At 44.0% G+C, this 72,089-nt stretch overlaps 1 long non-coding RNA gene across 1 annotated transcript; it reads left to right on the top strand.

Moving 5' to 3' along the window:
• Positions 1–40,860: 40,860 nt before the first annotated feature.
• On the top strand, positions 40,861–71,882 carry LOC144683363 (uncharacterized). Its single transcript, XR_013577241.1, has 2 exons — positions 40,861–40,957; positions 71,746–71,882. It is a non-coding gene; the product is annotated as an uncharacterized LOC144683363 (long non-coding RNA).
• Positions 71,883–72,089: the final 207 nt, after the last annotated feature.

Genomic DNA, 72,089 nt, shown 5'->3' with positions numbered 1-72,089 from the left:
TTGGTATTCTTGCAAATGGTCCTGATGAGTGAAAGATGAAAAGCTTTGACAAAAAATGTCTCCTTTTTCAGCAGTACTCGAGTTCTGTACTATCGAATAACTAAGGGAATTGGATTGCTATCTGAAAAGAGAGAATGTGCAAGGTTACGGGGACTAGGTAGAATGTTCTTTCAGAAAGCCGATTTAATGGGCTGAATGGCCTCCTTCTGCACTGAAAAGATTCTGTGATCCTGTGACTAGTTGAAAATGTCTAGAGCTAAGTAACACAGATACAAGGTGAGATGTAAGAAATGTACAGCAGAGAGCAAGAGAAGCTCCTGTACACAGGGAGTTGTGAGGATATGGCAGTCAGCTCCAGGATTAGTGGTTCAGGCAGAAAACTATGTCAACATCAGGAATGAGAGAATTCAGCTACATGGAGAAACTGGAGAAGCTAGGGTTGTTCCCCTTTGAGCAAAGAAAATTAAGAGATTAAGAGATGGAGGTGTTCAAAATCATGAATATTGTTGAGAGAGTAAACAGGGGAAGACAATGGCGTAGTGGTGTGGTCACTGAACTAGTAATCAAGAGACCCAGGGTAATGCTTTGGGGACCTGGGTCCGAATCCCGCCATGTCAATAAAAATCTGGAACTAAAAGTCTAATGATGGCCATAAAACCATCATCAATTGTTGTAAAAATCGACTTGGTTCACTAATGTCCTTTAGAGAAGCAAATCTGCCATCCTTACCTGGTCTGGCCTACTTGTGACTCTAGATCCACAGCAATATGGTTGACTCTTAAATGGCCTAGCAAGCCACTCAGTTGTATTAAACTGCTACAAAGTCTCAAAAAAGGAACGAAACCAGATGGACCACCCAGCATCGATCTAGGCACCGGAAAAGACAGTGGCAAACTCAGTCCTATCGACCCTTCAATGTCCTCCTTACTAACATCAAGGGGCTAGTGCCAAAATTGGGAGAGCTGTCTCACAGGCTAGTCAAGCAACAGCTTGACATAGTCATCCTCTCGGAATCTTATCTTACAGATAATGTCCCAGACATCACCATCACCATCCCTGGGGGATGTTCTGTCCGACTGGTAGGACACACCCTGCAGAGGTGGCGGCACAGTTGTATACAGTCGGGGGGAGTTGCCCTGGGAGTCCTCAACATCAACTGTGGATGCTGATTACCACATACCGCCCTCCCCGAGCTGATGAATCAGTGCTACTCCATGTTGAACACCACTTGGAAAAAGCACTGAGGGTGGCAAGGGTGCAGAATATACTCTGGGTGGGGGACTTCAGTGTCCATCACCTAGACTGGCTTGGTAGCACCACAACTGACCGAGCTGGCCGAGCCCTAAAGGACATAACTGCTAGACTGGGTCTGTGGCAGGTGGTGAGGGAACCAACAAGAGAGAAAAACATACTTGACCTCATCCTCACCAACCTGCCTGCCACAGATACATCTGTCCGTGACAGTATCGGTAGGAGTGACCACCACACAGTTGTTGTAGAGACGATGTCCCGCCTTCACATTGAGGATATCCTCCATCATGCTGTGTGGCACTACCACCGTGCTAAATGGGATAGATTTTGAGCAGATCTAGCAATGTAAGACTGGACATCCATGAGGCGCTGTGGGCCATCAGCAGCAGCAACAGAATTGTATTCAAACACAATCTGCAAAATCATGGCCCGGCATATCCCCCACTCCACCATTACCATCAAGCCAGGGTATCAACCCTGGTTCAATGAAGAATGAATGAGCAGCACCAGGCATACCTAAAAATAAGGTGTTAACCTGGTGAAGCTATAACACAGGACTGTTTGCATGCCAAACAGCATAAGCAGCAAGTGATAGACAGGGCTAAGTGATCCCATAACCAATGGATCAGATCTAAGCTCCGCAGTCCTGCCACATCCAGTTGCGAATCGTGGAGATGGCTCCACAAATATCCCCATCCTTAATGATGGAGGAGCCCAGCACATCAGTGCAGTAGAGAAGGCTGAAGCATTTGTTACAATCTTCAGCCAGAAGTGCCAAGCGGATGATTCATCTCGGCCTCCTCCGGAGGTCCCCAGCATGACAGATGCCAGTTTTCAGCCAATCTGATTCACTCCACGTGATATCAAGAAACGGCTGAAGGGACTGGACACTGCAAAGGCTATGGGCCCTGACAATATTCCGGTAATAGTACTGAAGAATTGTGTGTCAGAACTTGTCATGCCCCTAGCCAAGCTGTTCCAGTACAGCTACAACACTGGCATCCACCCGGCTTTGTGAAAAATTGCCCAAGTATGTCCTGTACACAAAAAACAGGACAAATCCAAACCAACCAATTACAACCCCATCAGTCTACTCTCGATCATCATCACTGACGCCCAGTTTGGGTTCCGCCAGGGCCACTCAGCTTGTGACCTCATTACAGCCTTGGTTCAAACATGGACAAAAGATCTGAACTCCCGAGATGAGGTGAGAGTAACTGCCCTTGACATCAAGGCTGCGTTTGACTAAGTGTGGCTTCAAGGAGCCCTAGCAAAACTGGAGTCAATGGGAATTGGGGGAAAATACTCCACTGGTGGGAGTCATACCTAGCATAAAGGAAGATGGTTGTGGTTGTTGGTGGTCAGTCATCTCAGCTCCAAGACATAACTGCAGGAGTTCCTCAGGGTAGTGTCCTTGGCCCAACCATCTTCAGCTGCTTCATCAATGACCTTCCTTCCGTCATAATGTCAGAAGTGGGGATATTCACTGATGATTGCATAATGTTCAGCACCATTCACGACTCCTCAGATCCTGAACCAGTCCATGTCCAAATGCAGAAAGACCTGAATAATATCCAGGCTTGAGCTGACAAGTGACAAGTAATATTCGCGCTACACAAGTGCCTGGCAATGACCATCTCCAACAAGAGAGAATCTAACCATTGCCCATTGACATTCAATGGCATTACCATCACTGAATCCCCCACTATCAATATCCTGGGGGGTTACCATTGACCAGAAACTGAACTGGACTAGCCATATAAATACTGTGGCTACAAGTGCAGGTCAGAGGCTAGGAATCCTGCGATGAGTAACTCACCTCCTGACTCCACCATCTACAAGGCACAAGTCAGGAGTGTGATGGAATACCCCCCACTTGCCTAATGAGCAGCTCCAACAACACTCAAGAGGCTCGACGCCTTCCAGGACAAAGCAGCCTGCTTGATTGGCACCACATCCATAAACATTTACTCCCTCCACCACCAATGCACAGTAGCAGCTGTGTGTACCATCTACAAGATGAACTGCAGGAATTCGCCAAGGCTCCTTAGACAGCACCTTCCACACCTATGACCACTACCATCTAGAAGGACAAAGGCAGCAGATAGATGAGAACACCAACTGGAAGCTCCCTTCTGTTGTAGGGTGGCCGAGTTGTGCTATTAATGATAGAGTTGATCTGCAGCCACTTCTTAGATGGAATAATTAAGTTTATTTACAATATACTCAGCAGCAACTACACGTGTGCTTTCAACTTCAACTCTATCTCCACATTGACGCCTGCGGTAGCCCATGCCACTCTCCTAGTGGTTACTACAGATCATGTGATCTTCCTTAACAAGTATTATTCTTAAAGGTATATTGTACACTAAATAAAACCATAATTACTACACCCTCCAAGTTACTCACCATCCTGACTTGGAAATATATCGCCGTTCCTTCACTGTAGATGGGTTAAAATCCTGGAACTCTCTCCCTAACAGCACTGTGGGTGTACCTACACCACATGGACTGCAGCGGTTCAAGAAGGCAGCTCACCACTACCTTCTCAAGGGCAACTAGGGATGGGCAATAAATGCTGGCCCATGAATGAATGTTTTAAAAAAGGAGAAACTGAATCAGTGGAAAGATGGATCGATAACCAGACGACAGAGATTAAAGGTGATTGTCAAAAGAATCAGTCGTGACATAACAATTTTTTTTTAACACTGCAAGTGGATGGAAAGCACTGAAAGGGCGGCGGAAGCGGATTCAACAGGAACACTGAGTGATTGAAGGGAAAATATTTACAGGGCTTTGGGGAAAGAACAGAGAAGTGGGATTAATTGATAGTTCTAACAAAGACTCGACACAGGCACAGTGGGCTGAATGGCTGAATGCAATTAGAACTATTTAATTGTGTAGAAGGTAAATGTGAACAGGCACTAGTTGGGCTGAGTGGCCAGTTCCACATTGTAATTGCTACATATTTATTGTATTTCTATGGAAATTGTGCAACTGTTTTTATCTGCACAGCGTCAGCAGAAATCACTAGAGCAAACTTAACTTAAGGAACACAGCCCGTGTTAACCATGTATCTAGCACACGGGCACATTCCTTCAATGCTCCTTTTCACCAGGTGACTGTGCTTCAGGTGCAAAAGGACAAAACTGTGCTTCTTTTCTTTTGACAGTAGCTTCAGCTACAGGCCTATATTGCAGACATCATGATGGAAGGAAGTTACGATAGAGGCTAAAACTGTCAGTATACAAGTTGTGGCACAAGATAAATAGATCAAAAACCTGAAGGATTGAAGAAAACATTGGTATCAATTTATTTTAATTGAACTGATCATTGTCAAATGCAATGAGTTCTCATTACAATGATTGCCATAGAGTTAAATAACATCTAAAACACAGAAACAGGCCATTCAGCCCAACTGGCCTATGCCAACATTTAGGCTCTGCACAAGACTCTTATTCCGATTCATCTAATCCTATCAGCATACACGTCTATTCCTTCCTTTCTCATGTGTTTATCTAGCTTCCTCTTAAATGCATCTATGCTATTAGCCTCATCTACTCCTTGTAGTAGGACATTCTACATCATGACCACTCTTTGGATAAAGTTTCTCCTGAATTCCCAAAGGGAATTTATTAACAACTAAGTCCTATTTTTAGGGACTCAATTTTTGGACTTCCCCAGCAAGTTGAAACATTTCCTTTCTTTCCCTGGTCAGGCGAGTGTACACTGTGCGATGTATGTAGTCCAAAGGATATTTTAAATACTGCAGGGATAGGAGGTGGAAATTCAGCCCCTCGAGCCTGTTCTGCCACTGAATTAGATCAGGGCTAATGCATAGCTCAAGTCCGCTTATCCGCCTCTATTCCATATCCCTTAAAAAAGAATTAATGATTTCAGTCTTGAAGTTCCAATTGACTCAGAATTGTCAGCATTTTAGGGAAGCGAATTTCCATTATTCTTTGCGTGAAAAAATGCTTCCTGATTTCACTCTTGACTGGTCCAACTCTAATTTGATTGTACCCTGTTGTTCCATATTCCCCCACCTGATGAATTTGTTTCTCTGGGAGCTAAGTTTGATTGCACCTGAAAACAGGCATAGGGATTGCAATGTGCGATTAACCTGCACCATTGATTGCAATACAGGCAGCGCAGCAACTTCTTGTTACCTGCTCCTTTCAATGGTTCCAGCACTAACCGTGTTATTGATTGGTTGGGAGCATCTGCTAGGGGCCAATATCTTGAGCAGCTAGCACCAGTTAAAGCTAAGCCTGCGCTGCTTAAAGAAGATGGGCATCGTCGCTGCAGCAGGTGCGTGCAGTCATGCAGGAAGTGAAGAATGGCAGACATGGGAGACAGCGGGCTTTTGTAAACTGCACTGAGCGCCTAGATGAAGGAAGTGGAAAGGAGGAAAGTGCCGTTCAACTGCAGCTGCCAGGGGCCCCTCCAAAGACATGCCTAGAAGGCAATAGGAGGAGTTGCTGTGGAGGTCAAAGCCAGGACTCAAGCCACGAGAACATGGATGCCATGTCACAAGAGGTTCAGTGATCTCACATGAGTGGTCAAGGTCAGTGAATGCATCTTCAAGTGCCATGTCCTACCAACTGTACCACTAGCCTCAGGCTCTGCTCAATTCACCACATCCCCATCACTCACCTACCAATAATCTCTATCAATCAATACTAACACCTGCCATTCATAGGCTTCACCACACCCTTAATCACTTAGCACGATTGCAAGCCTCACACCCACAACTCACAGCCTGCACACACGGCCAGCTATTAAATCATGAAAGCCACATCACCCAAACAGTTGACATGACACTTACTGACACACTATCCTCTCTCTTGCAGGACAATGTAGTGCACAACCGAAGACAACAGGAGCTACCTGGAGGGGGGCGGTGCACAAATATGTAGTAAGCTCCAAGGATGAGACAGCACTGGCTATTATTGGGATTGGAAGACCCATTGCTGAGGCTGTTTCTAGCACTAGGGTGGAAAACATCAATGATGGCGGTATCCTCATACATAATTCTCCTTCTCACAATCCATCTCACCCTCATCATACACTCTGCTCTGATTTATAAGCTATAGATGATGTAAGTATACGGCCATGACCTTTTTCCTACACCCTGCCCAACCCCACTCTCAGCCTCCCTCACCACAAGCCTCCTTTGTGCCTTTCTCCTTTCGGATACCCAAGAAAGTGTAACCTGGCCAGGCAGTGGAGGAACAGCAAGAAGACATTGATGATGAAGCCGCCCTATCAATCGATTTCACGTTTGATACTGACACTGCGCATAATTAAGAGGATAACATAGAGCAGGGATCTACACATGATGAAACGCCAGCATGAATGGGCTACAGCCTTAAGGGGCAAGGATAGCGCAGGTGCCAGCTTGCTGGAGGGTGAGCCTGCGCATTTGTTCAGCTACAGAGGACTCAAGTGAGGACTTTGATGGAGCAGGCTATAGAAGAAGGCTGATGGATGCACCCAATGAAATGTTTGTTGCATTGGCAGGCCTGCCAGAAAGCCTGCAGTCAACGTCAAGGGGCATGCAGGAGTCTGGCACTAACTTGGCACAGGGCTTTGCACAGAGCTTGGAGACCATCCTTTCCAGAGTGTGGCCCAACTCCATTCGCACATTTGTGAGCTCACACATGATGCAACTTCTGAAGACCAGTACTGCAAGTTCCATTGCAGTACAACAGTAGCCACCCAATGTCTGGGTGCTGCAATGGAAGTTCAGACTGCTGACATTGCAAGATCAGGCTGCTGGCATCATGGCTGTGGTTACAGTGGCAGTCCAGCAATCTGTCCTCCGACAGATTACTAAGATTGCTGAGACACCACCCCTGTGCCGGTGGCTCTCTAGAACACAGGCCTGCTGTCCTCTTTCGGGAAGAGAACATTCATCCTCCCACCACTGCAACTTCACGAGTGCCAAAATGCCACTACCCATACGGGATAGTGAAGTAGGCAGCCTGGCCTTACAGGCCCAGAGCAGCTTGAGGCCATCCTCCAAGGCCATCTGCAGTGTCCTCCATTGAAAGCCAGCAGCCCTATGCCAGTTATGCTGCAGCCACTGGGTTAACACTGCATAGAAGCAATAGGACAGGCAAAGGCACACAGAAGACAGGCACTAAGTGAGTGCACAAGTGTGAATAGTTGACTATTGTAAGCAACATGGAATTATTTAATTTATAAATTTGATTTGGAATGTTTATTTTATGGTGGCTTTTATTTTTCATTGTGACCAACTGAAGGTCAGTGACAAGGGGAAGGTGAGTTGCCAGACTGTTGGTGAATGGGAATTGGGGTTGCGGTTACTGGTATCGCACTGCGATGGGTTCTTCATGCTCTGCCCAGCCAGAAAAGGGCTGTCTAGGTTGCCATCTCCCTTCTGCTTCCTGCTCTTCTGTCTCCTTCTCCTTGCTCCTCCTCTTCGTGCTCCTGCTCTGAGCCACTTGCTGTATAGTTGGTGGTAAGGGAGGTGTCCTCCTGAGAGTATGGCCACTGGCACAGGGGTAGTGCCTCAGCATGTGCACTGTTAAGTAGTGCAGGGTTTTCCAGAGCAGTCTAGGCAGTGGAAACAATGATTCAGCACATCGATCTGCTCTACCGCATTTTACATGGCAGCAGGGCTTTCAGTGTTTGCATACTACACATGGATTGCACATCGGAGTCATTAACCATGTGGCCAACAGATACCCTTGTCATTCAATAGCCACCCTTTGGCCCACTGTGGTGGCTCAGTGGACTGCAGCTGGCATGGCAGACTGCCCCAGGAAGAAGGCATCATGTTCACTGCCAGGATACCAGACATTGACTTGCATGATTTACTGCCTATGGTCACACACCAGTGGAAGCCTTATTGATTCTGGCATAGGGCAAGCGATGCCTGGAAAATGATGTGCTTGCAGTCAATGGTATTGCGCACCATTGGAAAGCCTGCAATCTTAGTGAAGCCACGTGCTCACTCCAACTGCTGCTATCCAGCAAGAGGAAATGAAATACGGTATCTCTCATCAAGGTGAGAGGCTAAAGACTTCTCTTATTCAACAGTGGATTGTAAATTGCAAGATGTTTCAACCACCTTCAGCTCAAGCCTGGATCTGTACCAGAACATCGCCATGGTCACCTTCACAGTCACTGGTAAGGTTATCCTGTGCTTGTTCTGAGCCTATAGTCATGGCTGCTGCAGCTGGCAGATTTCCTTACTGAAGCACAAACATCTCGCACAGTGTTCCTCGCTAAGGTTCAGATAGGAGAATTGCTCCTTGAACGCCCTTGGGAGAACCCTTCACTCCTCCTCCCTCTCCCAGCAGCTTGTTGTGCTCTGTGCGCCCTCTGTGCATTCTCCAAATGATGCTGAATTCCAAGGAAAATGCTTACCAGTGCACCCACGAGCAACTCGTTTGTGCAGAATCCTTGAGGTTATCAAAAAGCTCTCAGCTCCTGTCACACCATTTTCTCTAGACCTTTGCAACTTGAAACAACCATAGAAAGCATCAAACATTTGTAGAATCAAATCAATAGCCAAGAGAAATCAACCTTCCTGGTTGATTTCTTAACTGTGAGTAGTGGATGATCCCTTTAATTGGGGCTGGTGGGGAGTGGTCCTTCCTGGTGCCTGAGTTTCAGCTTAAAAAAGGGTGTTAGCTAAAGCATTGAGCTTCAAACTGGCATCACTGGCATCATGTTATGAACTGCCTGCTTGGCATATTTCTGACAGTCATTCACTGTGCGAGCGTGGTATAACGCCCTCACCAATATAGTAGGGTTTTACGTTAAGTTTGCAAGTGATGTAGTTTATTCTGAAACTAGGGTGTTAAATCTGAACAAAGGAAATTATGAAGGGATGAGGGGCAAGTTAGCTGTGGTGGATTGGGAAAACACATGAAAAGATTTGATGGTAGTCAGGCAATGGCTAATATTTAAATAGCATTACATGGTCTGCAACACATGTACATGCCTCTGAGACACAAAAACCAACAGAAAGCTGAATCAACTGTGGTGAACAAAAGAAGTTAAAGATTGCATTAAATCAAAGGAAGTGGCTTGAAAGGTGGTCAGAAAAAGCGGTGAGCCCGAGGACTGGGAGCAATTCTGAATCCAGCAAAGGACGACCAAGAAACCGATAAAGAAAAGGAGCAGAGAATATGAATGCAAGCTCGTGACCAACATAAAGGCCGACTGTAAAAGCTTTTTCAGGTATGTGAAAAGGGAAAGATTAGCGAGGACAAATGTGGGTCCATTACAGGCAGGCACAGGAGAATTTATACTGGACAAGACAGAAATGGCAGGGAAACTGAACAATTACTTTGTGTTTGTCTTCGCGGAGGAAGATACAGAAAATCTCCCAGAAATACGAGGGAACCAAGGGACTAGTGAAAATGAGGAACTGAAAGAAATTAGTATTAATAAAGAGTTAGTAATAAAAAAATTAATTGGGATGAGGGTTGATAAATCCCCTGGATCAGGTGAGCTACATCGCAGAGTGTTGAAGGAAGAGAGACAGTGGATATCCATCCATTGGTAGTTATCTTTCAAAATTCTGTAGATTCTGAAAAGGTTCCTGCAGACTGGAAAGTAGTAAATGTAGCCCCGCTATTTAAGGAGGGAGGGAGAGAGAAAACTGAGAACTGCAGACCTGTTAGTTTGACATCAGTAGTAGGGAAAATGTTAGGATTTATTATAAAGTATGTGATAACTGGACACTTGGGAAATAATGATCTGATTGGGCAGAGTCAACATGGATTTGTGAAAGGGAAATCATGTTTGATAAAACTGTTGGAGTTTTTTGAGGATCTTATTTGTATCATAGATAAAGGAGAACCTGTGGATGTTGTGTATTTGGATTTTCAGAAGGCTTTTGATAAGGTCCCATGCAGGAGGTTAGTAAACAAAATTAGGGCACATGAGATTGGGGGTAATAAACTGCTATGGATTGAGAATTCATTAACAGACAGAAAACAGAGGGTAGGAACAAATGGATAAATGGGTCATTCTCGGGATGGCAGGCTGTTACTAGTTGGGTACCACAAGGATCAGTGCTGGGGCCACAGCTGTTCACAATCTATATAATTGATTTGGATGCGGGGACCAAATGTAATATTTCCAAATTTGATGACACAAAACTAGGTGGGAATGTGAGTTGTGAGGAGGATGCAAGGAGGCTTCAAGAGGATTTGGACAGGCTAAGTGAATGGCCAAGAAGATGACAGATGGAATATAACGTGACTAAGTGTGAGGTTATCCATTTTGGTCGAAAAAACAGAAAGGCAGAATATTTCTTAAATGGTGAGAGGTTGGGAAGTGTTGATGTCCAAAGGGACCTGGGTGTCCTTGTTCATGAGCCATTGAAAACTAGCATGCAGGCACAGCAAGCAATTAGGAAGGCAAATGGTATGTTGGCCTTCATCGCAAAGGGATTTGAGTACAGGAGAAAAGATGTCTTTCTGCAATTGTATAAAGCCTTGGTGAGACCTTATCTGGACTATTGTGTACAGTTTTGATGATCTTATTTAAGGAAGGATATACTTGCCACTGAGGGAGTGCAACGGATGTTCACCAGACAAATTCCTGGAATGGCGGGATTGTCTTATGAGGAGAGATCAAGGAAACTGGGCCTGTATTCTCTAGAGTTTCGAAGAACGAGAGGTGATCGCATTGAAACTTACAAAATTCTCACAGGGTGTGACAGGGTAGATGTAGATAGGATGTTTCCCCTGGCTGGTGAGTCTAGAACCAGGGGACACACAGCCTCAGAATAAGGTGCAGGCCATTTAAGATGGAGATGAGGAGGAACGTTTTCACTCAGAGGGCGGTGAGCCTTTGAAATTCTCTACCCCAGAAGGTTGTGGAAGATCAATCTTTGAACATGTTCAAGATAGAAATCGAAAGATTTTTGGTTATGCACAACATCAATGGATATGGAGATAGAGGGGAAAAATGGCATAAGAGGTAGATAATCAGCCATGATCTGTTCGAATGGCAGAGCAGGTTGATGGGCCAAATGGCCTACTCCTGATCCTATTTTCTATGTTCCCATATAATGTCTGGCGTGATTCACTTCAAAAGTGTGCGCAGGTGCCACAGATGCCAATTTAAGCCCTAAGGACACTTGGAGCAGCCAAAAATATCAGCACAATCAATCCCAATTTCTCGCTGTTTGTATCTACTCTTTCAAACTCCCTTTATTATTGTAAACACCTAGATGAGATCATCCTTCTACCTTCTTAACTCAACGGAATACAAACCAAGTTTATGTTATTATTCTGGTGCTTCTGCATTCCACACCCGATATCCCTTTTCTACAGATCCGATTAACAGCCAGTCAGCATGAAGCGGGCGCTGAAAAGCTCAGCACTGCCGGGCTGGGGGCGGGAGGAGGGTGGGTGATGGCGTCAATGCGGGCGCGGGCGAACGCTGACAGAAAGCTCCCTGAAGGCAGAGAGCTGTATCAGGGAGCTGAAGCCTCGAAACCCAGAAAATAAAGTTTTTATAATCAGGAAAACAATGTCCAAGCATCACAATCAGGCAGCTGAACATATAGATTATGCTATCCACAGGTTTCTATTTTTACTTTATTTAATAATGGAAACTTCAACCCGCCCTTGGATGAGGTTTCATGAAAAATGTAAAAGGCCACCTGGCCAATTGGCCCGTCTGCCAACCGTAAGATTGGACGGGCTACGTGAAATGACAGACATTCGTGCCGTTAATGGGCTTAATTGCCCTCTTAATTGTCAGCGGGTGCACTTCTGGCTTTTGTGCACGCCTGCCGACCGAAATATCGCGCGAGCGCGGGATGACATCGGGACGCTCGCCCGACGTCATCTTGCACGATTAAAATTCAGCCCCTAATGAGGGGCAGGAGGTTTGGGGGGGATGTGAGGAAAAACATTTTTACCCAGAGGGTGGTGACGGTCTGGAATGCGCTGCCTGGGAGGGTGGTGGAGGCGAGTTGCCTCACATCCTTTAAAAAATACCTGGATGAGCACTTGGCACGTCATAACGTTCAAGGCTATGGGCCAAGTGCTGGTAAATGGGATTAGGCAGGTAGGTCAGGTGCTTCTCACGTGTCGGTGCAGACTCGATGGGCCGAAGGGCCTCTTCTGCACTGTGAGATTCTGTGATTCTGTGAATGTTGCAATATTGGACATTGGAGGTCTGCCATTACTGTTTCCAGCTGGTTACTGGTGTGGTTTCTATGATACATCAGTGACCCCAGTGCAAAGTGTCACTTTGCTGAAACAACACCCTTGTTTGCAGTGAAATTAACATTAACATTCATGGAATAAGAGGTTAAATCTGCTCGGCAAGCGGCAAAAGCATGAGTACATTGCACCAAGTTGACAGGAATGAAACCACAGCTATACGTTACACTACCATTCTGTTGGTGCCAGTATATGAAGAGAAACGGATTGTGATTAATACCTAAATGACTGCTGTTTGCCGATGTGTTGTTTGATGGTGGAGGCAGTTACTCCAGACTGCAAAGGAACCACATGTGGCCTTAAAGCCACATCTGCAGCTGAATCATTGTCGTTGTTGAACTAACACTGCAGCCTGGCCACGTACATCAAACAATTCCAACAAAATTCAACTTGAGTGACTGACTAACTGCCGGGCCACAGTTTTTGTTGGAAACTTTCCAGTGCAATAACTACCTGTGCAGCTGACGCACAGGTGCCATTTTTCTGTATGTGTGTATTTACATCTTTAACTGTGGCAAGCATATAAGTTCCATTTGTTTTTGCTCAGTCTTTATTCTAACTCATTAAAGAGGAAGCATTTGTACTTTCTTCCTCCATGCTATCCCCTCCTCTCCTGAAAAGCAGCAACCTGTGCAGGGCTTGGGCTACACGGTCATCACCATCTGGTGTCTCAATCAGTGGCCACGTGAGCCTTAAGACAGTGAGGACTGCACCCTCCTCTGCAGTCCCACCTACAATTGGTCAGAGTGGCAGAGAAGTGAATCATTGAGGCCTATTGCTCTGCCCCAATCTTGAGTTGCCTCGTCCTGCCCTATCAGAATCACCGCCGGCAAGGATAGAACACAAAATAAGAGCATTTGAGCATGACTAGACTAACTGGCCCCTCGAGCCTGCTCCACCATTCAGTAGGATCATGGCTGATCTGATTGTACAGTATCCTTAACTCCACCATTCCTGCCTGCAGCATCCCCCCACACCCACCCCATAACTCTTGACTTTCTGACTAACTCAGCCTTGAATGATGTATATAAAATGCCACAGCCTCCACTGCTGACTGGGGCAGATAATTCTGAAGATTAATGACCTTCTGAGAGAAGAACTTCTACTTCATCTCCATCTTAAATGGGAGACCTCTTATTTTTAAAGTGTGTCTCCCTAGTTCTAGGTTCGCCCACGAGGGGAAATATTCAGCATCTAACCTGTCAAGGCCTCAGAATCTAATATGTTCCATTAAGATCATCCCTCACTCTTCTAAACTCCAATGTATATGAGGGGGTGAAGCCTGGATTGCCATTATATTGCCTTTCTGACTGTCCAAGAAATTGCTGGTCCCTTGGATCACCTGGTAGGAGGCTGTAGGCCCAGGGTAACAGTGGGAAGGCCGCAAAACTCTTTAAGTATAGGGAAAAGGCTGCATAGAAGGCTTTTCATAGTCATAGAGTAAATACGACATAGAAAGATGCCATTCAGCCTATCAAATCCATGCAGGCTCTCTCTCGAGCAATCCCGTTAGTCCCATTTCCCAGCTCTGACCCATAGTCCACAAGTTTATTTCCCTCAAGTTCATTTCTCATGAACCATCCCTCAGGTGCTCATCCAATTTCCCTCTGAAATCATTGATCCTTTCCACTTCCACCACACTCCTAGATAGCCAGTTCCATGTCATTACCACTTGCTGCATAAAAAAGTTCTTCTTCACAGTCACCTTGTATCTCTTGCCCAAAACCTGTGTCCCCTAATCCTTGTACAATCAACTAAGGGGTACAGTTTCTCCCCTTTTTTTTTGCAGAAGCCTACCTCTTGGCCAAAGACTCAAAAGTGATATGCCAATTTGTCTTTGGGGAGCCTTTGTTTCTTGAGGACCCTTCACCTCCTTGGGTGCTGCAGCAGATCATAGGAAAAGGAGCAGGTCTTTCAGCCACTTAAGCTCATCTGTTCTGCCCCAAAGTGGACGGCCATGTTAATTCCCTGAAAAGGCTGTTTCAGCCAACCCCAATCCTGTTTTCACTCTTTTTAGCTTGGCTCCCCTATACATACATTAGCAGGAAACCTGGCTGGTTTATATGCCCACACCCCATCACCCTTCATCCCAATTGTAATGCCCTTACCAATCCACCAGCTAAAGCAACAAATGAGAACAGGCCTGAGCTAGAACTTGAGATCTCCTTCCTCCTGCTCCATACTAAACCGAACCAAAACATTTACCACCCAAGGAGATCAATGCTACCATGTTCTTGAAGAAATGGCAAATCTTTTTCACATATTTTCAAGCATGAAATATGCTAAAACTCAATGTGCACAATTTATTTTCCTTTAGAGCTCAAATGTTCTGTGGCACAGATTATTAGGACAATGGTTATTCTTTGCAATTCCCAGTAAGGTTGGCTGTTTGAATCCCAATCCCTGTATCAAGCCAACACAGAGCAAAGGTTAGGTGTCTTGCTGAAAGAAGGGAAATCAGAAGGCAAGTCATGAGTAGTAGCTAAGGAGCCCGAGGAGCAACGTACCTGGCTGAACACTTGACTGCTCCTCCTCTTCCTTCAGGTGCCATGTCCTAAGAGGGCATTAGCCACCATGGACTTACAGTGGGATTAGTCCATGATTATGTTTGGTGAAGTACTGTACTGGTTTGCCATTGCCTTCTGCAGTATGGCTGACCAAGAAGCTCTCCCACCTTTACCACCTGCCATCAGATGTGTTGGAAGGATTTACAGGCTGATAATGAACCTTTTTGGCCACGTTTTGAATGAACCTTCCATGGCCATCAAGGTCTGACGTGGGACTTGAAGCCAGAGCTTCTGCCCCAGAGGTAGGGACACTGCCCACTGCACCACATGACCTCCCCTGGAACTCTTGACTACACCTCAAAATGAGCTCATTAGCAGTGATGTCCCGAGATGAGGAAGGTACTGTATAGATGCAAGTTCTTTCTTTCTGGGTCTGTCTGGTTCATTATTCCATCAGAGGGTGTGGTTTGGCAGGTGGATGGTGGGAGCAGTTCAGCTTACGCATTAAAGCATTGGCATTGCTTTTACCTACTACGCCATTGTACATGTCTTTCTTTTACCCTTTGACAAACCTTGATCATACGCGTTACAACAAAAATTGCACTTATGACATGGAGCAGACTCATGGAGGGAGCGAGAGTAGGTATTGAGGAACTGAGCTTGAGTGCAAAAACCTCCCAAGTCACAACAGACCATGTGAGGCAGTAACGTGAGAACATAGTGTGCTGTGCAAAATAGACCTTTGTGTAAGGTTGATACTCATATACATCCTATGTAGACCACCAAATGAGATGCTGTCTCCTTAATTGTTATCAAGGTTTTGCAATCACAGATAGATGTAGAAAAATATGAACCTCAGCATCAATTATCAGAAGCTCAGTGGAATACCGTTTTGACAGTTTTGCCACTGCGTTAAAATTGGGTGAATGTGCATCTGAATAGGAACCAAGAGGGATATTTTCTCTTATTCATTTTTGGGACGTTGCTGGCAAGGCCAACATTATTGACCATCCCTAGTTGCCCCAGGAATCTGATGATGGGATTGCTTTTTGAACCACTGTAGATTCTTTGTTCCGGTTTGATACAATTGAATTTTGCCAAATCAGGTTGGTGGAAAGTCCCAGTATGAGTACTAATTGTTCATCTATTTCCAAATGTTGCAGAAAATAAACCAGAAATGTATATCTGACATAAAAGCTGCAATGTTCTGCAGAGTCAACATGGACTCAATAGGCTGCCTGGCCTGCTCCTGTGCTCTATTGACTCTATTGCTCTATGACATTGGGCCCTGTCACTAATCTCTTGCATCCCAGCGAAAGTTCCTGCAATTGCATATTTGAGTACTTCACATGCCTCTATCAATGTTTTCTTATGTTCCCAAGCAGGTTCTGCCAAGGTCCATGCCTGTGCCCATTAACCAACAGGAGGTGCCACGAGTGAGACAATACAAGCCTCTTTATCCAGAGGTGGACTTTACCACTGAAAGTACATCCTATCTTCAGGTGGGAAATTGGCAAGGAGAGCATTCCAACTTCTAAATCACACCGGACATTATTTTTTATTTTCTGTATAGGCATTGCTGGCAAGACTAAAATTTAACTAGCCCAGAGATTATGGTGGTCATGTATATTTTTGAATAACAACTGAATAGTTTGTTAGACCATTTCAGAGCGCAGTTAAGAATCAAACACATTTCTGTGGGTCTCAATTCACGTATAGACCAGGCTGGGTAAGGGTGGCAGATTTCCCTCTCTAAAGGGCGTTGGTAAACCAGATTGGTTTTTTCATCGTCATATTGCTCATTGAAGTTGATAAATGGGAGGCTCTTACAAGAAACTGAAGAGGAAAAAGCACAGGATTAGCAAATCATGGAGAAAGAAGCAGAGACCTTCCCTTTGGCAGATCACCAAAACGCACCATGGTTCTGAGGGCGCTTGACAAGATTCATGCTGGGAGATTGGTCATGGTGGAATCTAAAACTAGGGGGCACAGTTTAAAAATAAGGTGTCTCCCATTTAAGATGAAGATAAGGAGAAATTTCTTCTCTCACAGGGTTGTTAGTCTTTGGAATTCTTTTCCATGGACAGCAATGAAGACTGGGTCATTGAATATATTCAAGGCTGAGTTAGACAGATTTTTGATCGACAAGAGAGATGGTTATGGGGGCAGGTAGGAAAGTGGAGTTAAGGCCACAATCAGATCAGTCATGATCTTATTGAAATGTGGAGCAGGCTTGATGGGCCGAATGACCTACACCTGCTCCTATTTCATATCTTATGATCGTGTGAGAAGAATATATTATATTGGGATAAAGCAGGATTTTTGTGTGAGTTTCTTAAATCATTGACTGCTTTGAGAGGAGCACAACAATAGTGTGTGGAGGGAAGAGGATGTGAGGGAAAATCCTTTGGGTATTGGCATTGAACTGGTGGAAGGTGAAGTTGAAAACACACTGTGCAAGTACCAAGTTGTACATTCATATCTTCATCATCAGAGTGCATTCTGGAGATGTTACAGAGTGAAGTGTAAATTCAGCACATACTGCACCTGCTCTCACACTGCTGCACTGCCCTCATCTCTAGGTGTGCCTTTCACATGAAGTTGATAGTAATACATTTTCCCCAGTCCCTTTGATATTCAGCTTATACTCTGTCCTTGCTCATTAGTCTATTAAACGCAGTGAGCTTGCATGCTGAGCTAAAATTGTGTTGTGACAAGTGATTGCATGATGCATCTTTCCAAACTCAGTGAACACTGTGACTGGCATTCCTTTTTAACCTGCAGGATCTTATACCATGGAGCAAACCTTCACTCTCCTCTAGGCCTGTTAGTGTCTTGATTTATAAATCAGCGAGTCAGTCCACTTTTTATTTAATGTATTCATTCTTAAGATGTGGGTGTTGCCGGCCAGGTGAGTGTTTATTACCCATCCTTAATGACCATGAGAATGTGGTGGTGAGCTGCCTTCTTGAACCGCTGCAGTCTATATGGAGTAGGTACACCCACAGTGCTGTTAGGAAGGGGGTTCCAGGATTCTGACCCAGCGACAGTGAAGGAACGGTGATATATTTCCAAGTCAGGATGGTGAGTGGCTTGGAAGGAAACTTCGAGGTGGTGGTGTTCCCATCTATCTTCTGCCCTTTCCTTCTAGATGGTAGTGGTTGTGGGTTTGGAAGATGCTGTCTAAGGAGGCTGGGTGAGTTTCTGCACTGCATATTGTAGATGGTACACACTGCTGCCCCTGTGCGTTGGTGGTGGACCCAGAGTGAATGATGGGATGTCAATCAAGCAGGCTGCTTTGTTCTGGATGGTTTCGAGCTAGTTGTGTGTTGTTGGAGCTGCACCCATCCAGGCTTGTGCCTTGTAGATGGTGGACAGGAGGTAAGTTACTCGCAGCAGGATTCCTAGTCTCTGACCTGCTCCTGTAGCCACAGTATTTATATGACTACTCCAGTTCAGTTTCTGGTCAATGGTAACCCCCAGGATGCTGATTGTGGGGGATTCAGTGATGGTAATGCCATTGAACGTCAGTGTGCGATAGTTAGACTCTCTCTTGTTGGAGATTGTCATTGACTGGCACTTGTAAGGCGCGAATGTTACTTACCACTTCTCAGCCCAACCCTGAATATTTTCCATGTCTTGCTGTATTTGGACATGGACTGCTTCAGTATCTGAGGAGTCGCGAATGGTGCTGAACATTGTGCAATCATCAGCGAACATTCCCACTTCTAACTTTATGATGGAAGGAAGGTCATTGATGAAGCAGCTGAAGATGGCTGGGCCAAGGACACTAGCCTGAGGAACTCCTGCAGTGATGTCCTGGAGTTGAGATGACTGACCTCCAACAACCACAACCATCTTTTTTGTGTTAGGTATGGCTCCAACCAGCAGGGAATTTTTCCCCTGATTCCCATTGACTGAAGCTTTGCTAGGGCTAATTGATGCCACACTCGGTCAAATGCTGCCTTGACATCAAGGGCAGTCACTCTCAACTCATCCCTGGAGTTCAGGTCTTTTGTCCATGTTTGAACCAAGGCTGTAATGAGGTCAGGAGCTGAGTGGCCCTGGCAGAACCCAAACTGAGCATCAGTTGGCAGGTTATTGCTAAGCAAATGCCGCTTGATGGCACTGTTGATGACCCCTTCCATCACTTTACTGATCAAGAGTAAACTGATGGGGGTTCAACTGGCCAGGTTGGATTTGTCCTGCTTTTTGTGTACAGGACATACCTGGCCAATTTTCCATATTGCCGGGTAGATGCCAGTGTTGTAACTGTACGGGAGCAGATTGGCTAGGGTCACGGCAAGTTCTGGAGCACAAGTCTTCAGCACTATTGTTGGAACATTGTGAGACCCATAGCCTTTGCAGTATCCAATGCCTTCAGCCGTTTCTTGATATCATGTGCAGTGAATCAAAATGGCTGAAGACTGGCATCTGTGATGCTGGGACCTCTGGAGGAGGGCGAAATGGATCATCCACTTAGCACTTCTGGCTGAAGATGGCTACAAATCCTTCAGCCTTATCTTTTGCACTGATGTGCTGGACTCCCTTTTCATTGAGGATGGGGATAATTGTGGAGCCTCCTTCTCTGGTGAGTTGTTTAATTGTCCACCACCATTCATGATTGGATGTGGCAGGACTGCAGAGCTTAGATCTTAACTGTTGGTTATGGAATCGCTTAGCTCTGTCTATTGTTTGCTGCTTATGTTGTTTCGCACGCAAGTAGTCCTGTGTTGTAGCTTCACCAGGTTGACACCTCAGTTTTAGGTATGCCTGGTGTGGCTCCTGGCATGCCCTCCTGCACTCTTCCTTGAACTAGGGTTGATCCCCGGCTTGCTGGGAATGGTCGAGTGAGGGATATGCCCGGGCCAGGAGGTCACAGGTTGTGGTTGAGTACAATTCTGCTGCTGCTGATGGCCCACAGCGCCTCATGGATACCCAGTCTTGAGTCGCTATATCTTTTTAAAATTAATTGCTGTGAAGCGGGCATCGCTGGCTAGGCCAGCATTTATTGCCCACCCCTAATTGCCCTTGAGAAGGTGGTAGTGAGCTGCTTTCTTGAACTGCTGCAGTCCATGTGGCGTAGATACACCCACAGTGCTGTTAGGGAGGGAGTTCCAAGATTTTGACCCAGCGAATATTGTTGTTTATGGGCATGGACTTCTTCAGTATCTGAGGAGTTGCAAATGATGCTAAACATTGTGCAATCATCAGTGAATATCCCTATTTCTGACCTTATGATGGCGGTTGATGAAGCAGCTGAAGATGGTTGGGTCTAGGACACTACCCTGAGGAACTCCTGCGGTGATGTCCTGGAACTGAGATGACTGACCTCCAACAACCACAACCATCTTCCTTTGTGTTAGGTATGACTGCAACTACTTGCTTACAGCCAAAGTCTGACAGACATGTTACCTCTCAACATATGACCTGGTGTTATATCATATGCATGGAATGGTCTCTTAAAATACAATCTCCTTTTGTATCAGACAAAATGCCATCAAAAGCAATACTTCTATTCAAATGATATTCTCAGCAGGTTTAGGTTGATTTTAAGACATGAACTGAGATTAATCAAATGTACCGAACTGGGAGAACGATGCTCTGATTGGCATAATCTCAAAGATAAAGTGGGACAATCCATTTCATGTTTCCAATTTGAGGGGTGGATTTTCAGAAGCTTGGATTGTTCATTATTTTACTGTTAAGCAGATCGCAAGCCCGAGCCACAAAGTTTCCTGTCAGACTTTCCTGCCTTTGGTGACTGAGCTGTGTTAATTTCTTGGGTTTGCCACTAGATGGAGTGCCTGTGTCCCATCTCGGTCAGGGAAGGGAAGATGGGGATGGCGGGGGTACTGGGGTGGTTTTTGGATTGAGGTCAGTTGTTTAAAGGAACAGGGTTGGAACAGACTGATAATTTGACTTGTCCTACTTAAATTGTAAAGCTCCTGCTTGCTGATCACACAGCAGCACTGACAGGAGTGGTTAGGAAGCTTGTGATCCAGATTATTTTCTGCAGTCATATTATGGACTGACCTACAAGGGAAAATAATCTAAACAGACAGAAACTTTAGTTAAAGTCTACCAGACAAAATAATACTGCATTTTATTACCTAAAGTACCCTTCAGACATGAATACTAATATATCCAGTTTAAAATATCTTTAAAATTTGTTCATGTAATTGTTTTGTGTTGGTCTACACTTGAAAACTAGTTTCAATCTGATTTAAACATCTTATACTTCTGTTTAATGCTTTCTAAGATCAAACTCCCTTGGTTTCAATGGTTTTCAATAATACTGGACCCATTTCACATCTGCACTTTGTGTAGTCTTAAACCCTACACTCAAAAACTGTCCATAGAGGATATCATTTCATTTGCATCCCGTCTGTCAGTCGCAGAGTGCCAAGGTAATTGGGGTTAAGGTCATGATCCCAGAAGAAGGTCATGTGTCACAGGGCATTCAGACAAGGTACCTGGAAAGGGCAAAGTAGCCCCGAACCCAGCTGGACAGCAGGTGGCTCTTTGCATGCCTCACTGCAGCATTCTGGCCTTCTCCATGGCCATCAATAGTCAGGCAATGGATAGACCGAAAGTACCCTCTAATATGGCAGCAACGTTACAGACTCAGGCCCAGGTTTAAAGCAATGCTTTTATCTTTCAAGTTGAATGTGTCACAAATTCGAAAATTCATAATTAAAATCGATAACAAGGGCGCATATATATATATAATTGTATAACAATGTTGCTACGTGATACCATTGCAGGCCAACCACAAATAAGAATTGAGTTATGCACTGTGGAATATTCCATCACAATTTCAGCGTGAAAGCATGGGCAACAGTAAATTGCAACAACAATCAGCTGTTTATTATTCATAATGACATTTATGAAATACATTTACTAGTTGAATTCCTGTGGCATTGCCTGTGGGCAAAAAATTAAAAACATGCTTTCTTCGTCATGACACTTTCTCTTTAAGGTGACAGGCACGCAGAACTTTATTAGAAAGGTATGAATAAACAAGCAGTTCTAGAGCATTTTGGACAACTTGGTGAATTTATCTTGAATTCAAGTATATTCACCCCACTCCTCATGTAACGCTCCTCCGTTCAGAGGGGCTGGCTTTAAAACATCTAAATCTCTCCTTAGTCCTAAATTCACACAAAAGAGATGTGTAATGGATAATGGATAGAGCTGTCATCTGGTGAAACCTGCCAGCTTACATTTGTCTGTGATCTCACTGTTCTAACACTTTTGACTCCTTCAGCTGATAACATGGGAATAAAAAGCAAAGGATTTGGTACGGTGATGTTAATATCTCAGTAACGGTTGGTTAAAAGAAAAAAACTGAGTTAAATAATTGATTGTTGGAACTCAGAAAACCACATGGGTGTTAGACTGCCCATGTCATGGTATAAAAATAATTCCAGCCTTGATGCAAACCAGACCCACTTGTCGTTTGCGTGTCATGGAGTTAAAGTCTGTTACAGGGAGAGGCATTTACTATCCTTTATGTGTCACAGGCATTTCCCAGGCTGGTTGGACCGTTAATTTTCCATGATGTGTCAAACGCGTGATTGCTGAGGTTTGAGGCAAACAGTTTAAGGTGATGCTGCTACTTTATTACCCCAGTTGGGTGTAAGCTTACTTTAAGCAATGGTAACGTCCTTCAGACCCTCCTGTACATTCCACCTCCCCAGTGTACCAATTCCAATTCTATTTATGGCGGCGCAGTAATGAGAGCCATTATATATAGTTAAATAGATGTGAAAAAACTACATACCAAAGCTTCACACCTTCACTGTCGCTGGTTCAAAATCCTGGGACTCCCTCCCGAACAGCACTGTGGGTGTACCTACGCCTCATGGACTGCAGGGGTTCAAGAAGGCAGCTCACCATCACCTCCTCAGGGGTAATTAGGGATGGGCAATAAATGCTGGCCTAGCCGGTGACGCCCACATAACCGTGAATGAATTTTAAAAAAACTGATTCTGTCAAATTGACTCCTACATGTCTCTTGCTGAGAACTGGAATACTACTTTCTGTCTCACTCCTCTGCCCAGGACTATGTGTCAATTCTTGGACATTTTGTCTTGCTGCTCCTTGTCTTCCTTAGCCGCTTTGAGGAAGACCCATAGCATAATAAAAGGTTACAGAACAGATGGGAACCTTGTCAGCCCATTATGTCTGTGCCAGCTCTTTGCCAGAAAGCTCCACTCTCTCCTCTCGGCCCTGAGTTTAAACCTGCATCAGAAATTTTCCCTTCAAAGCTGAAATGAACTTTTCTTCAGTCATTTTTCATGGCCAACCCTTTCTGGGTAAAGACATTTCCCTTAAGCTCATTTTCTTTGTGACACTTTTAATATGGTGACAGCCCACCCCCCCCTCATCACTGACTCCCCCTTCACCTCCCCCTCCCCCTTCATAGCTTTAATAAACTAATCCTCTTTCCTTCACCTCTTCTGTGTGGAAGTATTCCCTCCGTTTCCTCAATTCTAGAACTTAAGAGTCTAGGCAGCTGAAAACATGACTGCCGATGGTGGAGTAATGGAAACCAGAGATGGGCAAAAGGCATTGGAGGAGTGCAGAGGTCTTGGAGGGTTGTAGGGCTTGAAGTAATGCTTCCCATTTATCTTCATCATGCAGTAACATCACGAATATTTCTATCAGTTTCCCTCCCAGTTGCTTCTTTTCAAGATCAGTTTCTAGAGTCAATCCTGATAACTTGTTAAGGCTTGGATGTGGAGAGTGGTTCAGGGAGCCTGTAGTCCTAGTGGGTGCTATTCTTGTATGAGGTATGGATCAGAGAATCAAAACCGCAATTTTATCGCACTATCTGTGACGCTGTCTGTGTCCTGCACTTCCTGTAAGGAGGGTCTCTCACTGGGAGTATTCAATTGCCCCAATTATGTCCCCAAGGTCAAACATCCCGCCAGCACTCATTGTACATAATATTCACCTCCACCCGCCGGATGATAGGCTGGCAGATTGGATTGGCTGCCCATTACATAACCCCACCTGCTATCCCATCCCCCAACCACATGGTTTTAATTTCCATTGAAATCAGTGGAAAAGAAAGAAAGACCTGCATTTGTATAGCACTCTTCACAACCACCATCTCAAATCTTGACAGGAAGAGTTTTAACAAATGAACCATAGCTGACAAACGATGAAAATTGGGCAGATTCTATAAAGGGCAAGCAATTTATTTCATCAGTTTACCCCCAAAGGTTTTTTTATTTTTACTCAGTCATGGAATGTGAGAGTCGCTGGCAATGCCAGTATTTATTGCCCATTCTTAATTGCCCTTTAGGAGGTTGTAAGCCACAATTTTGAACCACTGCAGGCCCATATAGTGTAGGTACTCCCACAGCGCTGGGAGGGAGGGAACTCCAGGATTTGCTCTAGTGACAATAAAGGATAGATGATTTTTTCCCAAAGCCCTGATTTTCGTTCCCGGGTCGGGTGCGGAGAGTTGGGGCATTTCCCCACTCCGTGAACCTGACCTGAGAAAAAGAAGTCCAAAAGTTGGGATTTTCGTTCTGGGGTGGCAGGGTTCCTTGGGAGTTGGGGCCTCGCCAACCTGAACGTGTGCGGAGGTTGCCGGGTGCAGAGGCAGGCTGGCCCATACCCCCATGCACTCCCCATGCCCCCTCCATGCCAACCCATCCCACCTCATGCCCCTATACCCGCCCCATGCCCTCCATGCCAACCTATACCCCTGTACCCTTGGCAGGCAAATTATTTTTAACACTCCAGACATTTTTCAAAAATGTAAAGGGCAGGTCTTTTAAATGCTTTGACAGCTTGCTAGCTTCCTTTCACACTTGCTTTTGACAGATCCTCTTGACATTTCTGACAGGTCCTCTTTACAGTTTTGACAATTGATTTTGAAAGGTCTACTGACAACTCCAATGAGCTTGACAGTAATGAGTTTATGTGCTTTTTATGCACATTTACCCTTACTTTTAACAATTCCAAAGAGCACCTGATCTCCCCAAAGAGCACCTGACCTATCCCAAAGGTATCTAGAGACCAGATCCAAAGGGGTACCTTACCTCTCCAAAGAAGTACCCTGGCTATCCAAACAAATCTATAAAGTTCACACCTCCTCTTACTTGGTATAATCTACACACTTTGGGTTTCACAGTCCTGGCCTATCAAAATCCCTCTTCATTGGAGGTAGATGATGATGTAAATGACCAGCTGCCTCCATAGACCACACATACATGAACTCCAGTCCAATTCCATTCCCGCCTCTATGAAAATAGGAAGTGTTCTATTTGGCGGGAGGATTCCAGATTTCTGGGCTCATCCTCCATTTTCGCCACAACAGAGAAGCTCTTCATCGTGGTGAAATTCCAGGCCCAAGACAAGGTGCTGCTTGACTTGTGGAAAAACTTTGCGATGGTGGCGTTCCCAATTGCCTGCTGCCCTTGTCCTCCTAGATGGTAGAGATCAGGTGTTTGGATTATGGGTTTGGGTTGATGGGTGACCATTGTTGCCAAGCAACAGCTGAAGGATTACCACCTGGGTAGATTCCCAGAGAGCTCTGGCACCTGTGGAAATCTAACCTGATAAGGAGTCGGGAAGAGAAAGGAAGACTTGTATTCCCAGATGGTGCTTTATTAAATCTCTAGATAAAAACTTAAGAGCTCGGATCGCTGCTTGCTGTGCGAAAATGCAAACCTCCTTCACCGTGATGCAAAACACGCAGGATAGTTGTCCTATAGGAAAGTGAAACTGATTTGCATCCTTCCCGAACACACTGAAGAGACCCTGATCTTTGGCTAAGGTGAGGATGCAGATATATTGCTATCAGTTACGTGAAGGTGCAAACTAATTAAAAATAAACTAAAGAGGCTGATAATCCACTGAGAACCACACAGGAAGAGGTATTATTAGTTAAGGCTGTAGCAGCCAGTTGCTCTGCGAGGGAAATCTCAATTCCTCGAATGTAAACCAAACCCCAAATTATTGATGACCTCTTCATGGTTTCGTTTTTTAACCTTCTGCGGAATTATCTACGAGGTAAGGTGAAGTTGCGTGAGTTTCTTCAGGGTTTGGAACAGATAAGAGAATTATTGTGCTAAATGTTTAGCGTTCAATTGGGCCGAAATATTCCATCAGAAGTAACTGTTGTCTGCACCTTCTTCCCTCAAAAAAGTTTAGGAACAGGGGAAGGCCATCAGGTCAGCAAGCTTATCTTCTTTTGGATGGATCAACCCCAACTATCAGAAGGGACCCACTGGATGCTCATGAGCAGTGGAGTTTCTGGCAGTGTGGGATAGACAGGTGCCAAATTTTCATAGCATTACATAAAATATACAGCTCAGAAACAACCATCCAGCCCAGTTTCAGCTCCACGTGAACCTCCTCCCACTCCTCTTCATCTAACCCCTTAACAAAATATTCTATTCCTTTCTCCCTTATTTGTTTATCCAGCTTCCCCTTAATGCATTTATGCTGGTCACCCCAACTACTCCTTGTGATAGACTTCCATTTTCTAGCCACTCTCTCTGTTAACAAGTTTCTCCAGGATACCGACTGGATTCATTAGTGATTATTTCATATTTATGGCCCCTAATTTTGGCCTCCCTCACAAATGGAAACATCCGTGCATCTGCCTTATCAAACTCTAATGATCCCCATCAAGTCTTCCCTTTTCTAGGGAAACAGATCGAGGCCTGTTCAATGTTTCTTGTCAGGTATAATCTCTCAGTTCCGGCATAATATTAGTAAATCTCTTCTGCACCTTCTCCATTGCCTCGGTGTCCTTTTTATAAACTAAGACCAGAACTGTGCACAGTACTCCAGGTGTGGTCCAACAAAGATTCTATACACATTGAACATAATTTGTCTGCTTATCAATTCGATCCTTCTAGAAATGAACACCAGTAATAATCAAACTGCACCAGCTTACCCCTCCGAAATATAGCAAAGAATATTTCTAATGATAAGAATGACAAAGGGCGGAGCTCAGTGTCCTCCCCAGAGGCAAGTTTGGAGGTGGAGGGAGCATTTAATTGGGCTACAGAGTGCAGGGTGGAGACCACGGCAACTTCCCACCTCTGTCCCTATTTAAGTCCGGGGTGGGAATGCCCACTTAAGGGCTTCATCTGGCCACCGGAGCTGGTTTTCAGCCAGTGGTGGTGGGGCAGTCGTCACAAGGGCAGCCCAAACTTGCGGCCTCCTGGGGGGAGTGGGAGTGGGAGTGGGAGGTGGTGGGGAGGTGCCCCCCATTCAAAGGCATTCAGTGCCTGATCGGGACACCTAGCATCAGGGAGGTGATGCTGCCTGCAATAGATGCATCTGGCAGCTCCTGGTGGGTGGAGGGGGTGGGTAGGGTGGTGGGTTTTTCACACCCCCCAGGGTCTTTGATCCCTGGGAAGGCCCACTGCTGTCTCGGGGGGATCTCGCTGGCTCTCGAACTGGCGGGCGAGGGCCCCATTACCTGGATTACATTCCGCTCAAAGAATCTATAGTTTCTATTATGCTGCCTGACTGTACTAATTCATGGAAGATTTTACATTTTTTTTACTGGCAACACAGGATTTATTGCTCAATTTTTGATAGTAATTGAGTATTTAATTGTATTCACTTGTGCTCCTATATATATAGTAGCAAACTGAAAGTATAGTTGTGGGGTTAAGAGGTGAATGCTTGTAACGTGTGGCTCTATAAATAAAAGCTTATACAGTGTGTAAAGATTAGGTTCAAGTTCTATCCTCCATTCTCTGGCTTTCTGGATTAGAACACTTGAAAAGGTGGTGATGAGCCTCCTTCTTGGACCACAGTCGCCCTCGTGGTGAGTCCTGGTAAGAAAGGAGTTCCAGGATTTTGATACAGTGACACTGAAGGATATATTTCCAAGTCAGGATGATATGTGAATTGGAAGGGAACTTGCAGGTGTTCTGTAATTATGCAAATTACTTTTAGAGGGAATGACGGCCAACCTAATCCATGCAATTTAAAATGTCTATATACATCCAACACATGCTCCTAACATCTTCACTGACGGCCTGAAGAAAATGGGATCCAGTATGGGCCATGCTGAAAGTGCACATGTGCAGCATGGGCACCATTTTGGTATTAAAATGGCAGCTAAAACTACAAACGTAACAGAGCCAAATTTTGCAGCCTTAATGTTTTGCGTATATTTTAAACTAACCATTGCTTTCAGAGCTACTCACATTATTCAAAACATATTATCATTATAAACAACTAGATTTGGGATGATGAAGAGGACCCATGCTGTAAGGAGTCAGAGATTGTGAGAAATGGCGCTCATTAGAAATTGTCTTTTTAAATCCATAAAATCCCTAAGGAGATCTTTGCTTTTGACCTGTAAAGTGAGTGTGGCAATAATCCCAGTCCCTTTCAGACCTTTATTGATTCACAACAGAAGTATTTTAAGTGTTCTTGCGTTCATCTGTTAGCATAGAAATTGCAGATATATTGGACAACATGATACTGAAATGTAAGTGTCCAAATAGGAAATCCAGACATTATCGAAAGACTGAGTTGGCAATAAAAGGTTTCCAATGGATTTCTGTATTTTTGAAACCAAATGCCTTTTGTGAGAGTGTGGCTGTGGTATTTGTCCCCTCTTGGACTAGAGCGTGTCCATCCAGTATTTTTCCCTTTGTGGTGCTAATAGATTGAGGGCTTGCTCAATAACCCTGACCTTTGCAACACCACTCTGCCTAACATCTGTAGCACTGACCGTAACTGAAAGTGATCTACAAGGGTGGTGTATAGTGTCTAGAATGAACTGACCCAGGGGAGCTGTTACAGCCTAGTTTCACAGAGGCAGGGGTGGCCTGAATACATTTCTGGTTCATGCTTTTCGGTCACCTGGCTTGGCAAAAGTCCTGCCCTTGAGCTCAGAGCAATTAGTCTATCAGACGGACCAGTAACATCTGCCCAGTATTACACAATGAAGTAATATTTTAACTCCATCAATTCCAGTGAAGCTAACTTAAAGTTTATTATCATTTGGTGTTAATTGTTACATATCTCTTCCCCATTTGTACAGTGTGTCCATTCCAATTCTTTTACGATTGCACCATAATTAAAGCCGTTATTGGTTTCTGTCAACTTCACTTCCAAAGATTTAATTTAAACCCCAAAGTCCTATTTGTTTTTATAGCTTTTTATCTTTGCTCATACTTTTAGGGAATTGTGCATTTGAACTACAATAACACTGTCTTTTCATCTCCTGGATTCTCTGTTACTTCATGCTTCTCCACATTAAATTGCATCTGCTATGTGTCTGCAGGTTCTGATAACCTGTCTGCGTTATCCTGAAGTTTTTTGCAGACCTCCTCACCATTTTGCAGACCACCTACTTTTGTGTCATTCTACTTTGATATTATCCTCCCAGTATCCAAGTTCACAACACACACGCGGAGGTATCAGGAACAAAAATAGAGCCAACGCTGGCCCCTAAAATACAGCATGACCAACTCTTTTCCAATTTGAGTAATACTCATTAATCCTAATTCTTGCCAATTAATCAACTTTCAATCCAAACAGTTACATTGCTATTTATAGTCCATATGTCTGAATGTTTGTAACAAGCCTTCTCTGTGACAACTTATCAATGTTTTCTGAAAAGCCATATATATTGGATCAATTGCATTTTCGTTATGTGTCTGATCAGCCACTTCTTCAAAGACCATGACTTAGTAACCATGACTTGCCTTTCACAAATCTGCACTAATTGTCCTGGAATAATGCATTTCTAAATGTTTGGACATTTTGGATTATGGATTGTAAGAGTTTGCCCATAACTGATGCTAAAATAGATGGTCAATACACACTCAATGTATCCTTCTCTCGCATCTTGTCCTATTGGCCTCCCTCCTGTACCCTGGCACAATTCACATGTCTCAGGAACATTAAAAAATTTTGCTACTCTGAACCTCTGCTATCTCCTGTCTGACTACAGCAACAGCAACTTGCATTTAGCTTGAGGCTTGGAGGTCTTAAGGATTAACTCAAAGAAATCAGAGAAGTAGAGAGGTTTAGCGAGAGATTTCCAGAGCTTAGGGCTTAGCTGAAGGCACAACTGCCAATGGGGGAGTGAAGAGAGTGGGGAATGGGCAAGAGACCAGAGTTGGTGGGACACAGAGTACCTGGATGATTCTTGGGCTGGAGGAGGTTACAGAGACAGGAAGGGATGAAGCCCTGGAGAGATTTGTAAATGAGGCCAAACATTTTTAAATGGATGTTTTCGAGAACTGGGAGTCCATATAGATCAGCAAGCACGGGGGTGTTGAGTGAATGAGAGTTGTTATGAGTTAGGATATAGGCAGCAGAGCTTTGGGATTGACTTAAATTTATGAAAAATTAATGATGGGAAGTCAGCCAAGAGAGCAAATGAAAAGTGAAGTCTGGAGCTAACAAAAGCATATACAAGCACCCTGGATAGACTAAGGTGTGTGCCATCAGAGCCCAACAACTTGTCCATCTACTAATTTATTCAGTGCCTACTCTCAAGGGTAGGATAGTGTACTGGCCAGACACTGAGCATTCTGTCCATGTTATATCGAGGTTGCAAGGAATACCTAAGTGATTGATCTCTGCAATCAGTTGCGTTTATGACTGGTTTTGTTAGGTTAGAGTCAATGTTTAGATAATTTGAGTGCAACATGGAATGTGCGCAACTGTTGCCATTCCAAGTGATGAAAGATAGAACCAGAAATAAAACCCAAAAATGCTGGTAATATACAGCAGGTCAGTCAGTGTCTTTAAACAGAAAAGACAAGATTATATTTTGAGTGTAAAATAATTCCTCAAGTCTGCATTTCCAGCATTTTCTATTTTATTCCACATTTCCAACATTTGTAGGGATTTTCTTTCTTTTTATTAATAAAGGGCCTAAAGTTTGCAACCCTATTGATAACAATTCACCTCCTTCACACTTCCAGACTCTCAAATTCAAGAAATAATGTCACCAGCACTCACTGTTTTAAAACAAAATGTAAAAAGATTTTCCAGAAATGGGCAGAAAATGGGACATATTTTCCTCTGTTCGTTAATACTAACAAAATATTTGTTGTGAGTGTAAGTTTGTCATAATTCTTCACAACATCACTATTGTTAAGTATGCTGGTGAGATTCCCCCGCGAAGCCTACTGTAATATATAGTGTCATGCTTTACATTAGCTGCATATCACAGTAACATTGAGACTGCAGAAACAGACCATGATTCCAACAAGAGCAACAAAACTTGCATTGCTGTGGCACCCCTCATGTGCAGCAAGGCAACTCAGAGCAGATTACAATAAGGGGAATAGGTGATCCTGTGGACACTGAGTAGGAGGAAAGGAATGGGGATATTAGAATGAGGAACTCCAGAAAGTAGGTGCATTGTGGTTGAATGAGCAGTCAGCGACGGCAGAATGGAGGGCGCAAGGCAATCAGTGGGGGAGAGTGAGAGCAGGAAGGAAAAGTCCAGTGTTGCAAAGCAGAGATTCAAGGGCATAAGGTAAAAAGAGCACTAAATTTATTTAAAAATTAAATCCCTGCAATTGATTATTCTTTGCCATTAAAGTGGAGGCATGTCAGCAAGTTTCAAAGCTAATGAGGGCACATACTTCAAAGCTGTAGCATACACCATTTCTGGTAAGTTATTGATATTCTGCTAGTGATGAGGTGAGAAGTTCCACAATGAAGTATTCTTCCCAGAAATGCTCATTATGAAGATATTCAAGTGTTCATAGTAGACTGAAATTTCATGACTGTGTTGTCTTTTGTGCTCACATTGCTGACCTATATTTCTCATCTCGGGCTTATGGCCCCCAGATTTGGAGCGATTGGAAACTTTAGAAGCCTAATTTGTGAGGTCTCGTGGGTATATTCCACTTACCTGAAACAGAGGGATTTGTTAATCGGGTTAAATAAAGGAGAGATAGAAGAGGCTCATGTGGAGCGTGGACCAGTTGGGATGAATGGTCTCTACTCTGCTCTGTATTCTATGTAATTCTATGTACCTCTATCCTACTATTCCATGCAATAATTTATTGGAATGGCAACCTCAATGCTCATTCCACCATGTCACAATTTGTTCCCTATATGATGTACACTATAAAGTGGGTTATAATCCTAGCCCATTTTTAGGACTACTCCAGATCAGGCGTACTCCTTGGGTAATCACTCTCACTTAAGGTTGAGAAAGTCAGGCCTCACAGACACTTAAATGTCTCTGAAGAACTGATCTAATTCTTCCTGAAGGAAAGGAACCACCAGAGAATATATTACCGTCCTCCAGATAGTTTTTTTTAAAAACATGTTTTAGCTAGATGAGAACAACCCAGATATTATACGGGTTCGGGCATCTCTCCTCAACAATGTTCCTCTCCACTGAAGAATGTATGGAGATGGGTTCTCGAGTTTGGATACATAAGACTGTATGAGACAATATATTTTCTAGATTATATATAAGTTTATTAAAGAACTGAAAATGCAATTCACTTTTGATGGTAATTGCAACACTGATAGTTCTAGGAAAAGTAAGTATAATCTTGTTTCTAAGAGAGAATCTAAGTATTATTAAGGTTAAAGAGAGATATTTAAGATGTCTATCAATATTTAAAGTAGCATTTACCTTTAAATCCCCAAGTAAAAAGCTACCAAGTCTAGCAAGATACCTCTATCCCAATTAAGGGGAGAACTATCATCACTACACTACAGCAGCTATGCCTTTACCTTGAGAGATGCTGGAGTGAATCCAATGAATCTTAAAATCCTACTGTGATTCCAATATTTATATCATAAAAGAACTGAACCAGCAAGAAGTATGTTGAGCACTCACGCATGTTGGACAACATCCTTTGTTTTCATCAATATCCTTCATTTTAGTCAATGTTCTCCAAACAAACAGGATACTGAGAGGTGAAGATAGTGGACTACAATCAGTTTCTAGGATTCAGCTGACAAGTTATTTTGGGCCATCCTTAAGGTTACCCACTGTTAGATTGTAGTATCCTATAATTTATCACTGCCTTGTTGAGGTGATATAAGGGCCCGTTCCTGTTTTTCAGGACTGCCTTCTGTTGGAGGATATACTACTATATTCTATGCTAGAGGATGTTGTTGTCCTTGAGCATACAATTATGCCCAGGCATGGTTATAAATTTTTAAACCTTTTTCCAGCAGATGAACTCTGCTTTTAATTTTTAACCCCTACTTCATAGGAGAATCAGACTTTTTACTCTTATTACTCTTTACTTATAGCTGGATTCTCTTATAACTCCATATTTATAGCTGCATTCTTTCACAACCAGTCACTGCTATTGTAGCCATTGTATGCAAATCTGATTATAAACAAGTTAACCTTCTTGGGTATTTTGGATTTGGAAACTTGTGCATTGCAATGCACAGGCAGAGTGGTGACATTATTATATAAGAAATAAAAAGAGGAAATGCTGGGACTATACAGTAAGTCAGCCAGCATATGAAAGAGGAAGACAGATTAGCATTTAGGATGGATCTCATTATCGTTTCTGACTTGGTCTTTATTTCCAAACATTTTTTTCCACTCTTGCTTCAGGTTGCCAACTTACACAATTTTTCTATTTTACTTCAACAAGGGTCTGCGTTGCAGTATCTCAGATAGTTCATCAAGGGGAGTGGAGGGATTGTGCTTTCAACTCCCCATGTCCTACCTTCCCAATCTCAAGGAGGGCAGTAGGGTTGGGTGTCGGAAGAGCCTGACAAAACCAAGGCAAGCTCTCATGTGGCGGTGACCCTCAAGGGAGATACAGGTCATGCTTATGCACATGCTAGTGTTGCATCAACAGTGACTTGAATTCATGTGAACCTTCAGCGCTGGGGAGTTGCACACATTGGAGAAAAAGTGATCTAAAGAGAGGGAGAAGAAAATGACCAAAGAATTTATTAAGGGAATAAAGTCCCATAATTTTCTATTTGCTAACAGGTGCATATTCTATATCTGAGATGAGACATCTCAGTTACGCTGCTGGGGAGAGGTGCCAAGTGAAGGATAGTTGCCTTCCCAAGCTGGGCTTTGGAGAATTGTCTTTAGGCCACTGTATTCACAAGACTGGACCTGCTCCACTCTTCAAGCTACTGATATCGTCCAAGAGGCTCATATTCTCAGTCGCAAATAAGAATGACCCAGGGAAAGCTAAAAATACTTGAGAGAGAAAAATAACCAACCAAAAGTAACCCCCCTCTCACTAAACCAATAAATATATATATATATATGTGTGTGTGTGAATCAGGGTGCCCTTCTAAAATGACACCACTTTACTTCTGGCCCAGGCTACAGTCCAGTGAGTTTACTAATTGGTATGTAACTATCTTCCTACATGTGGTAAGTACACCTGGGTGGATTGTGGGGAAAATCCTGACCCTGTAACAGGTGTCACCAACGGGTCCTATGCGCCCTCTTCAGGACAGATCGGGGTGGGGTGATAGTGCGGAGGTAAAGGTGCTCAGAAGGCTATCCAGTTCACAGCTGAATATTATTAGCTCTGTCACCTTTTCCATTTAGTACTTCAAAAAAAAAGGCTCCGTCTTTGTTTCTATTTGCGAGACTTTGATACGAACAGACAGGTTGAAGAAAATGCCACCTTTGTGACCACCCACAATGCAAGCTGCCAAATAGGTTTCCAGAAGTTCCTGTTTGCTGTTGCCACATGCAAACATTCTAACAGGAAAGAACTGCATATAGCGGTGAAATAATTTGTTTGGAATTTGCTGAAAATTTATCACAGGGCGAGTGAAAGATCATATTCCAGTACATAAGTTGGGGAGGTTGTATCGGCATACATGAGTGAAAATGGGTGAGAGAACTATATGCTGCAATGCATGACTGAGACCCAGTGGAGAGCTGTATTGCTGTACAAAGTGAAAATACAGAGAGGGCTGTAACGCAACACATGACTGAAAATAGAGGGAGTTGTGCTGCAAGGCATGACTAGAGATACATAGCTGATTGTATTGGAATGGGTGACTGGAAATATAGAGATTGCACTACAGTACATGACTGGATATGTAGAGAAAATTGTACTGAAATTCAGGACTGGAAATTTAGGGAGAGAGGTATTGTAGAACATGGTTGAACCCCATGGGAGTACTAGGAACGTAGGAATATAGGACTTAGGAACAGGAGAACGCCATTCGGCCCTTCGAGCCTACTCTGCCATTTGATAAGGTCATGACTGATCCATTTGTGGTCTCAATTCCACTTTCTCGTCTACCCCTATAACCCTTGATGCCGGTATCTATCAAAAATCTGTCTAACTCAGCCTTGAATAAATTCAATGACTCAGCCTTCAATGCTTTCTGGGGAAGAGAATTCCACATTCTAATGACTCTCTTTGAAAGAAAAAAAACCTCATTAAAAGGGAAACCTCTTATTCTTAAACTGTGCCCACTAGTTCTAGTCTCCCTCATGAGAGGAAATATCCTCCCAGTATCCACCCTATCAAGTCCCCTCAGGATCTTATATGTATCAATAAGATAACCTCTCATTCTTCTAAACTCTCTACCTCCTCTTGACAACTTTCCTACCTATTTTGGTGTCATTGGCAAATTTAGCTACCATACATTTGGTCTCTTCATAATTGATATAAATTGTAAATAGTTGAGGACCCAGCACTGATCCCTGTGGCACTCCACTAATTACAGCTTGCCAACCTGTCCCATTGATCCCTATTCCCTGCTTCCTGTTGGCTAACAGATCCTTTATGTATGCTGACATGTTATCCCCTAAACCATGTGCTCTTTGATGTAGCACCATACCAAATGCCTTTTGGAAATCCAAGTATAGCACATCCACAGGTTCCCCTTTATCCACTTTTCTTTTTACTTCTTCAAAAAACTCTAATGAATTAGTTAAACACAATTTTGCTTTCACAAACCTATATTGATTCTGCTTGGTCGCATTATGAATTTCTGAGCATTCTGTTATAATGGATTCTAGTACTTTCCCTCTGACAGATGTTAGGCTAACTGGCCTAGAGCTTCCTGCTTTCTGTCTCTCTCCTTTCTTGAATAAAGGTGTTAAATTTTCTACTTTCCAATTCACTGGGATCCATCTAGAATCCAAGGAATTTTGGGGGGTTATAATCAATACCCCTACTATCTCTGCACCCACTCTTTGTAAAACCCCTGGATGCAGGCCATCTGATCCTGGGAGGTTGTCAGCCTTTAGGTCCAATAGTTTTCCCCTTTTCGCTAGTGATGGTGATTGTTTTAAGTTCCTCCCTGCCTTTCACTTCTTGATTTTCAAGTGTGTTTGGAAAGTTTCCTACGTCTTCTCCAATGAAGACAGACACAAACATCTCAACACCCCTGCCATTTCCTTGCTTTCCATTCCCAATTCCCCAGACTCACTCTCTAGAGGATCAACACTAACTTTAGTTACTCCTTTCCTATTTAAATCCTTGTAGAAACTTTTACTATCTGTTCTTATGTCACTAGATAGCTTTCTCTCATACTCTACTTTTTCCCTCTTTATTTTTTTTTAGTCATTCTCTGCTGGTTCTTAAAGTCTGGCCAATCTTCTGACTTACCCTAATCTTCGTGGATTTGTACAGTGTTTCTTTCAATTTGGTAAAATCTTTAACCTCCATATTGAACCATGGATGCTGCATCCTTTTCAATCCTTTTACTCACTAGGATAAATATTTGCTCAGAATTATTAAATATCTCCTTAAAAGTCTGCCATTGCATCTCTAGTGTCCTACCTTTTAACTTAGTTTCCCAGTTTACATTAGCCTGCTTTTATCTCATACCTTATGGTTATCTTTATTTCGATTTAAAATAATAGTCTTAGTCCTAAACTTCTCCCCTTCAAACTGAACGAGAAATTCTATCATGTTGCGATTGCTGTCACCTAGAGGCTCCTTTACCTTGAGGTTATTGATTAATCTGGTCTCACTGCACATTACCAGGTCTGGAATAGCCTACTCCCTGGTTTGCTCTAGAATGTGCTGCTCTAAGAAATTGTTCCAAATGCATTCGATGAACTTGTTTTCCCAGATACCTTTGCCAATCTGATTCGACCAATTTACATGTAGATTAAAGTCACCCATGATTATTGTGGTGCCTTTCTTACATGTCCTATTTATTTCTCCCTGTACACTGTTCTGCAGTGTAACTATTGTTGGGAGGCGGGGGGGTGGGGGGAGGGGGGTGGAGTCTATAAACTACTTCCACAAGTGACCTCTTACCTTTCCTATTCCTTATCCTTACCTAAACTTATTCTACAACTTGCTCTTTCAAGCCAAGGTCATCTCTCACTACTGTCCTAATGCTACCCCATCACCTTTTCCTAGCTGCCTGTCTTTTCGAAATGTCAAATATCCTTCAATAATCAGGTCCCAGCCTTGGTCACCTTGCAACCATGTCTCTGTAATGGCTATCAGGTCATATATATTTATTTCTATCTGTGCTAACAATTCATCCATTTTGTGATGAATGCTGTGCGCACTCTGATACAGAGTCTTTACTTCTGTCTTTTACCATTTTTGCAATCTCTGGTCTTATCTGCTGGTGAACTCATTTTTGTACCCTTTGTCCCTTCCTGTCACACTCTGATTATCATTACCCAAATTTCTATCCCACTCTATTATGTTATTATTTCCCCTTGATTTATCACACTTCCTCTCATATGATCCCCTCCCCCAGCTATTTAGTGTAAAACCCTCTCTATCGCCCTAGTCATGCAACTCGCCAGAACACTGGTCCCAGCACAGTTCAGATGAAGACCATCCCAACAGTACCGCTCCCACTTTCCCCAGTGCTGGTGCCAGTGCTCCATGAATTGAAACCCATTTCTCCCACACCAAGCTTTGAGCCATGAAATCATCTCTCTAATCTTATTTGCCCTATGCTAATTTGCTCATAACTCATATAATAACCAGGGATTATTACCTGTGAAGTTCTGCTTTTTAATTTAGCCTCTAGCTGCTCATAGTCCCTATGCAGAACCTCTTTTCTAGTCCTATCTATGTCATTGGTACCCAGGTGGACCACGCCAACTGGATCCTTCTCCTCCCACTGAAAGTTCTTGTCTAGCTAGGAGCAGATGCCCTGAACTCAGGCACAGGGCAGACAACACAACCTTCTGGACTCTCGATCTTGGCTGCAGAGCGCTGTGTCTACCCCCCTGATGATACATCTCCTATTACCACTACATTCCTATTTACTCTCCCAACTTGAAGGGCTTCCAGTACCACAGTGCCATGGTCAGTTCGCTCATTCACCTTGCAACCCGCGCTCTTGTCCATACAAGCTGCAAGAACCTCAAACCTGTTGGTCAATTGCAAGGGTTGAGGCTCCTGCACTTCCATCTTCTCGGTCCCCTTATCTGCCACTATAACTGTGTTATAAAATATGGTTGAACCCCAGGGAAGAGCTGTATAGTTGCATATGATTTAAAAGATAAAACTAATTGTATTACAGTCCATGGCCATAAAAGTAAGAGAGCAGTGTATTGCAATATCTGACTGAACCCTAGGCCATTGTTGTGCTGCAATACATTACTGGATAACTGGAGATTTCTGTATTTCAGTACATGACTGACAATGGTGCGGAAAGTTATACATCGGTACAAGACTGTAAATGCAAGGACCATAGCCTAGTACATATGTAGAAGAGGTGGATCACAAAGCAATTGATTTTGACAGTTCTCAAGAAGGTAATGAACTGCCCGGTGCAATCTTCATATAGACACTTTTAAAATTCAGCTGTGGAGCCCATTTTTTAATGTTAAAATGCTTAATTTGTAGTCCAGACCCTGGTAACTGTTACAATGTGAGCAGATTTTTAGGGAGGTCAGCAAGTGTGGCAGGAAGTTACAGTTACATTCAATGCACAATCAGCAAATGAAGATCTGAGGAGTTCCGAAAGAGATTACATGACTTGGAAAAAAAACACAAAATTAAGCCAACAATGTCACCGTAAAATGGCAGCACTTGGCATTTATAGACATGCAGGAAAACAGGTAATTACTAAAAAATACTAATTGATCATTCTTGACAAAGCTTACAGTATTTTGGATACTATTTTGTTTAATAATGATAGAAATGTATTGCACAATGCTAAGGTGAATCTGTGTCACAGCTCAACAAAATCATAAAATGTCACATAATGTGTTACAGCACAGAAGGAGACTATTAGGCTCATTGTGCCTTTGCTGATTAATTCACTCCTAATATACTTTATTGATTGCCATGAAGGAAATAAAGAGCAGTTGGCCAAGGGTGCATCTGACAAAACATATGAAGTTTGCTACAAAACAAAACTATGGTTTAAAAAAATATATAGTTCAGTGATTTTAAATATGGAACATAGGAAGTAACAGATGCCCAATTGTAGAGTGCCCTAGAAGAAATGGCCAATGAGAACATTGTGTGCCTGTGCCTCTCTGCCTGCAATGGCTGATCAGATTGGCTGCGCCTCCCCCTGTCACTGCATTGCAGTAAATGCAGCTGGACCCATGCTCTTAGGAAGAAAACTCCACTATACTAATCATTTCTGTAACTGCTGTGGCAATACATTTAAATCTTCCTCTTGGTTAACACCACATGGAGTCCAATGTTGACTTTTCAGCTTCTTTCACTTCTCAGCAGCCTTTGATCAAGTTCTTAACAAGTTAAGTTAGCTCTTGCTTTTAAATAATCTTTTCCTAATGTTCAGTAATCCAGCTTTTTGAGGGTCAGAGCGGCATTAAATACAGGCAACTAGCCCGCGGGCATTTCCTGGTCATCTTTATCCATGTCTATTTTTTTCCCACTCAAACTAACAAATAGAATAAAATTAGGCAATATCCACCAGCCTAATTTCTCCAGAAACACGTCCATTTAAACCTCAACGCCCTTCCCTGTAACCTAATCCACAACCCCACAGTGGACAAGTGCTTTGCTGGGATCTTGAAAATTTGAATTAGCATTTCTTAACATTGCATTGAAAAAGTTCCAACCACACACTGTGATAAACTTCAGGAGACAGGCTTGTTTGACAGAGAAGTAACATAAACACACGTAAAACAATTGGAGCAAGCAGTAATTTCGTTTTTTCTTCCTCTAAATAAAAGAACTCCTCTAATTTAAAAGCCCTCTCCACCATTTTTCATATTGATTTGCAAAACATTGCATTGTTGGTCATGCAAGGGTATTAGTCAGTGTCAGATGCAATGAAATGTTAAAAATATCATCATTATATATTTCAGCTCGCTGACATGGTACCGTATCCTAAAGCTGACCTATAATAGGACATATTCTGTGCAAATAGGGGGAGGTTAGATAGCATCTCTTTGCTTTCATAGAAGCTGCCCAAATATATTACTAGGAACAGGAAATCCTATTACAATGTGTCAGCAACAGCGAAGTCATCAGTCGTTCTACAGAAAAGTGTGGTTTGTAATGTTTTATCAGTGCAACATGTATTTGCTTATTGCATATCTGACTTCAAGACAACCATGGGTGCAGGACTGATATTCTTAACAATGCAGAAAACTAAGAGACACACTTATACTGTACCAGCTGTGGAGCTCAGGATACAACCCTAAGTTTCTGGAATTTCAAATCACTCAAATCATCCAAATTCCAACACATTTATCCTTCTCTTTTAAGAGAACTCATTTATTGTAAATTTGATGAATATGCTTCTCATATGCCATTGCACATCATCTAATTAATGCACTTCTATTGGCCAAATATGATACTTGTGGAAAATTATCCAAATTGTCATGTTCTATTATGAATGTCCGAACTTTTTGTTTTTCTCTACCACATTGGTCATATGAAGACTTGGGACCATATAGCCTGTCTTCCTATTTACCTGCATATATCTCCGGCTGTCTATATTCATACATTTTGTTGTTCCACTTTAGAATTTATATATCAATGGGACAACGTCAGTAAAAGCAGATCTTTCCACAACACCGTGGCCCATGAAACTCAATTAACAAACCAGCAGGAAGAAGTGGTAAGGTGCAATTTGCACCAATGTGTTTGGGCTTCAAGGGGCACATTGTTGGGACCATGCATTTTGGACATCATGTCATGAAATAATGTCAGGTTGTCATTATTTTTTGGTAAATAAATTAGTTTACATTTTTAATAAATAGTTTATGAAGCTGTATTGCTCACAGAAAGAGACACTATTTTAACTGATTGAAAGGTTAATTTTAACTCACATCAGCTGATTTCCCTTTTCATTTGTTAAAAAAATCAGGTGCGATATAAAATGGGTTGCAGATTCGCTGTCATCCTTTTTTGCCAACGATGAAAGATAAAATTATCACCATTGGTCTAACTATTAATAGAACAATTGGTGCATCTAAAATGAAACTATTTTCAAGTGCCAGTAAAAGACTTTCCATTGAGACCAAAGTAAAGAAGCACCAAGGATTGGCACCAGAATGATAAGTTTCACTTCTCTGTAGCCTTGTCCCATTTCACATTCATTCCTGTAAAAAAAAACTTTGCCACAATTCCTTTTGACAATACCATTCCGAGATATGCAGATAAATTCACTTAATATTTCTTTGTAAGTAAAAGGTCCAATAAACTATGGTCGTTTCATCAGTGAGGTGTTTCAATTTTCTGCAGAACAATAAACACTTTAAACTAAAACCCGCAATAGCTTACATGAACAAGAAAGGAAAAGCATGCTTCATAGAAACATAGCAACACAGAAGCAGGAGTCGGTCATTCTGCCCTTCGAGCCTGCTCCACCATTCAATATGATCGTGGCTGATCCTCTATCTCAACACCATACTCCCACTCTCTCCCCATACCACTTGATGCCTTTAGACTCTATACTCCCAACACCATACTCCCGCTTCCCCCCACTCTCCCACCCTCTCTAAAATATTTCCTTCCCTTTTTCTACTCTTGGCTGATTGTGCATAATGCGTGCAATTCTAGATCTCTGGATGTGAAGGAAGGCATTCAAACATGCACATCACATTCCTATCAAAGCCTTATTGTTAACTATTTATCAACTCTATGGTCAACTGTTAGGTGAGGTGTTTATCTTCTCATGAGATGAAGCAACTGCAAGTTTTGTTTCTCTTCAATAGAAATTGCAGCTGACGATTGAATGAATTCTCTAAGGGAAAGATAGAATCAATCATTGACCAAAATGTGGGTTCTGGAATCTTGAGAACTACTTGGTTTCTAGCTTCTCACAACTAACAAGGTCATATCAAAATTTCTGACACTAATTTTCAAATCCTCTCTGGCTACAGGAGAGGTATCAGAGGACTGGAGGGCTGCGAATGTGGTACCATTATTTGAGAAGGGTAGTAGGGATAAACCAGGTAATTACAGGCCAATTACAGTGAGTCTAACATCAGTGGTAGGGAAACTATTGGAAAAAAATCTGCGGGACAGGATTAATCTCCACTTGGAGAGGCAGGGATTAATTAGGGATAGTCAGCCTGGCTTTGTCAGCGGGAGATCATGTATAACAAACTTGAGTAAATTTTTCGAGGAGGTGACTAGTTGTGTAGATGAGTGCAGTGTGGTTGATGTAGTCTGCATGGACTTCAGTAAGGCTTTTGACAAGGTCCTTCATGGGAGAATGGTCAAGAAGGTAAGAGCCCATGAGATCCAGGGCAATTTAGCAAATTGGATCCAAAATTGGCTTAGTGGCAGGAGGCAGAGGGTGATGGTCGAAGGTTGTTTTAGCAATTGGAAGCCTGTGATGAGTGGTGTACCGCAGGGATCGGTGCTGGGACCTTGCCGTTTGTAGTGTACGTTAATGATTTAGATGTGAATATAGGAGGTATGATCGATAATTTTGCACATGACATGAAAATTGGTGGTGTCGTAAATAGTGATTGCAGGATGATATAGATAGGCTGGTAAGATAGGCGGAGCAGTGGCAAATGGAATTTAATCCTGAGAAGTGTGAGGTGATGCATTTTGGGAGGACTCAATGGTAAGGGAGTACACAGTGAATGGTAGGACCCTAGGAAGTACAGAGGATCAGAGGGACCTTGGTGTACATGTCCATAGATCCCTGAAGGCAGTAGCACAGGTGGATAAGGTAGTTAAGAAGGCATGTGGGATACTTGCCTTTATTAGCCGAGGCATAGAATATAAGAGCAGGGAGGTTATGTTGGAGCTGTATAAAATGTTGGTTAGGCCACAGCTGGAGTTCTGTGTGCAGTTCTGGTCACCACGCTATAGGAAAGATGTGATTGCACTGGAGATGGTGCAGAGGAGATTCACCAGGATGTTGCCTGGGCTGGAGCATTTCAGCTATGAAGAGAGACTGGATAGGCTAGAGTTGTTTTCCTTAGAGCAGAGAAGGCTGAGAGGGGACCTGATAGAGGTACTATACAAAATTATGAGGGGCATAGATAGAGTAGATAGGAAGAAACTTTTCCCCTTAGTGGAGGCGTCAATAACTAGGGGGCATAGATTTAAGGTAAGGGGTAGGAGGTTCAGAGGGGATTCAAGGAAAACTTTTTTTCACCCAGAGGGTGATTGGAATCTGGAACGCATTACCTGAGGGGGTGGTAGACGCAGGAGCCCTCAAAACATTTAAGAAGTATTTAGATGAGCACTTGAAACACCAAAGCATACAGGGCTACAGCCAAGTGCTGGAAAATGGGATTAGAATAGATAGGAGCTTGATGGCTGGCATGGACACAATGGGCTGAAGGGCCTGTTTCTGTGCGGTATAACTCTATGATTCCAAAATTGTATCCATAATTAAAGGAAATAATGGTCATCTGTAAGAAATTGTGAGGCAATCACCTCATTGAGGGATTCATACACATACAAAATATTAGAGAGAATACATTATATTGCTCACTTGAACTCTGAGATTGGATTAATGCCTTGAAGTCGGTCTCCAATTTGCTCATTTTCACAGGTTTAAGTTTTAGACAGAGGTTTAATTCTATGTTTGCTTCATTTATGATGCAGTCTGATCTCACATAATGTCCACCATCGAGCACAGGGCATTGGGTTATAATCAGAAGTGGGAATCATGACTGTTTTTTTTTTTCCCTCCCTGGCTCAAGGAAAATAAGCCAAGTGTTCAGCTGCAATCTTAACCATTGATCCAACAACTCAGATCAAATCATGTAGACCTCAGTGCCACACAATGCAGAACTTTACACATTGAGGCATTGCAGGAGACACATGGAGATTTTCATCTTTTCTTCCCGGGCATTAAGCTTCATCTTAATGGAAATGCTGGGAGGAAAGTCATGCATGCCCATATTGGAACCCACCCAATTTTTCACCCTATTGATAAAAACAGAATGAAAATTAGATGGACTCTGCTACTGACCTGCAATTACCACCATCTGATTTTACACTCTGTATTCTACGCCAGTGATCCTTAATGCACAGGCAGTAAAGACAAATCCCACGCCATCGTTTGAATATCACTCGCAATCTATTCTCTTAATATGATCACTGCTTTAATGTGGCTATCACAACTTAGCAGAACCACTGACCTCTCGGCTAAGGATGTCTGATTAGTGTTAGTTTGAACTAATGTAAATTTTACATTCAGTGAGAATATCCAGAGTAAATATGCATTTAAAATATGGAAAGCGTTGATGATTTATTCATCTGTATCAATTTTGAATTTCAAAGATGCACCCAGATTTGATCTTGTGTCAAAATTACCGATGTAAATAAATTTCAATTGTGTACATGTTTTCCTTCCATTTTTTTAACGAAGAAAGCATTACTGGGGCTGACTTAAATTATATATAACATGTAGATAACTTGGCAGCTCAATCCTTAGCAGGGAGTCACGACTTTGATATGGGTGAAATGAAAACTTTACTCGTCCCTGATCAGGATTTATTGTTTCCTCACTGGCCTGTGAGAAAGTATTTTGTTCCAGTGATAGCAGTATTTGAGAATGCTGCAGAACAGATCACAAACAACAAAAAGGAAAATGAGTCATTGTTCCAGGTAATGGAATAACATATTTTTCTAAACTCCCACGAATTGTGTTCCAAATCAGGTTAGCATTGCTTAGTAATATATGCAGCACAGCAAGGCTTTCCAGTTTGACATTCAAATGAATTTTGAGAGAACATATACGAGGAAAATTTCACAAGAAAGCATGATTTAGAGGGATATATTTCTTTGAGGACCTTATAGTTGAAGTGGATGTTGGGACTACCTATGATCTGGTTTATTTGGACTGTCAGAAAGCTTTTGACAAAGTTAAAGAACACAAGCTAAAAACTACAAGAATCCAGGATAGAGCATCAAACTGGACATGAAGCTCTTTGGGAAGTAGGGAAGAGAAGAGTTTCTTGTGAAAGATGTAGCATTAGGTTTGGAGAGACATTGAGAGAGTCCTGAGGGTCAGTGTTTTAATCTCTGTTGTTTCGAACCTACATAATAACCTGGATACAGAAATAACCTGTAGACTTGTGAACTTTCCTAAAGGCTTAAAAAAAATGCACAGTAATAGAGATGAAGCATATATCAAACCATTAACAGAAGGACTTAGATTAGCTATCTGGCTAAGCTTATAAGTGTGTGATGAATGCAAAATACTGTGCACTGGTCAAAAAAAAACAGCATTAGTCCTAGATTTTCAGCCATTGATACACAATGGATGGAAAATCTAACCCAATGGAACTGAAAGGGAGCTGGGAATATTAATAGATGTGCAATTTTCAATGTGCAGACAATGCCGCAAAACTATTGAAAAAGCAGATTGAAATCTGAAATTTGTGGTAGAAATCACGCCGATTGGTATAATCCCTGCCCCAGAGCAGACAGGCTTGAGCCAGATCAATATTGGTCCTCAGGCCTTAGCTTTGATAACTCTCTATTTAATGTTGAACACCATCTCCCCTCTGTGTAACACTTTGACCCATGTTCGAGGCATGTTTGCCTATTTGAAATACATTGGGTTGGACTAATGTGCTGGCATCAGCTTTGCCCTAGGGATTACATGGAGGAGGTTGCTGGCTGACTCTTTATAGATGCTCCAACCTAAGGGGTAGTGCTGCAACCTCTAATGCCCGTTTGCTAGGGTGGTCTTCTGGGAAGATGTCCACCTGGTAGAATCCTTAAAAAACAATGTGGGGGCATTATATCATCACTCTCACATCATTTGCATACTTTCTAAATGCTCCCTCTCTCACGCAGAGGGTAATCAGAAAATTTGCATCAAGTGCAAAAATTAGGAGTCTCCCATTTTGTCTGTCCCATGTTTCTGCTCTTCCGAATGTTCTGGAGACTGGTGCACATGAAGCATAAATCAGTGCTAAGTTCTCTAAAATCTATTCAGAAAGTGCTTGTATTTGAGAACATACATAGTTCATGTATGTTTGAAATAAAGGTAGCATACCCAGAAACATATATAGTGTATCTCGTGCCTTGTGCTATTTATCGTCAGTCTCCATCTTACAAGGGAGTTTTGTTTTAACACAAAATGTTCATGCATGTTCCATATTGCCAATTAACTGCACATGAAGAAACATGCTGCAATGGGAAAGTTTAAAACCTTATGTTCTGGTAATTATTTAAGAGTTATTGGATTGTGTCTTTTATTTTATAGCTGCAAGGCTTGTAAGGAAACATTATCTATGAATGAAAAGGACCAGAATATTTTCGTGTTGGGAGTCTAGGCAAAACGCCAAGGTCTATAGTGTAAGACGCCACCAAGCATGAAAAGAGTAGGAGAGTAGATCAAAAGATTTGAGTTGGAAAAACTTGTAGATTATATATAGAAGGAAGGAAAACTTTCTACTGTTCTTGATCATCAACTTCCCTCCTACATTGACAGCCATCGCTTTGACCTCTCTATCGCTTGAGGCCTCAACACTTTACCATCTCTCAGGTTCCCATCATTGACAAGTTCACATCTGATGAATCCCTATCCCCTCAACATGTACCAAATTCCATTACACACCCTCTCCATCCTGAAAAATTCCTCTCGCTCCTTCCCAGCAATATACTTAATCTCCTCTGGCTTGCCATTCACTATGACCTATCTAATATCTCCCATTGCCTATTTGGTGCCATCATTCTCACCAAGTGCCCAATTGTCTTCCACCTCCATCATTGTCCCGTAAACTTCCTCCTTCCATACACTCTAGTCTGTGTGTTGTAGTCTCAAGTGTACCTGCAACACAACTGACCTGGCTGAAAACTGTCAGATCTACTTCAACAATCTTGTGCAATACTGTTCTGATGATGCCTCTTTCAAAAACAGTTCCTCTGACATGTCTTCCTTCTTACTTAACCAAGGTTTTCCACCCACGGTCGTTGACAGGGCCCTCAACCATGTCCGGCCCAACTCCCGCGCATCCGCCCTCACACCTTCTTCTCCCTCCCAGAAACATGATAGGGTCCCCCTTGTCCTCACTTATCAGCCCACCAGCCTCCGCATTCAAAAGATCATCCTCCGCCATTTCCGCCAACTCCAACATGATGCCACCACCAAACACATCTTCCCTTCACCACCACCGCCCCCCCCCCCCCCCCACCCCACCCCCGGCGGCATTCTGCAGGCATCGTTCCCTCCGGGACACCCTGGTCCACTCCTCCATCACCCCCTACACCTCAACCCCCTCCCACGGCACCTTCCCATGCAACCGCAGAAGGTGCAACACCTGCCCCTTTACTTCCCCTCTCCTCACCGTCCAAGGGCCCAAACACTCCTTCCAAGTGAAGCAGCATTTCACTTGCACTTCCCTCAATTTAGTCTACTGCATTCGCTGCTCCCAATGCAGTTTCCTCTACATTGGAGAGACCAAACGCAGACTGGGTGACCGCTTTTCAGAACACCTCGGTCTGTCTGCAAGCAATACCCAGACCTCCCTGTCGCTTGCCATTTCAACACTCCACCCTGCTCTCATGCCCACATGTTCGTCCTTGGCTTGCTGCATTGTTCCAGTGAAGCTCAACGCAAACTGGAGGAACAGCACCTCATCTTCCAACACTGTTACTGACCTCATCTCCTCTGGAGATCTTCCTTCCACAGCTTCCAACCTGATAGTCTCCCAACCTTGGACGGCCCGCTTCTACCTCCTACCCAAAATCCACAAACAGGACTGTCCCGGTAGACCGATCGTGTCAGCCTGTTCCTGCCCCACGGAACTCATTTCTTGCTATCTTGACTCCATTCTCTCTCCCCTTGTCCAGTCCCTTCGCACCTACATCCGTGATTCCTCTGACACCCTACATCATATCAACAATTTCCAGTTCCCTGGCCCCAACCGCCTCCTCTTCATCATGGACGTCCAATCCCTCTACACCTCCATCCCCCACCGGGATGGTCTGATGGCTCTCCGCTTCTTCCTCGAACAGAGGCCCGAACAATCCCCATCCACCACTACTCTCCTCCGTCTGGCTGAACTTGTTCTCACACTGAACAATTTCTCCTTAAACTCCTCTCACTTCCTCCAAATAAAAGGTGTGGCTATGGGTACCTGCATGGGCCCCAGCTATGCCTGTCTCTTTATGGGGTATGTGGAACATTCCTTGTTCCAGTCCTACTCCGGCCCTCTCCCACAACTCTTTCTCCGGTACATCGATGATTAATTCCGTGCTGCTTCATGCTCTCGTCGGGACCTGGAAAAATGTATTAATTTTGCTTCCAATTTCCACCCCTCCATCATTTTCACATGGTCCATCTCTGACACTTCCCTTCCCTTCCTTGACCTCTCTGTCTCAATTTCTGGTGATAGTCTGTCCACCAATATCCATTACAAGCCTACTGACTCCCACATCTACCTCGACTACAGCTCCTCACACCCCGCTTCCTGTAAGGACTCCATCCCATTCTCTCAGTTCCTTCACCTCCGTCGCATCTGTTCTGATGATGCCACTTTCAAAAACAGTTCCTCTGACATGTCCTCCTTCTTCCTTAACCGAGGTTTTCCACCCACGGTGGTTGACAGGGCCCTCAACCGTGTCCGGCCCATCTCCCGCGCATCCGCCCTCACGCCTTCTCCTCCCTCCCAGAAACATGATAGGGTCCCCACTTGTCCTCACTTATCACCCCACCAGCCTCCGCATTCAAAGAATCATCCTCCGCCATTTCCGCCAACTCCAGCATGATGCCACCACCAAATACATCTTCCCTTCACCCCCCCTGGCGGCATTCCGCAGGGATCGTTCCCTCCGGGACACCCTTGTCCACTCCTCCATCACCCCCTACACCTCAACCCCCTCCCACGGCACCTTCCCATGCAACCGCAGAAGGTGCAACACCTGCCCCTTTACTTCCCCTCTCCTCACCGTCCAAGGGCCCAAACACTCCTTTTAAGTGAAGCAGCATTTCACTTGCACTTCCCTCAATTTAGTCCACTGCATTCGTTGCTCCCAATGCGGTTTCCTCTACATTGGAGAGACCAAACGCAGACTGGGTGACCGCTTTGCAGAATACCTTCGGTCTGTCTGCAAGCATTACCCAGGCCTCCCTGTCGCTTGCCATTTCAACACTCCATCCTGCTCTCATGCCCACATGTCTGTCCTTGGCCTGCTGCATTGTTCCAGTGAAGCTCAACGCAAACTGGAGGAACAGCACCTCATCTTCCGACTAGGCACTTTACAGCCGTCCGGACTGAATACTGAGTTCAACAATTTTAGATCATGAACTCCCTCCTCCATCCCCACCCCCTTTCCAATTCCCCCACCCTTCTTTTTCCAATAATTTATATAGATTTTTCTTTTCCCACCTATTTCCATTATTTTTAAATGTATTTCCATCCATTGTTTTACCTCTACCTTTTAGCCTTTTTCGATTCCTTCACCCCACTCCACCCCCACTAGGGCTATCTGTACCTTGCTCGTCCTGCTTTCTACCCTTAATTAGCACATTCCTTAGATAATATCACCACCTTCAACACCTCTTTGTCCTTTTGTCTGTGACATCTTTTGGTTATCTCCACCTATCACTGGCCCTCTATCCAGCTCTACTTGTCCCAGCCCCCCTTAAACCAGCTTATATTTCACCTCTTTTCTATTTTTACTTAGTTCTGTTGAAGGGTCATTCGGACTCGAAACGTTAACTGTGCTCCTCTCCGCAGATGCTGCCAGACCTGCTGAGTTTTTCCAGGTATTTTTGTTTTTGTTTTGTGCAATACTGAGTTTTTCTCCTCAAGGCCAGAGCAACCTATAACTCCAGGACTTATTCTCAAGAATAAGAGAAAGTCCAGACTTCTTTTCCCAATGAAAAACTTTCTCTTCCCATGACTTAGCCTCACCCCTTCCACTCTCACTGCAACATTGTGTGAGGAAGTCATGAATCATTTTTCTCCTCAAGATTGAGACTATTTGCTCAGTTGCCTCAATTCTCTCCCGCTCCAGCTCTGATCCTTCTGAACTTTCCCAACCTTACAAAGTTAAATTCTACAAATCCATCTGCTGCTCCCCCAGTCTCATCCCAATGCAACTCCTAGCCAAACAGTTTCCTTACTCCCTATTCACAGGCTAGGCTACAATTCATCACTCCCCCATCAAGTTCACCTTGACCCTTTATTTTTTGACCTCCTGCTCCATCTCTGCCTTCTTCTCTAAGCTTTTGAATGCATTATTATTCATCTTGGCCAGTACCTAATTGTTTTGAATTTTCATGCTGCCCACCAAGACTGTTCGGGCCAAAGTCACCAACAATATCCCCTATGATTGTGACATGCTATCCCTCTTTGTTCCCCTTCCATATGACTTTTGTTGACCACTGCCTCTCATCTGTGGCCCATTTCCGTGGAACTGTTCTTGTTTGGTTTCATTTCCCATCGGTCCCAATGTAACTGATCCATCTCTCAATGGCTTCTCTTCCCACTTTAACATGATGATCTCCAGAGTATCCTTCAGGTTCTATCCATGAGTTTCTCCTTTCACTTGTTTATATCTTTCCCCTCTGCAATGTTATCCTTACACATAGGCCCAGATTTTCGCCACGATGGAGAGCCTCTCCATTGTGGCAAACATTCCGGAAATGGCCGGGAATTCTAAGTCCTGCCGCTGCACATGGCATGTTCCATTTTGGTAGGGGTGGGGCTGGAATCGGGCTGGGGTCCGCATATGCGCTGTTTACGAAGGCAGCCGTTCATTGAAATCACAAGCTGCCTCCACTGAAATGGGATGTCGGTCGACCAGGAGTTTGAAACACGAGTGTGCAGATTAGACAAGGTAAGAGCAGGTCTGAACTTGGTGGATTCATTTGGATAGCTTGGATAGGACTAACTGCATGCCAGACAGCAGAACCAGCATGCAATAGACAGAGCTAAGCGATCCCACTACCAACGATTCAGATCTAAGCCCTGCAGTCCTGCCACATCCAGTTATGAATGGTGGCGGACAATTAAACAACAAACTGGAGAAGGAGGCTTCACAAATATCTCCATCCTCTATAATAGGTGTGCCCAGCACATCAGTGCAAAAGACAAGGCTGAAGCATTTACAGCCATCTTCAGCCAGAAGTGCCGAGTGAATGATCCAACTTGGCCTCCTCCTGAGGTCCCCAGCATCACAGGTGCCAATCATCAGCCAATTTGATTCACTCCATGTGATATCAAGAAATGGCTGAAGACATTGGGTACTGCAAAGGCTATGGGCCCTGACAATATTCCAGCAATAGTATTGAAGACTTATGCTCCAGAACTTGGCGCACCCCCAGCTAAGCTGTTCCAGTTCAGCTACAACACTGGCATCTACCCGGCTATGTGGAATATTGTCCAGGTATGTCCTGACCACAAAAAAGCAGGACAAATCCAACCCAGCCAATTACCGCCCCATCAGTCTACTCTCAATTATCAGCAAACTGATGGAAAGTATTGTCGACAGTACTATAAAGCAGCACTTACTCAGCAATAACCTGCTCACTGACATGCAGCTTGGGTTCTGCCAGGGCCACTCAGCCAAACATGGGCAAAAGAGCTGAACTCCAGAGGTGAGGTGAGAGGGACTGCCCTTGACATCAAGGCTGCATTTGACAATGTGTGGCATCAAGGAGCCTTAGCAAAACTGCGGTCAATGGGAATCAGGGGGAAAACTCTCCACTGGCTGGAGTCACACCTAGCACAAAGGGAGATAGTTGTGGTTGTGGAGGTCAACCATCACATTACCGCAAGAGTTCCTCAGGGTTGTATCCTAGGCCCAACCATCTTCAGCTGTTTAATCAATGATCTTACCACCATCATAAGGTCAGGTGTGGGAATGTTCACTGATGATTGCACAGTTTTCAGCACCATTTGCAACTCCTCAGGTACTGAAGCAAGCCACATCCATATGCAGCGAGACCTGGACAACATTCAGGCTTGGACTGAGAAGTGGCAAGCAACATTCACACCACACAAGTGCCAGGCAATGACCATCTCCATCAAGAGAAAATCTAAACGTCTCCCCTTGACATTCAAGGCATTATTATTGCTGAACACCCCACTATCAACATTTGTGGTTTACCATTGACCAGAAATTATCTGGACCAGCCAAATAAATATTGTGACTGCAACAGCAGGTCAGAGGCTGGGAATTCTGCAGTGAGTAACTCACCCCCTGACTCCCCAAAGCCTGTCCACCATCTACAAGTCACAAGTCAGGAGTGTGATGGAATACTCTCCACTTGCCTGGATGAGTGCAGCTCCAACAACACTCAAGACGCTTCACACCATCCAGGGCAAAGCAGCCCATTGGCACTCCATCCACTATAATAAACATTCACTCCCTCCCCCAGCAATGCACAGTGGCAGCAGTGTGCACCATTTATAAGATGTACTGTATTAACTCGCCAAGGCTCCTTCAACAGCACCTTCCAAACCCGTAACCTCTACCACCTAGAAGGACAAGGGCAGCAGGTGCATGGGAACACCACCACCTGCAAGTTCCCTCCAAGCCACTCACTATCCTGACATGGAAATATATTGCCGTTCCTTCACTGTCGCTGGATCAAAATCCTGGAACTCCCTCCCTAACAGCACTGTGGGTGTATCTACACCACATGGACTGCAACGGTTCAAGAAGGCAGCTCACCCCCACCTTCTCAAGGGGCAACTAGGGATGGGCAATAAATGCTGGCCCAGCCTGTGATGCCCACATTGCATGAATGAATAAAAATAAACCCATATCCTATTCATTCCTGAAACCACTTAATGCTACCTTTGCAACACCACCTACCTCCTATCTTATCTTTCCCTCACTGCTGCTGAAAGCCTTAGGGTGAAATCGTCCAAGATTTGCAGTAAGTGTAGTAACGGGCATGTAAAAGGATGTTTTACCTGTTGGTCGTAATGGCGTGTTTTCGATCCGTGTCATCCGTTTCCTACCTCATTAATTCTGTAGCCACAGGAAACACGCCATCTCGCTGCCGGGTGCCCACTGAATCGCCCAACACGCCCTTACCTCACCTTTTCCTCACTCTGGGTGCCATGTCTAAACTGCGGCCACACACACAGTTGTTAATGCTCAAAGCCCGGGACTGCTCCAGTGAAGAAATGGCCCTTTCGGAGGCTCGCCGTGATGCCCTCCACCCCCTGTTCTGGCCACAGGAGGTCCAGCAATCTCACCTCTCCGGCTTGGGGGGCGGCGGCAGTGGTGGTCAGTGCCAATGCCGCACAGAAGAGGTTGGCCACCCACTGCAGAAAGAGGATGAATGATCTCATCCATGCCAACAGGGTAAGACAACCATCTCATCACTCTAAACTCACACACTCACAAGGCCATTCATCTGCATCTCACTCACTGCCAGCTCAAGGGACATCACCACTCACTCTCTCACACACACACCCTCACACCTCCACCTGGCCTCATCTCCTCTGGAGGCTGCCTCCTTAGCCCTCACCATCTTGAGGCCACTTGCACAGATCAACATGTGTCCCCCACAGACATCCTGGGATCCTCCTCCTTTGCCAAGTGCAGCCTTCACCCTGCAGCCTCTTCCCTTGCCTGAAGCCACTTCTCCCCCTTCCGCTAGCAAGCCCTAGCCCTGCAGCCCCTGAAAAGCCACCCCCACCCTACGGCTGGTTTGGTAGGTAGAGACCTGCCCGTGAGCCCCCATAGAAGTGACGTGGTGCTGTCTGTGAATCCTGGCGCTGATGACAGCGAGTGCTGACCGAAGCAAGGGAGGCAAACAAACCTCGAAGTCCCGACCGAAGTGCAGTTCACCCGATGCATGTTGCTTATGTGCAGTTGTGAACCACGTCAGTGTGATGATCCAGCTTGGGGGAGGTGATTCCAGTGAGCAGGGCTTATAATGAGAGGCTAAAGTATCGAAATTAGGTTCCTGATGTGCAGCGGCAGGAAATGCAGCCCGGAATTGACGGGCGGAGCAGACGATTGCAAACTGGCTTCACCACAGCATAAAACTGATCTTTGGCCTTCTCACCATGTTGTCCGCTCACGCCCGCCATGATGCCCGCCGCCAATGGGAATGGAAAATTCCGGATTATTCTTGTTTATGTTAGCTCCAGGCTCAGCTTATCTAATGACCTTCAACCTGACCTCCCGAACACCACCATACAAATAAAAAAGAATGTCCATTGATATAGCACCTTACTATATTCTTCTTACCATGCCCTCAGGAAACCCCAAAGTGCTTCACCGTCAATTAAGTTCATTTGACGTGTCATGTAGGCAACTATAAATTGCAAGCTGACTGAATTTCTATGGCCAAAATCTGTTCCACTTCATCATTATCAAACTACGTTCAGTCCTCCAATATTTAATTAAAAATTCTCATCCACCAATGCCCTCTCCTCACCGTTGGAGCTAAAACTTTCAGCAACCTAAAATTCTTCACCCCTTCATTTCTCCGACCTCTTTTAAAAAACCTTCTCAAAACTTATGTTGTTGTCCAAATGTTCAGGCGTCCCTACTCACTAAAAACTCTTTCCCTGGCTCCATGCTGCATTCTCTTGGCTGCCAGCCTTGGCTTCAGTGTTAGACTCTCACTTCTGAGCTAAAGGTTCCGGGCTCATTCCAGAGGCCTCAGCACGTAATCCAGGCTGATGCCTCAGCGCAATACTGAGGGAGAGCTGCACTGTTGGACCTGCCATTTTTCAAATGCTGAGACTTTTTGCCGGGATTTTCTGGCCTCGCCATGGTGGGACTCGATGCGGCGTATGCGACCGGCCAGCCAAAAGTCCATTGGCTTGCGATGGGACTGGACCACCCCAGCGGTGGTCAGAGCCAGAAAATCCCGCTCTCTGTCTCCCTTCAGGTGGATATAAAAGGTGCCATAGAACTGTTCAAAGAAGAGCAAGGAAGTTCTTCTAGGTGTCTAGGCTCCTAGTTATCCCTCAATCATGATTGCTGGGAATAGATTACTTGCTTATTTCTCTCGGTGCTGTTTGTGCGACCTTGCTGTGTGCAAATTGGCTACTGCACTTCATTGGAAATTAGGGTGGCCAACTCTGGACATTTTCATCTCATGGCCTCTGCCCTCAAACCTCCCCCCCCACCATCCCACCCCACCCCACCTTCCCAGTCAAACAGCCAATATTTCTGCAACTAATAAATTCAAAAAGAATGGCAGAAACAAGCCAATTATTTTTAAAGGCCCTATGATTTATTTTTTCCCCACACACCGGCCGCTGTGTCCTGGAGATGAACCCTCAATTCTTGGAGACTCCTGGGCAATCCTGGAGGGTTGGCAACCCTAAACTGGGAGAGATGTAAAACAGGGTGGGGGGGGCGCCAATTTGTTATTGCCCCTTTTAAAGTTACTGCACAAAGTCAAAATGGACGCCAGGGCTTTCCTCCCACTAACCAGGAGGCCACAGGAGATTTACTAGTATTGAATAGAATTCCAATTCCCAGAGAGCTGGCTGTTAAAGATTATTTTGATTACAATAGGTCTTAATCCTGAAATGTATCAAATGTACTTTTCCGGCATGCAGGCAAATTCACCTCGGGAACAAATAGGTTTTCCAAAACAAAGCCATGCTTCTGCTGGAGATTCTCTTTCAATTGTTACCATTAATATAACTCTTTAGGGCCACCAGCTTTTGAGCTCTGCTGATTCTGGAGTTGTGTTTGACAATCTCTGAGGACGAAGGAGTATTTATTCAGAATTTTCCTTCCGGAGATTAAAGAGACGGGTAGGGTCCATGATAGGGTGGATTGTACTTGACCTGTGGAACAGGTTTGATGGGCTGGATGAGATTTCCTCACTCTTATGTTCTTAAATGTCTGTCGGGAAGGTTTGTGCTGGAGTTAATGGGATGTTAGCTGGAGTGCGAACTTTTGTGATACTTTATTAAGATACTTTTTGTAGACTTATGACTTTAATGGCAAAATTTCCATTGTATGTTTAAAAGCACTGAAAATATTTGCAAAGCATTTTTCAGCAGTAATAATCAGAACAAAATGGGGTATATTTTCTGACTGCTGCTATTCGCATACAAATATTTAATGTATTTTTACAAAATCCCTCTATGTGTTTTCTGAACCAGGTGTGACTATATCTTACACACGTTAACAACTGTATCGAAAATGTTCACAAATGTGTATAGTATTAAGTATTCATATGGATATAGAACCAGTCAGAAAATCTTCCCCAAGAGATAAATCTTATTGAAATTTGATATCCATCGAAAGATGGCTAGTGGCTTACATTGATCTTTGAAGGGGGGAGAGGATGCGCCGAATAATGTTCTCTGCTTTCCAGTGATTTTAAGGAAAGCTTTGCCACCTAGAGGTTAACAGGTGTAAGGTGTCCTATTGATGGTTGTGCGAGGCAGAGGAAAGTCCCGGTTTGCAGGGACAGTCCCAATTTCGGCACTCTGGTCTTATTGGTATCTGCGTCTATTTTTCACCATTTCAGAAAATATTACTCATGAGAAATCAGAACTATCAGATTTTGTAGGTTCCTGTCCAGGAACAAGTGCTGGGTAAGTTTCAAAATCCATTCCCTCATTTACAGGAAACTTATGATCAGATTAATTTCTAGACTCAGTGGGAGTAACTTTGAGTTTGTGCGATTGTTAGAACGAATGATAGCGAATTGACAGCCTGTTCTGCATCTCTGACGATTCTTATTTCCATAAACTTCACTGGAGTCAGAAATGGGGAGACATGTTTCACAGTCGTCAATAAAACAGCTGTTGAATTCTGACCAAGATAGATTTTTCTTCTCAAATGATTACTCAGTGTGCACTACTCTCAAGCTATGTTATAATGGTTGTTCAATTATTGCTTTGGTATGGGGCTGAATGTTTATAAGTATGGATCAGAGTTTACCTTCTAGCTAAGGGATTTGTGCTATGCAGACTAGGAAACCCTCAGCTCTGATGACCAATCTATTTTAATAAGTCGATCTTAGCTCGGTCAGGCACCACTGGCCAAATGCTACTGAGGTCAGCATCCAGCTGCTGAGCGTTATCCACTGACACCTGCTGGAGGTATTGTGTATATCAAGTGAAGATGGGGCTCAGTGATCATTCCTCTGCAATCGACTAGAATAATAGAATGTTTACAGCGCAGAGGAGGTTATTCAGCCTGTCAAGTCCATACCAGTTCTCTGCAAGAGCTATCCGACTAGTCCCACCCATACTTCTCTCCCTGCCCAACCCTTTCCCTGTAGTCCTGCAAAATCTTTCCCTTCAAGTCCTTACCTGATTCCCTTTTGAAAGCCACGATTGAATCTGCCTCCACCGTCCTTTTAGGCAGTGGATTCCAGATTGTAAGCACTCATTGCATGAAGATATTTTTCCTCATGTTGCCCTTAGTTCTTTTGCCAGTTACCTTATCTCTGATTCCAAAACTTCACCAATGGGGACAGTTTCTCTCTATCTACTCTCTCTAGAAGTCTCATGATTTTGGACACCTCTATCAAATCTCCTCTCAACCTTCTCTGCTCCAAGGGGAAGAACATCAGCTTTTCCGATCTATCCATGTAACTGAAGTCCCTCATCCCTAGAACCACTCTAGCCCGACAATCACCGTTACATGAATAATGATCAACTGCAAGAGGCAAACAGAGGCCAATTGGAACCTGTCAAGCTCCACCTCAGGAAGGAGTCAACAGCTGTAGGAAAGGAGGGGAGACTGTGTGTGATGTGGCAAGATGTGCTTTTGTGCCTCTGATCCCCATGAATGGAGGTTGTCTAATTTCAGGCATGAAGCCAAGCGCTTTTCAGAACTGGAAGGGGCATTGTTCTCATGTAACATTCTTGCCGACAATGCTGCATTCGGTCTGGTTGGGTCTATTCCTGTTCCCAGCTCATGTAGATCCTGAATTGACCTTACAACAAAGTTCTGCCAGCAAAGTAAGGATTGATCGTTACGTTAATGGCAAATTTTATCACTCAACCGATATCACTACAGCTCAATATCACAATGCTGTTTGTGGGAGTTGCTGTGCACAAATTGGCAGCCGCATTTCCTACGTCATAACAGCCACTATACTTTAAAAGCTGCAAAACACCTTGAGACATCCTAAAGTCTTTCTCTTTCTTTCTTTCTTCCTCTCTTCCTTTCTTCCTTTTGTTCCTTCTTGCTTCCTTCATTCATTGGAATCCTGGGCTTTATAAATATGTGAAACTTCATAAAACACTGGTACGACCTCAACTGAAGTATTGTGTTCAATTTTTGGCATCACACTTTAGGAAGAATGTGAAGTGATTAGAGAGGGCGCAGAAAAGGTTTAGCATAATGGTTCTGACAATGAGGGACTTACATTTCTTTCCTTTATTCTTTGATGGGATGTGGGCGTCGCTGGCAAGGCCAACATTTGTTGCCTATCCCTAATCGCCCTTGAACTGAGTGACTTGCTCAGCCATTTTAACCATGTCAATCACATTGCTGTGGGCCTGGAGTCATATATAGGTTGGCAGATTTCCTTCCTGAAAGGACATTGGTGAACCAGAAGGGTTTTAAACAATAACCAGTGGTAGTTGACATGGTCACCGCTACAGAGACCAGTTTTATATTCCAGATTTTTATTAATTGAATTTAAGTTCCACCAGCAGTTATGGTGGGATCTGAACCAGTGCCCTAGAGCATTAGCTTGGGTTACTAGTGCACTGATGTTGCTGCCATTATGCCCTGGAGTTCAATGGATAGATTAGAGAAGTTGGGACTGTTCCCCTTGGAGAGGAGAAGGTTGAGAGGAGATTTGATGGAGATATTCAAAGTCTGGACATGAGGGGTCTGGACAAAGTAGATAGGGAGAAACTGTCCCCATTAGCGGAAGGGTCAGGAACCAGAGGAAACTGATTTAAGGTGATTGGCAAAAGAACCAAAGGCGACTTGAAGAAAAACATTTTCACACAGTGGGTGTTTAGGATCTGGAATGCACTACCTGAGAATGTGGTGAGAGGAGATTGTGGCCTTCCAATGAGAATTGGATAATTATCTAAAGAGAGAAAATTTGCAGGGCTACAGGGAAAAGGTGGGGGATTGGCACTTGCTCTTGCAACTCAGTGTGTCCTGTGCTGTTTCAACATACAGTTTAGCAATCTAGAAAATTATAAATGAGAGCCATCAGTAAACCCCTCTGAAACCTGTGCTTGCAGCTAGTTATAGATTGGCAGGTGCCTGGGAAGGAGTTGACCCTCCCACTAAGGATATAGTGGAAGGCCCTTGAAAACCTAGTGAAATGTAACGCAAAATAATAGGTAATCTAACAACTACACTCAGTAAAATAAAGTTTACCATAAATCCAAATATAGATCAGCTGAGAAAACATTATTATGGAAATAAATGTGATACACCATTTAGTACTCAGAGTCAGCTACAATTTCCCTTTTTAGAATTCGCTCTGTGTTGCATAACAGAGTCCCAGGAAGGAACTGCAACGATAAATCTCAGAAAATTAACCCTTCACCATCCATACATCTGTTCGTTCAAAAACATTTGCTTTGTGCAGCACTAATGATGAATTAAATGATAAATGCTGACATGTCAAACATTTCCTGGTCAAACATGATCATGTTTTAATTTCTTACCTTGTGTGCAGAATAACAGATTGAAAAAGTGCCTAACAAACTGTGTTTACAAACCCATTGATAGTAATCATATTCAAACATATCAAGATGTCAGCATCATATGGTGTTGCCATGGTGAAGCTGATGTCCGGATCTCCTGTCCCTTCCCCAGAACACATGCCCACCCCTCCCTCCCCAGCAGCAATAAAATCAAATTAAATTTGCTGAACACTTTTCCACGGATACAGTGCCTCTTTAAGGATAAAGCTTATTTTTGTAGAAGGTGCTAAGTCTGTATTCTAACAAGGAAGAACTGTAGATGTATCAGGATTTTTTTTCTATTTGTTCACTGAACATGTATAGGCCAGCATTTTTTATTGCCCATCCCTAATTGTCTTGGAGAAGGTGATGGTGAGTCACCTTCTTGAGACACCTTCTTGAACCGCTGCAGTCCATGTGGTGTAGGTACACCCACTGCACTGTTAGGGAGGGAGTTCCAGGATTTTGACCCAGTGACAGGGAATGAACAGCGATATATTTCCAAGTCAGGATGGTGAGTGGCTTGGAGGGAAATTGCAGGTAGTGGTGCTCCTAAGCATCTGCTGCCCTTGTCCTCCTAGGTGGTAGAGGTCACGGGTTGAGAAACTTAAGAAGTAGTTTATTTACACTATTTACAAGATGTACATAGTGGGTCACAGGGAAGGCACAACTCCCCTAGGGCTGCCTGTCAGCTGCCTAGAGTACCTACCACATGATTACTTGTTGTCAGTGGTATATCATCATGTACCTAATAGGTTAATGTATCCATTGTGTTTAACCCTTTATAATACAGTCATGAGCAACATCACTGAACTCCACCCCTTGCCTCAGTTCTTCAGCTGCTGAAACACTCATCCAGAGAATCAACACATTCCTGGCTGGCCTCCCACATTCTACCTTCTGTAAACTTAACACCATCAGGTTGCAGAAGCCAAGACACTGCAGCATTTACCACTTATTTGGGAATTCAGGTGTGCTGCAGGTCAGCAAACTCTGCAGTGTTTCCCACCCACTGGAAAGGATGTCTGCAAACTCCTGTCCTCTAAATCCTCTAAATCCTAATTCCTGATATCTGTTCCTAACAGGAAAAGCTACTTGCTGCAACCACAAGTTTATAAAATTTCCCCTTTATTATCATGGAGAGGAGGGATTGCCACTGAAAATAATGTACACATTCTTCTCATGCAACAAGAGGATACTGGTTTTCTGAAAAATTAATGTGCATTTTTAATAATTAATATTTTTATATAAGATTACACAACTTCTTTTACTGGGCTATGGTGCTCCTGTGGCATACGATGAGGGAGAAATTGATTCTCAATGTTGTTTTCCGGGCAGAGAAAAGTCCAATTTCTTAGTGATGGCAAAAGGCCATTGCCCTGAAATGTTTGTTCTGTTTCTCTCTCCATAGATGCTGCCTGAGCTGCTGAGTATTTCCAGCATTTTCTGTTTTTATTGCATTCGACCGCTGCCTGTTTCTGACCAAGGAGGCTCATGCAGCCATACAACAAAAACTTGCATTTATTTAGCACACTTAACATAGCAAAATGACCCCCAACACTTCACAGAAGTGTGATTGAATAAAGAGATTGATAGATACCTAAAGAAGGAGATGTTAGGACAGGTGGCCAAAAGTTTGGTCAAAGAGGTCAGTTTTAAAGAATGCCTTGAAGGAGGAGAGGTTTTGGGAGGGAATTCCAGAGTTTGGGGCCTAGACGGTCAAAAGCACAGCTACCAATGGTAGGGAAAAGGAAGTCAAGAATGAACAAGGGGCCAGGATTGAAGAGTTGAAGAGAGTTGGGAGAAGGTTGCAGAGATAGAAAGAGGCTAGGAAATGGAGGAGATTTGAACGTGAGATGAGGGGAAATTACTTCACTCAAAGGGTTGTGAATCTTTGGAATTCTCTGTCCCAGAGGTTTGTGGAAGCTCCATCACTGAATACATTTAAGGCTGGGTTACACAGATTTTTGGTCTCTCAGGGAATAAAGGGATATGGGGAATGGGCAGGGAAGTGGAGTTGAAGCCCAAGATAAGCCATGATTATATTGAATAGCGGAGCAGGCTCGAAGGGTCATGTGGTCTAGTCCTGCTCCTATTTCTTGTATGAGGGTGAGAATTTTAAAATTGTTTAGGGACCAGAAGCCCATGAAGGTCAGCAAAAGGAGATCTGCACAAAGCACCAGGAAAATCCAGCATGGAATATCTCCTGCCAGTCACTAACCTTAGAAAATGGCAGTGAATTTTTTATTGGGCTGCAGTCGACTTCATGATAATCTCGGTTAGGATTTTTCAGATGCTACCATGAAGGTCGCCAGGGAACGCCGCTCTGCTGATGCTGGCAGCCCCGCAGCCCTTTAACGCTCAGCACTAATTGGCTGGAGATGGGACTTCCACCCCTCACTTGGGAGGAAGTCCCGCCTCAGAGAGCTGCCCTCCAACTTGATTGGGATCGGTGGCCACACCTAGTCCCACGAGTCTAGGTGCCGGGAGCCCAAGACCAGGTAAGTGCAGGGGTCTCATGGTGGGGATTGAGGGGAGGGGTGAGGTGTGGTGCAAGATGGGAAGCGGTCCCTAAGTGTCATTAATTGGCCGCTTAAGGGCACCTAGTACTACTTGGTAAGGCTGCCCTCAGTAGTCTTCCTTGCCATGGTAAACACAAACAAAAGCATTGAAAAATCAAAATTAAAAGAAAGATTGACTCCTCAAAGGGTTAAGAAGATGTTGAAGGCAGTGACTTGAAACAATGAATAGCATCCAATCCTTTCAGCTGCCTCTGGCCAGGTGAATCACATAGGAATGGCGGCTTTTGCAAGATCTTGAAAGGACAGTGCTTACTTACATGGGCTGAGCTCTCTCACAGAGAAAGAAATTGTAAAGTTAATCTGAAGAAGCAATCCCATCTGAGCTGCTCTATTCAGGGACTACATAAAGCAGAGTACCTGAGACCACAGTTAGCACAAGAGCCCAGGCCTCTTTAGCACCTGTATGTAAATTACTGTATGGAAGAATCTTCTCAGCACACTTTTGCAAACAATAGCAAGCTAAAGCCATCCAGTAATCGTTGTGGTATTCAGGAGGCAGGATTTGCAGATCAAACATATTACATTCCTTTGTGCGTTGTGATTTATTACCATCACATACCTTCTCAGATTTAGTCCTGGGAATCATTTAAGTGCCAAGAGATAGCAGATTGCACTAGGAAACCCAATGATGTTTAACACTTTGCATACCTCATGGCCCCTCTGCACCATCTTATGAATGACATTTCCTGCTTTTTTGTGGTGACTTAGTTAAATGACTATACTTGGGATTGTCGTGTGTACTCATCCTATGAAATGGGGAGGAGGGTCACTGAGCAGTTACATGCAGGGCTATCTCCCTCTTCCCTCCCCCTCCCCCCTTTCCCCTCCTCCCCAACACTTGCACCAAATTGGGACATTGGAATGAATAAGGTGAGGCTACATGTCACTCTTTGAAAGGAAATAATCAAGCAATCCCCCTCAAGTCTCTGCTAGTGGGAATGGCAGAGGTTTGTTAACAAACTAGCTGCTTCTCTCTTATTGAAGAATAAAGATCAAGGGGAGAGTAAATTTTAAAAATGGGTGACCCATCTCTTATATTCTTTTTAATACAGTCATTTTATGTCAAATGAAATGTTTGTTTTAAGCTGTGGATTGAAATACATGAGAAACCAATTGCTCACTGACTATCATTAGCTATTTGCTTTCAACAAACATCATTTCAATGACACAGCCTTTTGTCAACAACCCTCAATGAAGAGTCTACCACTGATTTCATCATAACAAAAACAGAAACAGAAATACCTGGAAAAACTCAGCAGGTCTAGCAGCATTGGCGGAGAAGTGCACAGCTGACGTTTCGAGTCCTCATCATCAATCATTGATTTCATCATCCTCTCTATCACTCCATCCTTAATACAGCACCATCAACCTGGCTCAGTCTGAGGCTGAGACAAGATTGTTCGTAGATGTTATGGCGCAGCCAATGGTAAATGCTGAGTTGTTCAAATCCCAAAGAGAAACCTGAAACAACTGCCACAACTTGTTTTACAGTTTGTATAAATTTTGGGATCCGTGCCTTAAATTCAGTAGTAATAAGACCACAAAGTCTTATAGGTGTTTACAAAACTAGATTAAACATTTATTAATAAGAGAAATGATTTTGAATATGTACATAGATCTACAAATTACTACTATGATAACTTCTAAATACCCTAATCAATCTAACTCCCTTTTGTTACACTTTCGTTAAGGCAACAGTAAGGCACAGATTTTACAAGACCCATGCAAAGTGAGACACAATGCCCCGAACCAGTCAAATTCAAAATGAGTTTTCTTAACTTCAGCTCTTTGAAAACAGCAGCTCGAGGCATAGATGCTGAAGACTTTTCACACTTGTTAGATCCTAAAGTGCCCACCCTTACACACAGCCTTCGCTCCTTTATACATATTTTTCCTTTTGAATGCAAATACCCATTGTTTCACTAGGTCTTTGGACTTTACCTCCTTGATCATAAAACTAATTTTGCCAGTAATCTTTGGGAAAAATAGACACACTGTTTCTTAACTTCACCTGGCTAGGTGTAATATTTCACTCCCTCTTTAGAAAACAATCTAGTTTGGTTTATTTAAAAATGCAAATATCCCATTACACCTTACATTCCAAACCTCCCCCATGTTTACCATGTTTATGTCAAAGCCTTCAGACCAGCTACCTTCACACACACACACACACACAACTATTTTACAATAAATTCCAGTAACATTATTATATCTTCCTGACAGCAACCTCAGTGTTGTACTGGACCCTGACATATCTGCACCATCTCTAAGATAGCCCATTTCCCCCAACGTTATATCGCCTGACTTCAGCCCTGCTGTGGTACACCTTTATGTGGATGTGGTTATGTTTTCTGTATACATCGCTGGAGGGGTAATGATGCAATGTGTCATGTGATTCAGACTTAGTGGCTTTTTAATCCCTTATGCCCAGTTGGTGCTTTGATGTTTATCGACTAAGTAAGCAGAAGGAAAAGGAAAACACAACAACCTCTACCTCAGCTGCTTTGCTGCTGAAATCCATGCTGCTGCACCTGGAGTCTCACTCATTGTGTTCAAGAACTTTTTTGTTAATAAGTGAGGAGCATAATTATGAGGCATAATCCTGGCCCACTGTCCCAACCAGGAAGCATCCTCCATGCCAAAGAATTTGTTGGCAAAAGAACTAAAGGTGACATGAGTAAAAGAATGTTTACACAGTGAGGTGCAATGATCTGGAATGAGCTGCTCGAAAGGGGGTTGGAAGCAGATTCAATAATACCTTTCGACAGGGAATGAGATAAATACTTGAAATGGTCAAATTTACCGGGCTGTGGAGAAAGAGTAGCGGAGTGGGACTAATGGGATAGCTCTCTCAAAGAGCCGGCAGAGCCACGATGGGCCGAATAGCCTCTTCTGTGCTATGAATTCATGTGTCGCCAGGGACTCTGATAGAGGTGGGAAGGAAGGTTTTCTTTTAAGCAATGCTTTTGTTTGCATTGGCTACTGGCAGGGGCCACAATAGGGCTATCACTGTGTTCAGATCATGTGACATAAGGGGCAGTAAAGTAATTGAGTAAACAGTTTATGTGGTTTGAAGAATGGATCATCATGTGTCGTGCCCACACAGCAGAATTTCACTGCGTGCCCGGCAAACAGCAACATCAAACACTTTTTTTTGAAGCATAACCTTCAGTTACTTTTTAATCTGTTTGATGTTCTTTCTATTTCCTGACTGACTGAGACAATAAGAAACTTTTCAATTGCAACAAACTATTTGTGACGCTCAATTTTCTCGCTCATCTCCGGAGGGCAAAGGTCTCATCTACTTGAATGCTAATCTTTATTTAAATTTAACAATAAATGGAGCTGTAATTAGGCCAGAAAAATTCCATTCACCAACGAGCAAACTGCCGCTAATTTCCAACTCAGCTCAGTTGGAGAAGGAAAAGCAGCACTTTGGTCGTAATTCCAAAGCTTTCATTCCTTTACCTCCAATCCCTTGTTCTTTCTCTCTATCCCTTCTTGCTTTATTTCATTGTTTCAGGTTTGTCATATCCAGTTGACTAACTCCTGCTATGCACCAAACACACATTTTATTCCTCTTCTTTTTAGGATTACTTGCCTCTAGTTAAAGTTTAAATGCGGTTATCACAGAGTCAAAAATTAATTGAGGCAACTTTTGAAGCATTTTCCAGTGGTGTAGGTAACAGTATTCCACACCAGATGGCGCTGCCCTGCTATGTAACTCTCATCCGCCTTTATGATCACTTCTGCCATCTGATGATCTCCTGTTCTCTGCCTAATCATGTTACAGGTCACTCTTTCTCTTATATATGCAACACACTTTCTCTTGAATATGCAACATCTGCCCCTTCACTTCCTCTCTCCTCACCGTCCAAGGGCCCAAACACTCCTTTCAAGTGAAGCAGCATTTCACTTGCATTTCCCCCAACTTAGTCTACTGCATTCGTTGCTCCCAATGCGGTCTCCTCTACATTGGAGAGACCAAACGCAGACTGGGTGACCGCTTTGCAGAACACCTGCGGTCTGTCCGCAAGCATGACCCAGACCTCCCTGTCGCTTGCCATTTTAACACTCCACCCTGCTCTCATGCCCACATGTCTGTCCTTGGCTTGCTGCATTGTTCCAGTGAAGCTCAGCGCAAACTGGAGGAACAGCACCTCATCTTCCGACTAGGCACTTTACAGCCTTCCGGGCTGAATATTGAGTTCAACAACTTTAGATCTTGAACTCCCTCCTCCATCCCCACCCCCTTTCCGTTTCTTCCCCCTCCCTTTTGTTTTTTCTAATAATTTATATAGATTTTTCTTTTTCCACCTATTTCCATTATTTTTAAATGTATTCCACCCATCGTTTATTTCACCCCACCCCCACTAGAGCTGTACCTTGCTCGTCCTGCTCTCCACTCTTAATTAGCACATTCTCTTAGATAATATCACCACCTTCAACACCTCTTTGTTCTTTTGTCTATGACATCTTTTGGTTATCTCCTCCTATCACTGTTTGCTTGTCCCAACAACCCCTCCCCCTTCTCTCCCCCCCCCCCCCCCCCCCCCCCCACCCCCCCGCCACCTTTAAACCAGCTTATATTTCACCACTTTCCTATTTCTACTTAGTTCTGTTGAAGGGTCATGAGGACTCGAAACATCAACTTTGCTCTTCTCCGCCGATGCTGCCAGACCTGCTGAGTTTTTCCAGGTATTTCTGTTTTTGTTACCCTTTCTCTTTGCTGTGTATATGTTGATTTTGCTCTCCAACCCTTTCCTTTGCTCTGTTCCAGAAACATGTGGTCATCAAAAACCTGTGTCCTGACTCGCACCCAGTCCCGGTCACCCATCACCCTTGTGCTTGCTGACCTACATTGACTCCCGGTTAAGCAACACTCAATATTAAGTCCGGAAGGCTGTAAAGTGCCTAGTCAGGACCTCAAATGTAGTAATCTCCGGATTACTCCCAGTGCCACGTGCCAGTGAGTACAGAAATAGGAGGATAAGGCAGATGAATATGTGTCTGGAAAGATGGTGCAGGAGAGAGAGCTTTAGATTCCTGGGACACTGGGACTGGCTCTGGGGGAGATGGCACCTGTACAATCTGGACAGGTTGCATCTGAACAGAGCTGGGACTGAGTTCCTTGCGGGGTGTTTTGCTGGTGCTGTTGGGAGGGCTTTAAACTAACTCAGCAGGGATGTGGGAACCAAGAGAAAATATTAGAGAGGAATACCAGGGTGCACAAAATACTGGGAGGGACAGGTAGCACTAGTATAGAGAATAGTAAGTTAATAGGTGAAGTCGGGCAAGGGAGAAAGTAACAAAATCTAAATCAGGGTTACTGTGCATGAATGTGAATACACGGAGTATGGTAAATAAGATTGGGGAGTTACAGGCACAGATTGTCATGTGGAAATATGATGTTATAGCGATAACAGAGACCTGGCTTAAGGAAAGGCAGAACTGGGTGTTAAATATTCCCAGGTACAAGGTGTTCAGAAAAGATAGGAAAGGAAGGAAAGTAGGAGGGGTGGTGGTATTGGTTAAGGCGGCATTGCAGTGCTGGAGAAAGAGGGTGTCCCAGAGGGTTCAAGGACAGAATCAATTTGGCTCGAGCTAAGAAACAAAAAGGGCGCAATTACATTGCTCAGTGTAGTCTATAGACCACCAAATAGTGAGAAGAACATAGAAGAATAAATCTACAGGGAAATTACAGAGATGCAAACATTATAGAGTAGTTATAATGGGGGACTTCAATTACCCGAATGTAGACTGGGACAGTAAAGGGTGGAGAGGGACAAAAATTCCTAGATTGTGTTCAGGAGAATTTTTTTACAATTGTATGTGTCCAGTCCAACAAGAAAAGATGCACTTCTTGAATTTCACTTGCATTTCCCCCAACTTAGTCTACTGCATTCGTTGCTCCCAATGCGGTCTCCTCTACATTGGAGAAACCAAACGCAGACTGGGTGACCGCTTTGCAGAACACCTGCGGTCTGTCCGCAAGCATTACCCAGACCTCCCTGTCGCTTGCCATTTTAACACTCCACCCTGCTCTCTTGCCCACATGTCTGTCCTTGGCTTGCTACATTGTTCCAGTGAAGCTCAACGCAAACTGGAGGAACAGCACCTCATCTTCCGACTAGGCACTTTACAGCCTTCCGGGCTGAATATTGAATTCAACAACTTTAGATCTTGAACTCCCTCCCCCATCCCCACCCCTTTTCCGTTTCTTCCCCCTCCCTTTTGTTTATTCCAATAATTTATATAGATTTTTCTTTTCCTACCTATTTCCATTAATTTTAAATCTATACCTTTTATGCCCTTTTAGTCTTATTTCACCCCACCCCCACTAGAGCTGTACCTTGAGTGTCCTGCCATCCATTCTTAATTAGCACATTTTCTTAGATAATATCACCACCTTCAACACCTCTTTGTTCTTTTGTCTGTGACATCTTTTGATTATCTGCTCCTATCACTGCTTGCTTGTCCCTACAACCACCCCACCCTCAACTTCTCTCTCTCTCCCCCCCCCCCCCCCCCACCCCCACCCGTGGATGTGATTTTGCAAAAGATGCAAAGGCTATTTGGCCTTTTTGCCTGCCCGCATAAGGTTGGGCGGGCCGTGAAAAATTTAATTCAATTACATTTTAAATGGCCTTAATAGGCCTTTTAATTGTCGGCGGGTGCACTGCCAACTCCCGCTTGTGCCCGCCAACCGAAATATCCACAAGTGTGGGTGACCCACTCTAACCTGTCTCTCTCTGAACTTGCTGCACTCCGTTCTCTCAGGTCCAACCCTGACTTTGTCATCAAACCCGCTGACAAGGGTGGTGCTGTTGTTGTCTGGCGCACTGACCTCTACCTCGCAGAGGCTGAGCGCCAACTCGCAGATACTCCCTCCTACCTCCCCCTGGACCATAACCCCACCACTGAACATCAAGCCATTGTTTCCAGAACTGTCACTGACTTCATCTCCTCTGGAGCTCTTCCCTCTACAGCTTCCAACCTCATAGTCTCCCAACCCAGGACAGTTCGCTTCTACCTCCTCCCCAAAATCCACAAACAACACTGTCCCTGTCAGATCAGATCATGTCAGCCTGTTCCTGCCATGCCCTCATTTCTCGCTATCTTGACTCCATTCTCTCTCCCCTTGTCCAGTCTCTTCCCACCTACATCCGCAATTCCTCTGATGCCCTACATCATATCAACAATTTCCAGTTCCCTGGCCCCAACCGCCTCCTCTTCACCATGGATGTCCAATCCCTCTACACCTCCATCCCCCACCGGGATGGTCTGATGGCTCTCCGCTTCTTCCTCGAACAGAGGCCCGAACAATCCCCATCCACCACTATTCTCCTCCGTCTGGCTGAACTTGTTCTCACACTGAACAATTTCTCCTTAAACTCATCTCACTTCCTCCAAATGAAAGGTGTGGCTATGGGTACCCGCATGGGTCCCAGTTATGCCCGTCTCTTTAGGGGTATGTGGAACATTCCTTGTTCCAGTCCTACTCCGGCCCCCTCCCACAACTCTTTCTCCGGTACATCGATGATTACTTTGGTGCTGCTTCATGCTCTCGTCTGGACTTGGAAAAATTTATTAATTTTGCTTCCAATTTCCACCCTTCCATCATTTTCACGTGGTCCATCACTGACACTTCCCTTCCCTTCCTTGAACTCTCTGTCTCAATTTCTGGTGATAGACTGTCCACCAATATCCATTACAAGCCTACCGACTCCCACAGCTACCTCGACTACAGCTCCTCACACCCCGCTTCCTGTAAGGACTCCATCCCATTCTCTCAGTTCCTTCGCCTCCATCGCATCTGTTCTGGTGATGCCACTTTTCAAAACAGTTCCTCTGACGTGTCTTCCTTCTTCCTTAACCGATATTTTCCACCCATGGTGGTTGACAGGGCCCTCAACCATATCCGGCCCATCTCCCGCGCATCCACCCTCACACCTTCCTCTCCCTCCCAGAAACATGATAGGGTCCCCCTTGTCCTCACTTATCACCCCACCAGCCTCCGCATTCAAAGGATCATCCTCCGCCATTTCCGCCAACTTCAGCATGATGCCACCACCAAATACATCTTCCGTTCACCCCCTCTGGTGGCATTCCGCAGGGATCGTTCCCTCTGGGACACCCTGGTCCACTCCTCCATCACCCCCTACACCTCAACCCCCTCCCACGGCACCTTCCCATGCAACCGCAGAATGTGCAACACCTGCCCCTTTACTTCCCCTCTCCTCACTGTCCAAGGGCCCAAACACTCCTTTCAAGTGAAGCAGCATTTCACTTGCACTTCCCTCAATTTAGTCTACTGCATTCGTTGCTCCCAATGCGGTCTCCTCTACATTGGAGAGACCGAACGCAGACTGGGTGACCGCTTTGCGGAACACCTTCCGTCTGTCCGCAAGCATGACCCAGACCTCCCTGTCGCTTGCCATTTCAACACTCCACCCTGCTCTCATGCCCACATGTCCGTCCTTGGCCTGCTGCAATGTTCCAGTGAAGCTCAACGCAAACTGGAGGAACAGAACCTCATCTTCTGACTAGGCACTTTACAGCCTTCCGGACTTAATATTGAGTTCAACAATTTCAGATCATGAACTCTCTCCTCCATCCCCACCCCCTTTTTGATCCCCTTTTTTCCAATAATTTATATATTTTTAAAATATATATTTTTCTTTTCCCACCTATTTTTAAACTTATTTCGATCTATTGTTTTATCTCCACCTTTCAGCCCATTTCGATCCCTTCCCCCCACCCGACCCCCACTAGGGCCATCTGCCACTAGCTTGTCCTGCTTGCTACCTTTAATGTCCCCATTAGCACATTCCTTAGATAATATCACCACCGTCAACACCCCTTTGTCCTTTTGTCTATGACATCTTCGGCAATCTCTTCTTTGCCTCCACCTATCACTGGCCCCCTATCCAGCTCTACCTGTCCCACCCCCTTCTACCAGCTTATATTTCACCTCATTTCTCTATTTCCTTAGTTCTGATGAAGAGCCATACGGACTCAAAACGTTAACTGTGTTCCTCTCCGCAGATGCTGTCAGAACTGCTGAGTTTTTCCAGCTATTTTTGTTTTTGTTTCAGATTTCCAGCATCCGCAGTGTTTTGCTTTTATCTTATACATAATCCAGGTTGGTTTGGAGAAGTATGTATAAAATAGTACACTGATTACATATGATGAGCCTTGAACAAAAGAATGATTCAGCCCCTCTGCAGCTATTGCCTTGTTTAATTAAAGCCACTTCTTAATTTTACTTTCAATAGAACAATGCCTGCTGTCACCACAGGATGTTGGCAACACAGATGAAGAGGTCACTTGTGATGAATAACATCGGCTGTTAATGACACAGGACAACAGCCCAACCAATGTTTGCCATTGCAGGCCAGTGATGCCAGGAGAATGATGGTAGGACATTCTGGGATTACAGGCCTTCAACCCTCATTGAAATGAGCTTTCATTTTCACATAATGGCCTTGGTGCTCACTGGCCCCATTAACTAAGGTGCTCTCCCATTGGTGCTATAAACTCCAACATAAACTGGAGGACGTGGATTGACCGAATTCCAGTGTCACCACTAGGATCGTTTTTTTGTAGGTGCTCAGGACCG

Source organism: Cetorhinus maximus, chromosome 8 (assembly GCF_964194155.1).
Source record: "Cetorhinus maximus chromosome 8, sCetMax3.hap1.1, whole genome shotgun sequence".
Taxonomy (NCBI): Eukaryota; Metazoa; Chordata; class Chondrichthyes; order Lamniformes; family Cetorhinidae; genus Cetorhinus; species Cetorhinus maximus.
The sequence above is the reverse complement of the archived record's forward strand: the minus strand, read 5'-3'. Positions and strand labels throughout refer to the sequence as shown.